General features: G+C 46.4%; 5 protein-coding genes and 1 non-coding gene across 7 annotated transcripts; 3 read left to right on the top strand and 3 right to left on the bottom strand.

The window, feature by feature from the left end:
- The first annotated feature begins 633 nt into the window (after positions 1–633).
- Positions 634–6,967, top strand: LOC135826721 (ras-GEF domain-containing family member 1B-like). The gene is made up of 4 exons (XM_065339325.1): positions 634–2,148; positions 4,635–4,790; positions 5,008–5,349; positions 5,746–6,967. The coding sequence occupies exons 1-4, from the start codon at positions 970–972 to the stop codon at positions 6,205–6,207; spliced, it is 2,139 nt and encodes a 712-aa protein (XP_065195397.1). The 5' UTR covers positions 634–969; the 3' UTR covers positions 6,208–6,967.
- A 50-nt stretch (positions 6,968–7,017) lies between these two features.
- LOC135826727 (uncharacterized) lies at positions 7,018–10,487 on the bottom strand. Its single transcript, XM_065339332.1, has 2 exons — positions 9,641–10,487; positions 7,018–8,084 (listed from the first exon to the last, which is right to left on the bottom strand). The coding sequence occupies exons 1-2, from the start codon at positions 10,283–10,285 to the stop codon at positions 7,740–7,742; spliced, it is 990 nt and encodes a 329-aa protein (XP_065195404.1). The 5' UTR covers positions 10,286–10,487; the 3' UTR covers positions 7,018–7,739.
- Positions 10,488–11,502: 1,015 nt separating this feature from the next.
- Positions 11,503–13,863, bottom strand: LOC135826713 (sphingomyelinase C-like). The gene is made up of 2 exons (XM_065339317.1): positions 12,963–13,863; positions 11,503–12,384 (listed from the first exon to the last, which is right to left on the bottom strand). Exons 1-2 carry the CDS (start codon positions 13,605–13,607, stop codon positions 12,028–12,030), a joined length of 1,002 nt encoding a protein of 333 aa, XP_065195389.1. The 5' UTR covers positions 13,608–13,863; the 3' UTR covers positions 11,503–12,027.
- Positions 13,864–17,112: 3,249 nt separating this feature from the next.
- LOC135826700 (dynamin-like 120 kDa protein, mitochondrial) lies at positions 17,113–49,290 on the top strand. 2 transcript variants are annotated; one of them, XM_065339308.1, is made up of 33 exons: positions 17,113–17,377; positions 19,519–19,618; positions 19,830–19,883; positions 20,806–20,916; positions 21,181–21,236; positions 21,653–21,721; positions 21,935–22,066; positions 22,468–22,554; positions 23,094–23,170; positions 24,053–24,089; positions 24,662–24,742; positions 25,033–25,179; positions 25,603–25,658; positions 25,970–26,013; positions 26,300–26,362; positions 26,809–26,876; positions 27,252–27,324; positions 31,866–31,938; positions 32,420–32,535; positions 32,897–32,961; positions 33,174–33,250; positions 38,450–38,542; positions 38,879–38,951; positions 39,972–40,016; positions 40,313–40,420; positions 41,775–41,883; positions 42,527–42,606; positions 43,339–43,392; positions 45,528–45,614; positions 45,822–45,932; positions 46,498–46,591; positions 46,814–46,924; positions 48,376–49,290. In XM_065339308.1, the coding sequence occupies exons 1-33, from the start codon at positions 17,195–17,197 to the stop codon at positions 48,447–48,449; spliced, it is 2,808 nt and encodes a 935-aa protein (XP_065195380.1). In that variant the 5' UTR covers positions 17,113–17,194; the 3' UTR covers positions 48,450–49,290. The 2 variants fall into 2 exon arrangements, with proteins under 2 accessions (XP_065195380.1, XP_065195375.1); XM_065339303.1 differs by having other exon boundaries at positions 19,830–19,898.
- Positions 49,291–50,222: 932 nt separating this feature from the next.
- On the bottom strand, positions 50,223–57,041 carry LOC135826694 (LIM and SH3 domain protein 1-like). Its single transcript, XM_065339298.1, has 7 exons — positions 56,882–57,041; positions 56,592–56,704; positions 55,604–55,698; positions 54,820–54,904; positions 53,715–53,847; positions 51,965–52,212; positions 50,223–50,757 (listed from the first exon to the last, which is right to left on the bottom strand). Exons 2-7 carry the CDS (start codon positions 56,658–56,660, stop codon positions 50,587–50,589), a joined length of 801 nt encoding a protein of 266 aa, XP_065195370.1. The 5' UTR covers positions 56,661–56,704; positions 56,882–57,041; the 3' UTR covers positions 50,223–50,586.
- A 6,601-nt stretch (positions 57,042–63,642) lies between these two features.
- On the top strand, positions 63,643–63,862 carry LOC135807798 (small nucleolar RNA U3). Its single transcript, XR_010552053.1, has one exon. It is a non-coding gene; the product is annotated as a small nucleolar RNA U3 (small nucleolar RNA).
- Positions 63,863–70,343: the final 6,481 nt, after the last annotated feature.

Below are 70,343 nucleotides of genomic sequence, written 5' to 3'. Positions count from 1 at the left end.
AGTAAGTAGTAATTATTAGTTTCAACACTCTGTTATCATCCACTTGTAGGCTGAGCGTTCAACTACCCTTGCCGTGTCTTCACGTTCTTGAAACTTAGGCATGAGAGCCTGTGGAAAAGCTAGCCAGAACGGCTAGGTGGGTCTGAAAATAGGGTTGGACGAAGTCCATGAAGTCGGCACGCGCCAGCACCTTGCATGCATGGCAAATCGCTGACTGTCCAGTCGCATTAATTATTTTGATCAATGACTTGGAGTCCTCTTGACTTCCTGACTAGCTCGACTGTCAAGACGTTAGTATGATTATGATTATGAAGGCTGATACATGTATAATGAAGTGAGCGAATCATGCGGCAGATCTACCAGTACCGTGCAGGCCCACACCTCATACCCGCACATCATCAGTCTGCACTCGACTGACATGTCTGTACTGCACTGTAGTGTAGAGTGTAGTGTAGGCTTACACCATGTACACCGGCTACAGAGACAGTAGACATCTACGTGATACCTGGACCACAGACCGAGCAGTGCCGACTGCCGCCGAATCTTCACGAAGCGAATCTACATCAGAGAGTTCGCGGTCAGGCGCGCCGGAGAGGGGGCAGGGGTGGTTATCTAAGCGACTACGTCCACCGTCAGGCGTCAGTGTACTCAGTACTGCAAGCTAGCAGTTGAAAGGCCAACACCTTCGCGTTCTTGTTCTCGACGTCTGGATGGTCTCACAAGTCTTCTACCCTGGTAGATCGACCCACGGTTGCGTGATCAAGTCCGAGCACGACCTACTTGCTAGCAGGCCATTTATCTCCGGAGAAGTGACAGCAAGTACTAGATTGGCGTGGTGTCGCTTGGACTGGCAAGTTTGAAGAGGAATGCCAGCGACCCGGCCCGGATCGATCGATATAGGCCGTACAAGAACACTCAGCTGAATTTTGTTGAAAAGCAAATCACTGAGGGCAGTGAAGGTCAGAAATCATGAGCAACGGATCTCTTGGTTCAGCGTCGGCTGCAGAAGCCGAGGGAGACTCAGAGGGCATTTTCGCAGTGCAGCTAGAAGTGATGGGCAAGTTACTGGATGCGGAACGCCGCAAAATGGCTCTGCTCCAGAGCGAGCTGGTGCAGCACACCGCTGCAGGCAGTACCAGCACAACAAACACTCACCACGCAAACGGTGAGAATTCCAGCGAGCAGCAAGCAGCAAGCTCCGGAGCTTCCACATCAGGACTGGCAACAACTAATCAACAGCAGCAGCAGCAACGCATTCAGCCTCTGCCCGTCAGTCGCACAATCCAAGGCGAGGCGATCAGTCGGCAACGTCAGAGTATAACTCGTCTGCAGGAGCAACATGATCGCTTGGAGACCGAATATCGCGTGGCAGCTGCTGGAATGTTTCGTAAACGAAGCTCAGCATCGGCACCCAAAGCCCAACGCTCGCAACCAGCGATTGGTTTGAGGCAAACCACCAAGCCGAGACCTTCAATTTTCAATTCATTACCACTGGGTGACGGGCAAACATCCGATCCGGAAAGTCCGTCTGACGACAATGTGTTCACACGGGCTCGGAAAGAAAGTCTTGCTGCTTCATTTGCAGACATTGCTGGACGGGGTGCCCGGCTTAGTTTTGTTGTAGCGGACAGTCCCTCAATGATCTACAAGAATGGGAGACTGGTCAGCGGAACTCTGGAGTCGCTCATTGAACATTTGGTGCCGACCGACAAACACTACCCTGATCGTACGTTTCTGTTCGCCTTCCTGTTATGCTCACGCCTCTATCTGCATCCGCACGAACTGATGGCACGCGTGGCCAAGCAGTTCCGCAACATAGTGGGACCAACAAGTGGCGGTGCTGGTGGCTCTGGCAGGCACAGCCGTCACTCTTCCGCATCTGAAGTCGATGTGGATGGTGGTGCGGACAACCAGCACACCCAGAGTTCCTCGTCGCCAACAGGCAACCCTCCGGTGCCCGGCAGTAGCGTTCCGCTGGGACTGCGGCCCGGCGTCATGGAGACGGCGCGCAACATGGTGCAGTTCCTGTCCGAGTGGACGGAGTCGTTTGCGTATGACTTCCGCGATGAGAAGATGATGAAGCACCTGAAGGAGATCACGCAGGCCTGTGCTAGCCTCTCACCAGCTGTACGCCAATCAGTAGGACAGGTAAGACAACAGTCATACACGCATATCACTATCACTTCATACCAATATACTGTACAGCGCTATAAGTATTCATAAGTTTGAGGGTGTTGACGGATAGTGATAACATACCTGCTAACCCGCTTTGCAAACCTGAGATCGGGACAATGACATAATAGGTATGAAAATGTATACAAATGTAGCTGTGTGGCGTGCGACTAGTACACGTTTGGGTGCCTATTACCACCCTCGATATCGGAACGGTCCCAGCCAAATCGGGATGGTTGGCAAGTATGTGATAATAATATCTTTATTAGCATTAGGACGACCTAAAAGGCCGGTTGCCTATCAAGGGGTTCACCGCGTTGAAGGATGTACATGTATAATGGTACGGTGAAACCTGTCTAAGACGACCGCTCAAGGGACCTTCAAAATCTGGTCTCTGTAGTACCAGGTGGTCTCCTTATCCAGGTTCAGTGACTGGAAATAGCATCCCTTGGTCCTGGTTCCACTGAGTGGTCTTCTGGGACAGGTGGTCGCCTTATCCAAGTGGCACCTTGACAGGATTGATTGTATTATGCTAAATGTAGTGAAAGTCGTGCAGCATGAATTCGTTGGAGAGAACATACAAGAATGGGGGGGTGAATGGGAATGGTCTGAAGAAAAATATAATGACTGTCACCCGATGATCAGGACTCAAACCGGGGACTCTCCGGCACTTTTGACCAGCTATGCTCTACCACTAAACATCAGTATAAGTAGGAGATTATTTCATAGCTACCGGTATATTGATTGAGGTTGCACGACTCTGCCACGTGAAGGAAACTCCCGCGACGAGTCAGCATATTCAAGGGTTCAGTTCTGGCCTGATCAGGAACGTGGTGTGAGTACAGGCACACAGAGGTGCGTGTAGGGCATGTCGGGCATGTAGGCACCGGTACTGTCGGTTTGATCACTGATGCAGACTCGTCTAAGTTCATACAGCCCGGATGACGGTACCGGTATTGGAGAGTGCAATGGACTTGAACCAGAGAGCTGCCTAGTATAATTATGCAGTCCGGCTTCGATGACTGTTTGGGTCTGCACAGTGCCCGGCAACTAGTCACTGTGAGTTGGTGTGTAATTCGTTGCTCGCTGCCCTGGATTTCGGGGCTGGAAAGTTAGCCATGATGGAATATACCAGCTGTCAATGTAGTGACTTGTATCCTAGAGTTGTGAGAAAAGGATAAAGACTACGCTGGGCTGTGCTGGGCTGTGCTACACTGCATGTCGGTAACCGTGAATACCAGCTTGCCGTGAAGATCATGACATGCCACACTGGTGTATATGTAGTGCAGGTCAACCCTCCAGATGCCACACAGATGGCACACAAGAACTACATGCCATATCCTGGCTGACCCGATGTATGGCTGTGTCATTTCTAGGTGTGTGAAGCGATTGTCAAGCATGCAGCTCCATATTTTTTGCGTGACGAACGATTAACACCTTTGATGCTAGAAATACTCTTTGCAGTACCCTCAGCAAATTCCTGTCATGTTGGAAATTACAATTACAGCTCGATTGTTCTATATTTAGAGCCCCAGCTCTCCCCAGGTGTGAACATGAATTTAGTGTTCGGACCAGCGATTAGTACAAATTAGGTCTCATTTCAAGGCGCTCGTAAATAATTTGTTGTCAATCATTGGCATTGATCAGCGGGCCTGGTGCAATAGCTATGTGGGTTGGTCTGCAGCCTGCAGTGGTAAATCTGGCTGTTTGTTATTGTCAGAGGGGCTGTTATCGTGAGCACTGCATACAAAACCGTGAAAACCATGACAGATGTAGTGTGCAGAGTAGTGTTAGGTCTGTATATGGGACTGCGGTCACAACACTGAGTATGTCAGCCACCATGATATGGTTATATTTGGATGGGCTCGGCCGCTGTGATGATGTGCTCCCAACGAGCCCAAATATTCCAAAACAAAGAAAGAAGGCGGACCATATATGCTGGGTGATGCAGCAGGCTGATGTTCAATGGACTCCAAATTGTACTGGATTCAAGTTCAACCCTTGCAGGAGATCAAAAGCAGGATAGTCAGTCCTTGGACATGCTTCAAAATAGCCCATGACTGAAATGATCATCGTTATATCCTGCTGGGAAGTCACGGGAAGGACTTTCAACCGTGGTGCGACCCACAGCCAGTTGGGAACTCGTGGCCTGGCACGTGGGTAACATGATGCAGTGAATAGTATTTTCGGTCTTTGACCACTTTGTATTGCTGCTTATGCTGACCTTCATACAAACTGACAGTCAATTTCTTCCTGTTTCTAAAAAGGAGTTTGTATGGTGGTGGTCTATATGGGGTTTGTATGAGGTATGAGGTTTATATGCCCAATATAAACCACCTGCATGATGGGGCAGTTGACTGGAAGTTTGTGTGAAAGGTCAGCATAAGCATGCACATTTACGGATGAGAAAGTACTTACGTAACAAGCAACATGCCTTCTTTTGTCACAATGTGCACTTGCAGGTAACCTCTGTACTCATCAAGCGCTTGGCGACACTAGACAAATACGAAGACATGCTGAGCCGGGCAGACATTGCAATGTCTGAAAAGCTGACCCAGGTCAATCGTCAGGTGGACATCATGGAAATCTGTCCATCAGCACGTGTCCTTGCCCAACAGGTCAGTAGGCCGAACTTGTAATGTTTGCAAAATACAATTGTCAAACCATCTATACTGAGTCTTGAGCATTTCAACATCATCTAATCAGTGAGTTGGAGAGAAATCCGACAATGCTAAAGAGAAAATGTCTGGGGAGAAATGGACGTTCACTTATCAGAAAATCTTCACCAATGTTACTGACTCGATCAGTCATTCCGTATGTTTTGCGTTGATACAGCTGACGCATGTTGAACTGGAGAGACTGACCCACATCGGAGCTGAGGAGTTCATCCAGACGTTTGTATCCGTAGAGTCGCCATGCACCACCGACGGTGAAATGAAGCTGACGCGCAACCTGGAGGCGTACGTGGAGTGGTTCAATCGCCTCAGCTACCTGATTGCCATGGAGATCTGCTGTTCGAGCAAGTCACGAGACAAGAAGAAGCGGGTGAAGGTGATTGACTACTTCATCGATGTGGCAAATGAATGCTTTCAACTGAACAACTTCAACTCACTCATGGCGATCATAGCTGGGATAAACATGACACCAGTAACACGCCTGAAAAAGACCTGGTCCAAGGTGAGTGTCATGGCTCGTTTTTGAAGGGAAATACGGTCAGGGCTGAAATGAGGACTTCAGAACCTCTAGTCCAGTCTTCTGGGCACTAGGCCTTGGGGGCTTGGTCGGAGGAGTCTGTGATGATTCATTTGTCAGATCATCCTGTGATCAAACTGAAATTCAGTCTCTTTTTGAAGTTTTTGTCCAATGGGAGAGTATGTGTACTAGTTGGCGAAAAAGTGGTGATCAATTTGTTTATCGGTCACCACTGAAAGCACATGAATGATGCAATCCCAGCTCAACCTTCTATGGTGTGCCTAATGTGGCTTGTCAGCACCGCATTCTGCGATTGACATCTAAGGCCTAACTAATGTGTGCGTGTGTGCGTGCGTGTGTGTGTGTCACGCCTGTCCACAGGTGAACATGGTCAACAATGAGTTGCTAGAAACATACGCCAATCCAAGCGGTAACTTCAACAACTACCGTGTAGCGCTGGTGGAGGTCATGTCAGTCGGTCAAGTGCAGGATGAGAGCTTCTGCGTGATTCCTTTCTTCAGTCTGCTAGTGAAAGACATCTACTTTCTCAACCAAGGTATGAAGAAGCAGACTGCAGAGCAGCATGTCAACTTTGAGAAATGCTGGCAGCTTGCAAAGCTCGTAACCCAGTTCATGAGCTGGAAGCAAGTTGCTTGTGACTATGAGCGATCTCGCAGCGTGCTCAATTACCTGATGACTACGCCACTGAGCAGCGAGGATGAGCTCTTCCTGGCCTCCTTCGACGTTGAAGCGCCGGAATCAGCGTATGAAAAAGACCGGTGCAAGGCGCTGCGGGCCAAGCATCCGGACATCGCTGATAAATCCTCCCCGAAGAAACGCTAGACAGTACAGCGTGTTACTGTCTGGATGATCTTCCATGCTACCAAGTACCGGCTCAGATAGATAGAGAGAAAGGCATGGGCTGCTGTACAATGGCATGCAGTAGCTACCCAAGGACCGAGGACGCAAGGCGGATACCGGTCTTATCTTTATTGGAACTCAGCATTGTAACGTTAGAAACTCAGCTGCAGAACGCACGAGTAGATTTCACTAGCCGTGCTGCATGTGCCGGTGTACAGTCATAGTACTCTGGGTTTGTCAGCAGCAACATCATGTAGTAGAGCTTGATTTTTATTGAAAGAGAACCTTTCTGTCAAGAGTTAACATACCGTTTAACAACAGCTTCTTGTTGCATCCTCAAGGTGCTTCGATATTCGTCTCTAGTATTTCTTACAGATTTCTGCTTCCAAGAAGGACTTGATTTCGGTACCTCTTACTTGTGTATCATGGTGTATAGTTCGCCTTCTCCGCTGTGTAAAAACTTGTGCACAAGCGCATATATAAACACATAGCTAGCTTACTTCGCGACTTGAGATTTTCCTTCAAATTTTTCTTATACTTTACTTATCTAATGAAATTGACACGTAACAATAGATAGAAGCCAAGTCGACGGTGATAAGTTATATTGCAATACACTGCGGCTGGTGAAGGTGTGCAGTAAATCATGTCATAGCGACACATTTGTCAAAGTACATGGTGATGGCTGTGCCAGGTACCAGGTGATGGCATCACATGCATTGTACATATAGCACCTGCTTCTTGATTGATCACTTGGCAAGACGCAGTGCGTCTAAAGCGCGGACTACAGTCGGATATGCATGGCATCTCAAACACAATCATGATGCTCGTTGATACTCAGCACTGAGCGGTGAAGTTGGATTTCCTAGGAGAAATATCAATAGCAGAATTGACCAATGCACTGTTCTACAAGAACATGGCAACAAGACTAAAAAAGGACTAAAAAAGGACACTAGAACATGACATAACTGGTTACAAACCTAGGCAAGACAGTATTAATTAAATATGGAAGCAAAAATCACATGGTTTTCCAGGTAATGAAGTGGCTGCAGTGGAGCTTGCGCACATTAAAAAATCATTATGTTAAAAAATTGTGAAACTACCAAATAAGTCCGTGCTAGAATTGTAATTGATTTCAGTACTTTAACTGGCTATACGTGGAGGAGAGTGACTAAAATTGAATACTCAAAATTAATTATCTCAGACAAATAAACAACGCATTGTTCAACACAGTCGTTACAATAAGAAGTTGGACGGTATACCGGAAGATCACTGAAATGGTGCGGAATTATAAAATCGGTAAAATATAAAAACTTGTGACGGCAGGGCACTGTGACTTATTATCAATATCCATACACAGGCTAGCACATACATGTAAGTGCTCTGGAAAACAGTGCGTTGCCTAGCTAGCTGTTGTCTAAAACAATGATACCACACACCCGAGCACACACGTATACGCACGCGCACACACACACACACACACACACGCACACAGCCACGTGAACTCTTGCTCATTCTCATGCAATTGGAGATTGCAGCTTCAACGTGACAGCAAGACCATTATGGTCCGAGACGGGAATACCTGGCAGGCCACTTTCAAAGCGCACAGGCGTCTTGAAGGTGATATCCCGCACCGAGTACTGTCCACCGCCAATGAAAATATGATCCAGGGTACGGCCAGAGCGATGAGTGACAGGATGATCTGTGAAGACTGGTGCCAGATCCATACCTCCCATTGCCAGAACCAAGTGAGTGTAGAGGGAACGCATTCCGGGCGTGTGCGAGCAAATGTTGAAGTCACCCGCAACAATAGCAGTGTGTGATGGCAGAACTCTTGATACGTGTTTGGCAACTTGATCCACCTGGAGAGAAGTACGCAACCGTTCCCGCTGGTCAATACTCAGTATTGTCCAGCACATCAAGGGTACAGAGACTACAGACGGCACTTGTGCATATTTCAAGTGTGGAGCATTTTCTGAGGACAAAACATGATCAATGTGCACATTCCAAGATGGCCACCGCTATAAACTACTTAGTGACCAGGCCCGGCCGAACCAGTCCGGTTGGCCACCAACGCACGTGTACAGCTGGGGGAGGGGGGTATGTGTAATCACTATGTCATACAGTTTACACAAAGTATGAAGGGATATGGTATGGCCGGACCAATCAAATACTTCTTCTAGCGGTCCTGGTGACCCATTGGTGAAGAGAATAAACCAAGCAGATCTTTTTTGTCAACTGTGTCGCGTGGTCGCAAAGCTTGCTAACCATCTCAAACAACACCTCACTTTAGATCCCGTGTCGGGTAGCCCACGAGGCATCGTAGTTGCTACCTAATACCAAAGACAGGATGGTAAATGCCACTTGGACTGTTACCTGCACGTAGCTCTGGCAGCAGACGGTGGACGTAGAACACGATGACCAGGCTGTACTCATTAAATTCCTCACTTGTACGTAATACGAAGGAAGTTGATTCCTAATGTGTGCAGGAGCAGGTCTCGTTGAACAGAACTGTAATAATGCTACTTTGTAGTATGGAGATAGCTTTTGCTCCTTTCGCTTTCAAAGAATACTATAGGACAACAAGTTTTGTTGAGTAGTAATACATTGCACACTCAACCTTTTCTTATCCGGGCACCGTCGGTGTTCTCAATTCAGATACATGTACAGTCAACTTTGCATATAACGACACTCGGCAGGGCATCAGAAAAGTCTCCTTATTCGCGAAGTCTCATGATTATATGTAAACGGGTAGATGGGAATTTGCTCTGGGCATGGAAATTCTGTTGTTATAGCCGCAGTCGTTATTAGCGAAGTTGACTGTACATCACATTGACAGTCACTGCACACAAAGAGCAATGCCATGCACACTTAGAGTACATTGTACAGTGCTGCTCAATGAAATCCAATCGTGCTCGTCAAGTACACACCGGGGGCCGTGCAGCGCTAGACCTGCATTAACGCTGGGATGCGAACTTGTGCAGGGCGCAGACTTGAATCATGCGATCACGTTTCATTGAGCAGCGCTGTATAATATTCAATGATTATGCATACCCGGTACATGCACATGTAAGTCGACAAATTTTCGGCCCATTCAAATTTCGGCCTCCCAGGGCTAAAACACATTTTGGCTGCAACAAATTTTCGGCCTGTACTGCTGCTGCCTGTATACACTGTCACACTGAACCTTGCATAACAAAATTACGGCTGCAACACATTTTCGGCCAAATATGATCAGGCCGAAAATAGCCACAAATAAATATGCGCCGAAAATTATTTGTTGACTTACAGTACTCGGCAGACTCAAAACAGTGCCCAGTACAGTTGAGAGGTGCCTGGATAGGGAGGTCTGGATAGGGGGGTTGAGTGTATGCAGTATGGAATTGTTCTTGCCAGCATACTCATTACTGACACTTACTTGTTTCTTCTTGACATCTGGTTTTCTCCCAGATGAATCCAAGTGTGTCGAGTAGAAGAAGAATAACTCTCTTCCTATGCTGACCGTGGCGTGAACAAATCCCTTCGCATTCAAACTGTCTTTGAGACTGTGTGTGGTGAATGTGTGGCCACCCCACTCAACAAATGGGTGCTTACTGAAGATGGCCAGACCTGATGATTGACCCAACACTACAGGAACGTTGTAGGCCAGATTTGAGTGATAAACGTACCCTGCAGCCTCCAGGCGCTCAGTGAGATAAACCACCTCCTCCACCGTCATGAAGAAATACGCCATGCGGTAAATGAAGAGCTCCTGTAGCAAGAGAACGTCGTAGTCACCCTCCAATGCAGCATTAACCAGGGCATCAAATCTCTTTCGAACCTCTGGGCCCTTACTACCCTTCTGGACAGCACCCCAGGAGTTTGTGCACCACATGTTCTGAGATAGAACGCGAAGGTGGTCTCGGGGAGGCCCGGAAATTCCCGGTTGGCCAAGACGGGCTCTCAGCTTCCACAGACATTCTTGGTTGTGCTTGTGAAGACTGCGCAACCAGACACAGAATGCTGAGGTCACAACACAGGGCAGAACCCAATTGAGGGGGAGTTCACTGAGAACCCATGGCATTCTGGCGTTTGGTATCTTTTCACGACCTGATGTCAATCAAACACAAAGTTCACTGAGCTGATGGCGAGAAACCATACTTCAACGACATCACATCGAAGAAGATCGGCTGGAATCATGGGACTGGGAACGCCTTAGTCCTGTGAAGCTCACATCAGTCAATCATAGTTCAATTATTATTTGTCGCAAGTGCAGCAAGAGGACAGCAGAAGTGAAAGAGAGGCAAAATGTGTTTTTGAATTTTTTGAGCACGTGCACAATCATGTACCATGGAGTAGAAATATTATAACCTTTCGCGCTCAGTTGTTTGAGCCTCGGCCTCGGCCTCCTGCTCCTACCCCAGTGAAAACTTTTTTCTTTTTCTTTTCCGGAGGAACAGCTCTTGATGATATCAGTTATAACAAGAGTAGATACACTACTGTAAACCGTGAAATTATTGCGATGGTCTATTAATTTCTGTGAAATTCGCGACCACGTGGAAATCGCGAAATTTAGACAGCGCGAAAAGGAGATCCATGAAAGGTTTAGCAAGAATGCCACAGTAGCACATTCTGCAATCGCAAAATTAAAACCTCGCAAACTTGTCCGGATTCTGAAAACGCGAACTAAAAACGCCGCGAAAATTTCACGCTTTACAGTACTCTTGGTAATAACAAGAGTACATAACCGGTTATGTACTCTTGTTAATAATAATACGGGTACGTAAATTTACCCCGAAATTGAGAGCACTTGACAAGTATGCTTCTGGTAGCTGCAGGGTGGCTATAACTTTGCCGACTCTTCCGCATACCTGGTGAACTCATAAGCAACTTAAAGCCAGCCTAGAGGTTATGCGAATGATTTCATCGCGGATTTTCCAATGGGCTTAACCAGGGAGTACGTACTCCTTGGGCTCAACTATACGAGCGTGAGTCATATCACAGCAGAGGTTCGAAATTCGAATGGGCACTACAAGCATGCAGAGTGAACTGCTAGTGCAAGTGCACCACTGTGCCACGGCACGAGTCCGCGTCTTTGTCACATCATCTCCACTGATGATGTTATCGCATAACCCATAATACAACCAACAGTGTATAATTGGGCAACATTGAATGAATTTACCATAATGACATAAAGACATACATATGTCGCGCTAACAATCGGTTTCTCGATTACCCGTAACTGGCTGCGGCCCTACCAGGAGAACAACCTCGCAGGTCAAGACAAGCCAGCAGTCATCATGTCGTTACTGAAGACTCGTGAAGAGCAGTAATTCAGTAGAGTTCGATAAACGGCCGTTGCAGAAACTTCAAGGACTCATGCCATCACCTAATACAGTCATCAACAGTTTCAATAAGGGGTCATCCATAATGTTGCCATTAATGTTGCAAGCTAACACGGCGAGAATGAATGAAAAAAAGTAGCCACAAAAAAAAAAGGTACAGCACAGTTCATGCCGACTGGCGTACTTGCAGGTGAAGATAAAAACAACATCTTGAAGTGTGATCGTGGAGGGATAGCACAACTGTGAAGCTTAAAAAAATCCTCCCGTTGTATAAAACTGGCGGCGACACCAGTAAGAGTACAGTACGCACGGTGCAGGAACGTGACTTACTCTGCAATAGGACCAGCCCATAGCAGGTCTACTGGAGTACAAGTGATATAAAAAGAGTAAACAAATATGCTAATTGCGTCTAGTCTAGGCACGGCGTGATTCACCTACAATAAAAAAAAACGGTGTAAAAAGTATATATCTACCCGGGGGGCTAGCACTTTACCTGGTCTTCACGCAATTTCACCTCAAAGAAGATGCCATAGTGATCTGAAACAGGCAAGTTGGCAATGGTACTTTGTAGTTTGACCACTGCCTTGGATGTGACGTCCTGCGGCGAGATATTCCCACCACCTATGAACGCGTGGTCTAGTGCTGTACCAGTGTGGTACGTAGGTGTAGAGCTGTTGAATATCGGCTGCACACCGGCCTGCTTCATGGTGGACAGCAGATGGTCATAATGCTCCTTAGCTTCTGGCGACAGCGAGTCAATGTTGAAGTCACCAGCTACAATAGCCGTTTGCGATGCGCCTGATGTGACCTTCTTCAAGGCCTCTCCGACCTCCTTTATCTGAACAAGCAGACATAAACATAAATCACCAGAAAATTCACAGGGATATTCCCTTTTCACAAAGTGAAACAGAACTACAAGAACAAGAATAATGACAGCAGCAACAGCAAGTCAGCAATAACAATACTAAGAATAACTGCCACAACACTGGCATTTGAAGACCTGTCAAAAGGAGAGACGGTTGTCTCTACAGATCCAATACTTTCGTTGCAGCAAATTGGTTAATCAAGATACCATACACATGTAGTGCTCCTGATGAAAGTCTCGATTGTAGAACTATTTCAGCCCACACTCTCCTGCTTCAAACAGTGAGCGCAATTCCTTGGGCTTACAGCCTTCATGTACAGCGCAAACACACTCCTCTAGCTCCTTGGCATCCTGCCGGGGTTATATGCAAGTGCTGTGACTCATAGGAAAGTCCTCTATACTAGAGTAGAGGCAGAATACAAACTGCATGTTGATACTACCTAGCCCGTACAACAACATAGGTAACGAACGGATCTGCAAACCAACGAAAGTGTACCCAGCATCAAGCACAGAGCACTACTTTTCAAAGCAACATTGCCCTCCGTACGTACCTGCTCAAGTTTTACACCTGGCTCCCATCCTGACGAGTCCATGTGTGTTGAAAAGAAGTTGACATGTGATCGACCGATAGATATCTGCGCTCGGACGAACCCTTTGGATGTGATACTTTCTTTTACACTATAGTGATTGAACGTGTGGCCCTTCCACTCAGTGATTGGGTACTTGCTAAATATAGCCACTCCGGACGACTGGCCAAACGTACTTGGCAAGTTGTATAGCAGATCTGTGTGATAGAGAAATCCTGCTTTTTCAAGTAGCTTAGTCAGATACGCTACATCATCCACTGTTGCAAAGAAATAGGCAGTGCGAAGCACAAATAGTTCTTGCAGAAGAAGTACGTCATACTTCCCCTGGGTGACTGATCTAACAAATCCATCAAATCTGGCACGAGGGTTTGGACCTTTGCTGCCAAGCTTTTCGGCGGCCCAAAAATTAGCAGCCCATAAGTTCTGAGAGAGAACACGTACAGTTACTTGTCCAGTCGTTGAACAACTGGCAGGCCGTCCCACGGAAGATTTGAGCGTCAAGTAGTGATCTTGATTTCGCACTGAAACTCTCCTCAGCCAGAACAGTGTCGCAGCCAGGAGTAAGCTCAAAGCAAGTATGCCAAACATTGAGGTTCTTGAGTTCACCATCTCATTCCATGATACGATCCAACTGTCGCCGTTCCTTTGTTGTATTGAGGGATCGGCAGAGAGGGGTCGTGAAGCAAGATTCCGCAACCAGAAACTACCAGTTACTTCCTTCGCTCACTGTTGACAACAGCTGAGGGCAGTCATGCATTGTTACACGTACCAGGCCATAACCATGATAACTTCCCTGCCTGGTGCACCTTCTTTGAAAATAATTAGACTTTTCACTGTTTGAAAAGCAAAGCATTTTCAAAAACTGGTTAAGGTGGCTCCTACCCCTCGGGTCCAAATTTTTTTTGTTTGAAACGTGGCTACAAACGATTGTACTTTGTTCCGTAGGATATCTAGTGTACGGAGACAAAATTTTATCAAGTTCTACCGGCCGGTTTCACTCGGGGGAGGGGCCAAACATAGCATACTCACAATTGCCAATTTAGGCCAAAAAACACCGGAAAACCACTTTTTTGGCCGTAGCACTCGTAGTTACCCCATTTTTCTTGATGTCCAACATCAGGACAGTAGTATACTTGCTAAATACCAGCATAAGCTTCAGAAGTGGGTAGAATTCTGCTAGAAGGTGACCTTTTTCTCTTTTCGGAATCATCCCATTTCAGCGCACACGTCCCACATATTAGCCCCGCCCACAAGTATTTGACACTGGACTTGCCCTGTATTCGATGGTTATGCTATCATAACCTAATAATGGTACTGTGTAGCAAGTTTGAGCAGGTTCTACCGAAGGTAACTCTTGAAATAAAACTTTGAAGTGTCAAGTGATGCCATATTTTCAAGAATCAGCACATTGCACTGGGACATTGTCCAACGCCTTAGAACCCCTGACTCCACCATATGACAGATACGTATCTTGCAATAATTGATTGCAACATCTTCCGAACATAGTAGTAGAGCTTTGGATCAAGTTTTAGCAGTTTACACCGAAGCTAACTACCAAAATAAAACTTTGAAGTCGCCCACATACTAAATGCAATAGCTGAGCATGTGCATTGAGTGTATGGTCTAAAGGTTTTCACAACTAGCTCCAATGCGGCAGATACGTGTCTTACATTACTTGATTGCAACATCTTCAGAACATAGTAGTAGAGCTTTGGATCAAGTTTTAGCAGTTTCCACCGAAGCTAACTACCGAAATAGAACTTTGAAGTCGCCCACATACTAAATGCCATAGCTGAGCATGTGTGTTGTGTGTATGGTCTAAAGGTTTTCACAACTAGCTCCAATGCGGCAGATACGTGTCTTACATTACTTGATTGCAACATCTTCAGAACATAGTAGTAGAGCTTTGGATCAAGTTTAGACAGTTTTTTACCGAAGCTAACTACCAAAATAGAACTTTGAAGTCGCCCACATACTAAATGCCATACATGTAGCTGAGCATGTGTACATGTATGCTCTAGTGTTTTTCACAACTTTCTCCAACATGAAGCCAATACTGATGTGGAATTTTTTGACTGCTTTGTCCAAAACACAGTGCTGAAGCAATGCACATTGGGCACTTTCTACTGGTAATGCAATTATTATTATACAATGTTTGCTGCCAACATAGCAAGCAATACTGCTATACTAAATGCGTATTCCATTGGGTACGGTCCAATGGCTTTTCACTTCGCATCTAGCCACTGTTCTTCGTGCATTACTTGAATGCTTAGTCTCCATGGTAATGAAGCTAAGAGCCACACTGGAGAAGTTTCTACTGAAGCTAACTACCAAAAATATAAAATGTCCAAGATGCTACTATTACATAAAGTAGCTGTGTGCAATGCCACTCTGTTGAACACAGTAAGCAAAATTGAGTCACTAAAACCCTATTTGCCAGATATAAGCTGTTGAGACTGATAGCAGCTGAGCTGTATGATCTGATATGGATGGCGGTTCCACACTGACCAGCACATGTACACGTGCACAGGCAGAAGAACATACAAATAATACACCTAACGTTACTTCGAAGTCCATCTTGTAAATACAAGCGTATATACAAGCATCACTCCTGTTCTCCACAACCTGCAGTCCTGGGCCACTCCAGCTGGTCAGAGTGCAATAATTTCTGTAGCAGGCTTGACTTGGAAAGCTAATCACAACTGCCATGGCTGCAACATGAGTATTACCAGCGCTTTTACAGCGCTACTTGTATTATATTATTGTCAATCCATTGTGCAATTTGTGGTGCATGGCACTCGTTTTCAACAACCGAGTTTATGTCATTAGTTGCATATCCAACGCCAATAGAAAAAAGAAGGGGTGGGGCAAATTACCACGGTTCAACACTAGTCATATTGAACGGCGTTATGCCATGCCAGGCGCGCACACAAAACGCCCGCGCGAGTGCGCATGCATATACACACCCGGGTAACACACATTCGTGCGACTCTACATAGCCTGCACTGTCGTTCTATGTCATAGGAGTGAGTGCACACACATATATATGTACATGTAGATTGCCTAATTTTGCATACGTAATAAAATGTGTAAGTATACACACATGTGCGTGCACATATAGATAGACTCAGCGGCATACGCATGAGTGTGTGCCGATAGGGCCACATGCCAATTATCGGATTAGTCTGTGAAAGTTGCACAGCACGACAAACTTTCGAACAGTCTAAAGATATGACACAATGAATGTGGAATACCCACCAGTGTGTAAGACCATTTCATACCTATTTCGCAGCGTTTGTGATTTTCGGAACGTCCCTGTTGATATTTGATGTCCTCACTTGGTTGATGACACAGTCACAAATTATCAAATTCACCTCCAATGCCATCCAATCTGCGTTCCGCGATACATGTACAGTGAACGGTGTTGAGGAAAGCCATGCAGCAATAAAACAGTCGAGACTCCCAAGCCGAGGATACAATTCAACAGCGTATTGAAGTACGAATTGTTGTAAACAATTTTCAAGACACAATTACAAAATTTGAAGTGCGTCTTGAAACGTGTTTGAAGTGCTTCGATGTATTTACCTTCGACCTCCCTGAATCGATCCATCCACAGCTACCCGACGGATTTACCAGTCAGTGCGGGAGATGATCGAGCAAGTTATATTTGAAGGTCGCGAGATGTCAGTGGCACTGGCAGGAAATCTACACAAGCGTATTCTGAAATAATTAATATTTTCTAAGACTCAGGCGTGATTCAAGAGCGGACTTTGATTTCTCCCTTCTTATAGTACGAGCACCAGTCGACATTGCATTCTTGGAAAATCTTCTGCGAGTGCTGCCTTCCCCTTTCATAGAAAGAACGAGTGAAGAGGGACACTAGCAGCAGGTTCTAGCTAGGTCGCCAGAATTGCAGAAAAGCGAGAAGACGTTTCCTACAACGATTGATCGCACAAAAATCATCGCTACCGAACAATTTACTGAAAATCTACACTTTTCAAACGATGCGCGCGCAGAGGGTGTGAGCCACCTTAACCGGTTTTCGATGTTTTTCGTAAATAATAATATTAATTTTATTTTCATTGATTATTATTGTAATTTTTTGTATACTGTACTTGTGTGAAGATCAATAATTGGTTTGCTGAGGTGAACGTATTTTTCTTCAGAGGATGGTGTGATTTAGTTGAAGACCAAGTATGTCCATGACAGCCACGTTACGGGCGCTGTCCGGTTCAAAAACCCATCCACCACATGGCATGGCCAGAAGAACTGTTTTCACCAAGGCTGCCAAGAGTTTTGCTCGCAGCTTCGGAAAATATTCTGCTCGTGCAACTGTTGCTTGTGGAGCTGTTGGAGTAGCAGCTTATGCTGCCGATCAGGTAGGCTGGATAGTACTATACTTATACACTCCAGGTTTTTCATTGTATGTATTTGTGTCTGTTGCACGAACGTAAGAACACATATCAATCCTCTGCGAGACAAGATTTTCTACCCAATCAATACATTTAACATTTTCAAATAGTTCGCTGAAATTGAAATTGGATAGCCTACAACATGTTACTTGGACAATGCGATGCATGAAGTGGGCATAGTATCAGAACTAATCAAAGACATGGGATATGAAAATGGCGGAGAAAATAATTCTAATACGCACCACGACACGATGGTACAAGAGAAGTAGTGCAGAGTGCCAAGGCTTAAACATCAAGACCTGCCAAGCGAAATTTTCCTGGGCCTAGTTTGCGAAAAGCATATGATGTGCAGAGCCCTGTCACCATGGCATGTATAAGAAGTGGCCCCTGTATACCTGACACAGGGTGTATGCCGTAGCATTGTAATTATTTGTAATCCTGTGCCAGAGCTGAGCAAGGTTCATGGAAAGAGCAGCAATGAAGCTGGGAAGTGATCATGTTTTATAAACGTATTCATTAGTTGAGGGAGTTGTGCAACTAAAATGTTTTATACAAGTCAAGTGCATGAGTTTAATTAAGGCGTTTGGCAGCATTGGTTACCGGCCGGGCCGAAGAGCTTATCATCGGTTCATTCTGTGTGGAACCTGCTCAAACGCACCTAGAGTGGATGATGAATATGTGTATTTCCAGTCCCATAGAAATGCAAGCTTGCTTGTGTGCACCTATGCAAAGGTAGTGTAGTATTAAAGTGAGATATTTGAAACCAGTACATGTACATGTACAGCGCGGTTGCCGTTGTACTTCAGGTGCGCTATTCTCACGGTCTGCTGTAATAGGTATCATTTATAAATACAGGTCCACCCTCGTTAGTAGACAACCCCGGGGGCTTCGAAAATGTTTGTCTAATGACGAGTATTTACCGGGTTTACCGTGTGTTAGCGGCCGTCGTTAGTTCCCTTCGGGAACGGACACGATAATTTACTTTTTTTTATGACGAGTATCATCTACTGTCCGGACTGGCATGTACGACTTTCAGGTGTCAGGGAATTTTGGACCGTTGTCTACTAATGAGGTTTGTCTTGTAACCGATGTTGTACTAACAAGGGTAGACCTATACTGTGATACATAGTGAGCGCATATTGTGTACGCTACAGCTAGCGAGTATCAACTCCTGTAGTCATAGCGAGCAGGCTTGGAAATCTCTGGTCCCGGTCTCTTCAAGACTGATCAGTGGGAGCCAAGACTGAGAGTCATGCACTAGAAGTGCCAGTGGGTGTTGTGTAGAGCTGTGAAGCAGTGCAGCCACCTAGTACCTATCAGCACTGTATCTTGGTACTAGTGTTGAAGGGAAAGCGAGAAGTCACTAATAATAATGTTGTGTTGCAGCTTCGCAGAGGTTGCATGTGTTTCTTCTGAGGTTCTCGCTAGCTGGCGAAATGTTTTATCTCACAGAATCATGTGAATATTTGAACTGCATTAGTTTTGGTCTGTGGATACAGATACACTCCTTTCCTTGGCAATAAGTACTACACGTTCGCTGATCTTATTTTCTCGCGATACAGCTCTCTTTTTAAAACTAACGCAGTAGAGCCTCTCCCTTAGCAGCCACCTCCATTTTCAGCACACACTTGTTCAGTCCCAATTGTTCCCAAACATGTATCACGGCATTCTGTATTCGGGACACCTCTCTAATAGTCTCTATCTCTCTCTACATGTGCATGTACGCCTGGTCCAGGTAGTGTTCTTGTATTGTAGAGGTGTTCCATTATAGTGATAGAGAATCAGCTGTGAGTGTACGGGGTGGGGTGGGTGTGATTTTTGTTACTTTTTTCTTCACCCTTTGTCCTCATGCAATATTCAACATAGCCCAGGGTTTTCTTTCATTGACCATTATGTACCTGTGTACTTCTGTTGTGAAAATATGAAAAATTAATGGTGTTTGGGAATACTACTTCGGTGTGTCTGCAATTGAATGTGCGCTAATGATCACTGTCATCTTACTACTTCAGTATAATCATTATTATTCAGGCGTTGCATCTCTTTCCGATGTTTAGTGATGGGGTTTGGATGTGTTTTTTTTTGCTGCACTTCTGACATTGACAACTTAGGCGTACCAGCGTTTCCTGCATGGCACACTGGACAAGTACGAGGCTGGGCGTGATCGCCTGCGCTCACGATGGCTAGGGGCACGGGACCGCGCTCTGGATGGTAAGGGTGGTCTGAATTTTGCCTTTCTTTCTGCCGTTCTTTTTTGTAGTGTCAGTTGCATGACATGCATGGCTGCTCCCTACTGGGTGCAAGCGTACGTTGTGGACATGCACTACATTGTAGAGTGCTGCGTACTGCGTGCTATGTATATTGGTCAGTGCGTGCAATGTTGTTTACCTGTTGGCGTTTGTCATGTGCTTTCCTTCTCCAGGAGCCAATAGCTTGCGAGGGTTGTTTGGCCAGTTTGGGCTGCAGCCTATAAACGGTATATACTATGAAGGTATTTTTGCCTGTGTGTTCTGCTGCTGCCACTGCTGCTCCTTGTTGCCCTTTACTTTTCTTTCTTTCTTTGCTGCAACTGCTGCTACGGTTAAAGGTGCTGTAGGGTTAGGAGCGGAGGTAGTAGAACATGAACATTAAGTGCTGCTTGCTGACGCGGACCTTTCTTCTTCTCTTGCTACTGCAATGCAGCTCGTCAATGATGCTGTAGTTACTTGCCGACACTGTGTGCTAATGAGCTTTGATTTTGACGGTGTGCAGTCCCGGTTGCTCTAAACTAAACGCTTTCCAATCTCCATGATTCGCTGCCTCTACAATTCGATCATAATTGCACGTACAGTACTAGTTAAGCAATTCCACCTGCACCACATGCGCTCTCTGGCCGACCTCATCACAGCAGCAACATGACAGCTGAAGCTGCTGCTTACCCTTACAACGTACAGCACTGGATAGTGAAATTTGATCACGAGCTTGAACACTGTGCTGTGAGTTTCACTGTGAATGCATGCCCCGAGTTGGGTTACACGGCTACAGCACGTCAAGGGCTACTTGACTCGGAGCGTAGACAGTGTGCCAGTGGTCCGGTTTTCACTGGCCAGTACTGTAGTTTGAAATTGGCTATACACTTTGCTGGGTATTGCTCTCTGCTGTGTTCACTGTATACCATTCGCAACTGTCTCTCTTGAGGCGTTTTGTCTGTGCCCGAAACGAAACAGAAATGAGTTTCTACCGTTGCTGACTTGCTGTGCTAGCCGGTGACTGTGCCACTTTGTATCTGGTTTTTATCATTAACGCTGAATGTTTATGTACATGTAACACTTGGGTTTCATCTCGTATATTGCGTATATCCAGCTAGCCGCATCGGCATGTGCGATCAAGTCAGATTTGTCACCTGTTTTATTTTGCAGACTCGAAGCCAAAAAGAACGATGCCTAGACCTGATGATGTTACAGATGAGGAGATCGAAGCAGCACTGGCAGCCGCGGAATCAGTTGCATACAATGCCTCGAATCCGGATGGTTAGTGTGCTGGGCATGTCTTGAAGTATGTCCTATGCAGTCACATGTGCGCATATTGCTTTTGTCAATGCGTTGTCGTTGAATATTGACTTAGAGGATATTCGATGTGAAATGTTCATCGTGTATGCGAATTGACTACCCAGTTTATATCTGCTGAGGCCAATAGTGAACTCAGGTACTCGTTTAAATCCAGTTGCGGGTACTTCAAGACAGGCTGTACCAATGCTTATGACATGCATGTTGTGGTGCGCTGTTCTGCTGAAGGCTCACTCTCTGACAAGGATAAAGAACTCGCTTCAATGAAGTCTAAAATCAAAGAGGTATGTATGGTAGATGTGCTATCTCAGTAGGGTACTAGTAGATCCTGACGTATTTGTGACTTTGTCCCGTGACTAGTATTTGTGAGCTCATACTCTTCATCTTGGCCATCAGCTTTCAAGTTTCAATGCCTGGAAGTTTGGGATCAACAAGCAGCTGAAATGGCTTCGAGTTTGATCATTCTTGACTACCCCGTAGCACTCCAACCCTCTTTTGAGGGCTATAATGGGATGCTCTGTATTAGTAGGTTGTAGGGATTGTGCTTCGCAATGTTGTGTGCGTGTGTCTTAGGTGTTGCCTGTGCTGTTGCTCTTTAACTGTGTTGTGTGTGTGTGTGTGTGTGTGTGTGTGTGTGTGTGTGTGTGTGTGTGTGTGTGTGTGTGTGTGTTGTGTGTGTGTGTGTGTCATCCTTCTGCAGTTGTCTGAGCAGTTATCCAGAGCCCACCAGGAGCGTGCTAAGTCACAGAAGGAATTTGTCGAGATGCAGGTGCGTTGGCTGCACGTGTGTCACTTCTTTCATTTGATTCCTTGCTGGTCATCCTGGAAGCCCGCTTTCTGCTCCTGTTTTCTTCAGCGACTTGTCTTGCAGTATATGATGTACACATTGTGAAAACTGCACAGTGCATAAGTGAATGGCCTTCTCATCTGGTGCTATAGTGCAAACTGCAGCTTCTCCTTCTTGTTGTGGTCCTGTGTGTAGAACCAATTGCAACGGGAGCTGGAGAAGAAAGAGCATGCCAATCGAGACATGAAGCGGCAGCTTTTGCTTCAGAAGCAAGATGACTCGTCGGTAGTTTCGGGTCAGCGCCTTGGTGAGGAAGATGAGAAAAAGGTGAGTTAGACGGCTCCTTGTGATGCTGGCTTTACCCATTTTTCTAATTTGGATATAGAACGATTCACTTGTCTACACCATGTAGTTGATTACCTCTCATGGGAAAGACCTCAGCTATTTGTTCATCTCCTTATCGTTGAGTACTGTGTACTTGTGTGAAGCAGTTGTGTCGGAGTGGACAGACATGTACACGTATAATGTATATGTAGGCTCTTTTGTTTGTAGATGACTACCACTACTGCGTACATTTGCGTGGACTGTGTTTGGTCAGACAACTATGCTGTGAATATGTCTATCCCACATGTTGTTGGTGTATATTCCATCAATGGTGTGGACGTTTCGGCAGACTTCATGCTTAGCGGTTTCTCTTGTGGCATTGCTTTTTTCTTGTCACTGAGCAGCGTCCCTTGATAGACATGTATTCCGAGCTACTCGACCTGCTCTCAGAGTATGATAGTGGCTTTGATGTGCAAGACCACCTGCCACGGGTAAGTGTGTTGGTTACCGTTGTGTGTGTGTGTGTGTGTGTGTGTGTGTGTGTGTGTGTGCGTGCGTGCGTGCACGCGTGCATGTGTGTGTGTGTGTGTGTGTGTGTGTGTGTGTGTGTGTGTGTGTGTGTGTGTGTGTGTGTGTGTGTGCGTGCGTGTGCGTGTGCGTGATTGTATGGAATTTCATGTGAGTAGTTGTGCACCACAAGGTGACCTCTGACTTGAGGTGTTGAGTCTTTTCAAGCTGCTTACTTCAAAGTGCTTTCTCCAGACAGTACTCGTGTGTGTGTGTGGTGTTAATTTGTTATGTTTGTTTCAGGTTGTGGTGGTTGGTGACCAAAGTGCTGGAAAAACCAGTGTCCTAGAAATGATCGCTCATGCGTGTGCGTGATTGTATGGAATTTCATGTGAGTAGTTGTGCACCACAAGGTGACCTCTGACTTGAGGTGTTGAGTCTTTTCAAGCTGCTTACTTCAAAGTGCTTTCTCCAGACAGTACTCGTGTGTGTGTGTGGTGTTAATTTGTTATGTTTGTTTCAGGTTGTGGTGGTTGGTGACCAAAGTGCTGGAAAAACCAGTGTCCTAGAAATGATCGCTCAAGCAAGGATATTTCCACGGTACGTATTTTTAACCCATGATCACCTGCCAAAAAACCTTTCGCTTCCTCTTTAGGCATCATGCAGGGTCGGTATTGATTGCTCACCAATTTCTCCTGACAAGAAGTTTTCAGCAGGCAGCAATCATTCGTCAGCAATTTTCCACGGAACCAAAGTAAACATGATGCTCCTATTGGTTTCACATTGATTGCTTTCACACTGTTAAGCAAGCAAGTGCACTATATTTTTTGTTGTTGCAATTTTTCAACTTGGCAAGAAATTCAAATACGGGTAGAATCCCACATAGCAGTGTCTGATAAGTCGAACCTCAAGCTGGATAAAAGCGCCTAAGCAGAAGTCCCACGGAATCCATGTACATAGAAAATGTGTGGGATTACTACTGATTTTTCGAAGTCAGCTAGCCGTAATTCAAAGTTCACTTTACATTATACAAGTCCATTCAGTTTGCGTAAGCAGACTGTACTGGCCAGTTCTGAATGCACGGAATCTGTGCATATAGTGCAAATCGCAACTCTATTTTAATTGTGGGTAAATGTCGGGATAGTTTGAATGTCCGTATGATAGAAGTTTTCCCTGGCCATTCGGGGTTCGAATTATCAGGATACCACCTGCTTTTTAATGATTTTTTATGCCTGCAGTTGCTACAGGAAATGCTCACTGTTCACTGTGTACTCGTATTCTTGTTTACTTATGCATGTGTGTGTGCATGTGTGTGCATGTGCACATGTGCGTGTGCATATGCGTGTTTGCACGCGCGCATGTGCATGTGTGTGTGTACGTGAGTACATGCATGCATGCATGTGTGTGTGTGCATGCATGCGTGTTTGTGTCTGTGTCTGTGCGCGTGTGCATGCATGATTTCTTGAATGTGTATACTTTTAGTGGTGGCGGGGAGATGATGACTCGATCTCCAGTTATGGTAGGTTTCCAGTTTCCAGCCATGATGTTACTGTTGCATCTTTATGAAGAAAACAAGTCAAAAGCAGAGCTTGGCTTTTGATGTAAATATGATGGAAGTCAAAGTTTTCCGCCAATATAAAAGCCTGTTCGGAATGGCCGTGGAATTTACCTGTACAATGTCCTGGAGGGGGGAGAGGGGCTTCTCTGTAGCTTGTCATTGTATTAAATTGGACCCATGTTTGCACACAGGCCAACATTGCCATGCATGCACCAACTGAAGCAGCATATTTATAGTGTATAGTTGCATGTGCTCACTGCTCAGTAATGATTGGGTTCCATGGTATTGAAGCACAATGTATGGGGTATGAGTAGACTATGCTGTGTATCTATGGTGTAATATGGTATGGATGTACAATGCATGGGGTATGTGTAGACTATGCTGTGTATCTATTATGCATTATGGTATGGATGTACAATGTATGGGGGCATGGGCGGACTATGCTGTGTATCTATGGTGTAGTATGGTATGGATGTGCAATGTACGGGGTATGGGTAGACAACATGATGTATGCTTTGTTGTGTTCCATGCAGGTAACACTCAGTGAGGGGCCACATCATGTTGCTCAGTTCAAGGGTAGCATGAAGCAGTACGACCTGACGTCTGAAAAGGAGGTCAGTTGATCGTGTGTGCAGGCCTTGCTGCTAGTTATGTCCTCTATGCAATCACACTCATGTATGTGTGCGTGTTCACGCATGTGTACGTGCTCATGCATGTACCGGTATGCGTGCTACTGATCTAACACCACCGACCCTGTACTAGTATCTACTTTATAGGCTAAGCATCTGCGCTATGGAATTTCACTATCACAGATTTCACCTTAGCTGCATGCATGCCTGTTTGTGTAGCCAGAATTTTGTTTGCTTTCTGCTCATGAATTTGAATTTGTTTGTCTATTGTTTAGCTGGAATCCTTACGGAAGGAGATTGAGCAGCGCATGCGTGCCAGTGTATCGGGCGGCAAGACCGTCAGTAACGATGTCATCTCGCTGTCAGTGCGCGGTCCCGGACTGCAGCGTGTTGTCCTCGTTGATTTGCCCGGTATTATCAGTGTAAGTCACAGAGATTTCAGCCCAGGTGTGACCTTGTATGACTTACTATAGCGTAGACCAGTAACGGCACTGAAACTCAAGTTATCGGACAGGCACTCATCTACTGTACCCATTGCACTCATTCATTCCTCAGTGATGAGGTGAAAAAGAATGGAACAAGTGTGGTCATTGATGTGATTTTGCTGATGGCATTTCACTGTGCACCCTGTTACTATCCACAAGGCATAAGAAAAGCGTACTTGCTCCCGGCAAGAACTAGAAAGCCGACAAAGAAAGAGTCTGTTGCAGTCGTAAACGCAGGTACGGCCGTGGCCAGACTGGTTAGCCACATGCTTAACCACCTTTTCACTGGTCCCCCCCCCCCCCCTCAATCTTCAGAATGTCCGAACCTATTTCTCTCTCCCTGCATGTGTGTCATTGTAGACTGTAACGAGCGGCATGGCAGCTGACACAAGAGACAACATTGCAGCAATGAGCAGGTAAGATCACCTCGCGCCTATACTGGAATGTGTCTTGTGAAATACTCACCATGTGACTAATAAATAGACCTGGGTTATTCCTCTCACGGCTGTTCTGAAATGCCTTGTGAACTATTCAGTATTCACCATGTCACTAGGACCTGGGTTATTAGAGGCTTGTTCTACAACGTATTCTTTGCGACTGCCAAATGTGTTTGCAGAAAATACTCCGGGTACATATAGCTCATGCCAGTGCCTTCCCTGTGTGCATGCATGTGCGTATTCGTATGCGTATGTGTGTGTACATATTGTCATGTACTACTGTTCTACAGGCAATATATGAATAACCCTAATGCAATCATCCTGTGCATTCAAGGTCAGTTTGCAGACTCGTACCAGTTTTTTATTGTGTATGTAGTACATATGTGTGTGTGTGTGTGTGTGTGTGTGTGTGCGTGCGTGCGCGCGTGCGTGTGTGTGCGTTCGTGCATGTTTGTGCGTGCATGCATGTGTGTTGTGTGTGTGTGTGGGGGGGGGGGGGGGGGTATACTTTCTCCCAGTATAAATTTCTTTGTTGTGCTGGGATACCTGTGCTCTGTATTGCCAGATACCAATCCTGCTTCTGCTGCCGTTGTTATTGTCGTCACCTTGGTCCTGTGCAGATGGTGCTGTGGATGCCGAGCGGAGTATGGTCACAGACCTGGTGCGCTCTATGGATCCGAGTGGTGAGGGGAATGTGTGTAGCATTACTCCAGAGATTGGTAGAATTATGGTCTGGGTGTGAGGGGCAACACAGGCAATGGCTAAGAGTGTGCATAGGAAGGGATGTGGCCTGAACCTGTTTAGCCAATAATACACTGCAATTCTCACACAGCAATGGTACAACCAAGGCCTTCTTTGCCATTACTCATTCGTGTTTGAACAAAAACACTCTTCAGACGACACCGTACGCAGCCTGAGGATCTTAGACACCTGTCTGTAAAGTTTGTATGCATGTGTGTCAGCTGTCTCAGCCTGATCGAGTTTTCTGATTGTTTGCATAGTCAGGCAGGCTACATGTGGTGCTCCTTCCCACTGATAGCATTGCTCTTTGTTCTGTGTCACTGGAGCTCAATGTTAATACCGCACTCCAATCATAGTGTCTTCTTCTGTTCTGTCAATGCCATGCCAGGGAAGAGAACGATATTTGTCATGACCAAGGTTGATCTAGCTGAGAAGTCGGCCGTCAATCCTGGAAGGGTACGGTCTCTAGCTTGGTGCATGATACAGTCATTGTAGAACTATTCTCAATTTGATAAACTGTTATTTGCTGTAGGACTCTTAGATAAACGGATGAGATAAAGTCTTTCTTCTTTGATCCGCCTCCTGGCAGCAATCACTACTGCTATCTTTCTTCTCACAGTAGCTGGTAGTGGTGGTGGGAGTGGCGGTGGAGGAGGCGGTGGCAGTGGTGGCGTCGTCGTCGTCACCATTGCCATTGTTGTTGTCAGCGGCGGCGCTGTCGCCATTGATGCTGCTGCTTCTGCTGCTGCTACGACTGTCATCGCCACTGTCACTGCCATTGCTTGTTGTCGTCATTGTTGCTGTGATGTGTGTCATTCATGTCATACACAGATCAAGTCTATCATGGAGGGTAAATTGTTTCCCATGAAAGCGCTTGGTTACTTCGCCGTGGTTACCGGCAGAGGTAAGTTGTTGTGCATGCCTGTGCTTTTTTTTTACTGTTGGAACAAACAATTGCTTTTTTATGTAATAAATGAGTATTTGTGCTAGCGAACGAGCTCTCACGGCTGTTCCCAGTGTGACGTTTATCAACATGGCTGCGCACTGTAGCAACGACCTTGGATACGGTACCTCGGGGCACTCGTGCGTACGCGTGGGTGCGAACAGCACAATTTGTGTGATGTTCACTGCAAGAAATTTGAATTTTATGAATGTCCTTTGGCGGCGAGTGTTCGACGTCGATCGATTGTCGATCTCTCTGTTTGCTGTGTAAAGCATGTCTTTGCTTGTCCGTGGCAATAGTCTTTCCTGTGAAAGCTGCGTGCCGGTTTGATCATGATGTAACTATTTATTCTAGTCTAGTTTTAGTAATTATCAACGAAACGAAAGCAATTTGCAGAGCACTGTAGTGCGCTGGATTTGAACTTGCTGACTGGCTGTCTTGTTCATGCAACTCGTCACTGGATGCTGTTTTGAAGATGCAGTCATGCTGAGTGCCGATGGATCACGGAGTTTGAGTGGACTTGTGTGTGACATTTCTGAACAAATTTCCTCTGGTAATGCCATATCGACATCAAGTGTGAAGGAAAAAGCACGTTTGTTGTGAACCCATATCCATCATAAGTTACTGCTGGCTGAAACGATCATGGGTTTTCACCTATCGATTACTCGATTATAATCGTTAGCAAATAGTGTCAGAATTTTGTGCAACAATTACTCTGTTTCCAAAAGCTAGGCCTTCATAATACCAAAAATCTGCATTCGTGACAGGGTAGCTCCGAAACATGGCAGTTTTGAAGTCCGTTTAACCTCAGAATATGCACCATACCCCTGGCAACTGCATACTCACAGTGGTAACTGATTCAAACTTCACAAAACGAGGGTTTTCAGTACTTTTTGGACTCAAAATCCCTAACGAGTAATCTACGTAACGATTACTTGATTGATAAGGAATTATCGATCGCTTAACGAGTAGTTGGTATAATCATTTCAGCCCTAATCATAATGTGCAAAAGATAGATGCCCATGCCCGCTCTGCTTGCACAGAGCCAGTCCTCCACGGACCAGAAGGGAATGGATGTATTCATGCATAGTGTGAATACTGTGGTGATATTAGAGTGCGGCCGCTTCCTGGATTGAACAACAGGGACCAGCGACTGGTACCTTGGGAGAGTGGTCAGAAAGTGCTGCTTGGTGATGGTTTTTAGCCTCTCTACAGGACAAGCAACAGCACCATGACGTCTTGCCAGCGTGTTCAACTCGGCGTGCAATCCCTCCCCGCCCTGCTCGCCGTAAAGGCCAAGGACAGTGCCAAAGTGTGCCATCTGGTCGACAACATGATGCTCCAGAAGGTGAAGCTTCGGTGTCACATTGCCCATCTTCCTGAGCACAATATTGGTACGAATACTTTGCATAAAGGTGGATATGCATGTATCCAGTGTTGCCAACTGCCCTGTGGAGATGGCACTTGCCGTAGAGTAGATACGACGGCAAGCAGAGAACTCTGTGAATAGTGTGGCGTAGCGAGTTGCTAGTTCCCCAGCACAAAGAACTACTAGGCTGCTCTCGCCTGTTCTATCGAGAACAACCTTAAGAGAAGCTTCCGTAAGGTCAGTTACAACTGAGGATTTCAAAGCCTGGTCCACATGGTTTCCCTCAAATGTTCCACCATGGTGCTGCTGGCGGCAAATGCAGTTCTTTTGCAGCACTGCTTCAAAGCTGCCTGTACATGGGCCATCATGCACAGTCACATCGGAGATGCTCATTTCAAACTTCTCAATTTCACCTTTCATAGACATGCATTCGGTTTCCAGTGCCGATAGTGTAAAAAAAACAGTTCCGAGAACCGTTTGAATGTTTTGAACATCTGCAGCCTCTTGCTGCAAATGACATGCAAGCCAAGTTGCTTGTTGCATTGTTTGGTTTTTCTCCAATTCTTTCTCTGCAAACTTGCCCTGCAAAGCAACCAATGTTTTGTGTTTTTCCACAAGCGTATCGAAACTAGTGCTGCCAGTTTGTGTAGTAGTGGTATACTTTGCCCGCATGACATCCAGTGTTTTAGCATCTGCCATCATGGCCTCAAAAATGTAGGAGAATATACCCAGATCAAGGTGGAGGGCTGGAATGCATGCGTCAGTGATAGGTACTGGCAAGAGAACTGGCTGAATGACATTGGCATAGTGCTTGGCACATGACAAGTTTACACCGCTTTGTTTAAAAGCATCGTGATTTTCTTTCAGGGACTCCAACGTCCTCGGCTGTGCTGTTGCTGATGGCAACTGGAAGTCCTTCTTGCTGCACTTGCAATGCAAACACGGGTGTGCTCCGCTGTTGCCAGACAGGCCATACTTGTGAGTTTGAAACTCATAGTCCCCGAAGAGCACAATGCTAATGGTATAGTCGCACCATGTTCTACCATGAAGGGATGCGATTTGCGGCACAAAAGCAGTAAATGCAGTTGCAAGGTTTGCGGGTGCGTCTTTAGCTGCAAACACAAGGAATGAAACAGCATTCTTCAAAGAGTTTGGACTCTTCATATTGGCTACCTGAAAGGATAGCTTGAACGTACCCCTTCCATGGTCACCTCCCAGTTTCACTACAATCACATCTTCTGGTATGGCATCCCCATGCCAGACCAAGCTACCTGCCTTCAGATACTGCTCCAAGTAGTGCTCAGTAAGGCCTACCAAATCAATGATAGTGCTGCGTTGACCTCACCTCTCTTGTCCACAAATGGAGCTTTCTCAGTGTAGAACTCGAAAGGCATCTCTTCCTGTAACTGGTTATTACGCATGGTGCGTTCGGAATCCAGGATCATACAAAAATCCTTAAGCCACACACGAAGTTTTCTAATGTTGTGCCAGGTTAGGTGAAGGTCTGCCTTGAGAGCTAAGGCTGTTCCTTCTTCAGATCGCCGAAAGATTCCTGCAGCGTGCAACAGCTCTTCCCTCTCTGGCTTGGACAGAACCTTTAGTGTCGCGGCCATTTGATATCGGGCACTTTCCTCGGACCCACACACTACATTGGCAATAGAAGAAAGGGCATTAGCCCTTCGTTGCTGGGTACGGGTGGATACTTCCTCGGTAGATTTGGAGCCAGCAGTTGTTCTGGTCCAAATTTGCGGACGACCAGCAGTAGCATTTGCTCTAACTTCGAGGCGGCCAGCTTCCGAGAGGTTAGTCACTAATGTGTACGCAAGGCTCATATCAGTATCACCTTTAAACAATGCTTTCGGACCGGTGCATTGACCACTTGGTCAACTGTGTGTTGGTTTAATGGCAGACGGTAGTGACATGGTTTGGTTTTGTGGGTCGTGTGCACTGCAAGTGACATGATGCTTGAGTTCCCCAAGCGTGACTATAGCATTGCAACCATCATACGGTGACACATGATAGTCACAATGCAGTGACATGGCAGGCAATGCTTTGGAAATGTAAGGATGAGGTCGGACAAGTTTAGAGGCATGGACGTTCAAGGACACCATGAAAAAAGCTACTTCCTCGCAAACCTACAAGTTGGCAGGCTTGAAGATACGAAAACTAGGAAAAGGAGCCTGTGAAGTAAAAGAGAAAATTGGAAGCATGCACAAGGAACTTGATTGGAAGGTCAAGAAGAGGCGACGAAGAGAGAGCGATGTCGAGGAGAAGCCAATGGCGGACAGCAACAAGAAGCTCGAACAAAAAAGGACCGAACATCGGCACCACGTGCCTGATTTGAGTTATTTTTTCACGAGGAACCGAGGAGCTCTTGCACAAGCGTATACGATTTCAGGTGAACACGGCCGTGTTTTACCTCGGTATTCAGCTAAAACGACAGTGAGTTGAAGGAAAATTTGATTGACTTTTTGAATTTCGTCGTAGGACGTGTGCTATAGCGTACGCGTTCCCATGGCTTTTCGACACCCAGTCCAGAAAAGGTGTACCGTACCAAAAGTCGCCAGAAAGTGTAACATCCGTGCTCTCGAGTACTCTTTAACTGTATCTACTTATGTACACCATTTGTCACCTTGATGTATTTTCGCAAAAGTTCGGCAATGGTGGAGATTCTGGCATATCAGCCTTAGCAAACACCGGATCGAACAGTAGCTGCGGAATGCAATTGTGTGTGTGTGTGTGTGTGCGCGCGTGCGTGCGTGTGCGCACACGTGTGTGTGTGTGTGCGCGCGCGCGCGCGCGCGCGCGCGCGTGTGAGTGCATTCGTGCATGCGCACACGCGTGTGTGTTTGTATGTATGTGTGTACACTGTATTATGCGTATGGATACGCGGATGTGTATTTGTGTGTATGCACGTAGTATAACATCGTGTGTGAGTGCCTCTGCACATTGGTTTTCTTTGCTGATTTCCAGCACAGAAATGATGCTCAGTACTTTGGGAACTAGTAGTCAAAGCAGAGCTTTCCAGAACGATGAGATGGGTGTCTGCCGTATCAAATTGCTGCTGGTGCTGATGCTGTGGTTATTGTTGTGTGCGTGTGTGCATGCATGTCTGCGTGCGTGCGTGTTTCAGGCAATGTTGATGACAGTATTGAGACGATTCGCCAGTATGAAGAGCAGTACTTTGCTACGTCTAGCTTCTTCAGGTATTGCTCCAGTAACTACTGATGTACACGTAGTATTGCCCTGTTACTCTTGTCAACTGACGAGTGATTATGGTACAAGCATGCAGTGCTATATCCTGGAGAGGTGTACATGATGTCCTTCAGGGCTGTGCTCTCTCAGTATGCTTTTCATGGCAATGAGTTTTAGACCGTTTTGTGGACACCTGGAGCTGCGAATGTGTGGCCTATACCTACACAATGCCACCCTGCTGGCGTTGATGTGTGGACACCTGTTTGAGTTGCAATGGTAAACGCCTGTCCTAGCTATCCAGGCTTGTTCTCCTCAATGTCGACGGCATACTAGTACTCCTAGTATGCATTGTGTCTGATGTGCTAGACACTGTGTTAGTAGTGCTAGGTGGAGGGAAATCAACAAAGGACTCTTCAAGGGAACATTGCACATCGGTCCTCTGGTACCTATTCACGTGCGTGTCTGTACATTGTGTTTGTGCTCTGTTGTTAGGTCGGGAGCGTTGAAGGCCAGCCAGATGTCAACAAGGAACCTGAGCTTTGCTGTGTCTCGGTGCTTTTGGCAGATGGTCCAGGATTCTGTTCAGCAGCAAGCTGATACGTTCAGAGGTAGATTCTAATACATTCTGGCGACTACTCATCCTTTCATTTTCTTTTTCTTTTCTTGTGTACAGAATCCAAGTGGCACGTATATTGTTGCGGTTCTTGTTGCTTTCGTATGAAAAGTAGTACAAGTCAAATATGATACCAGTTTATTTTATATTCATTAGTTGAGGGAACGGAAAGGGGAAGTTTATTTTATGCTTGTGTTGGGTGTGGTATTTGCATTATTTCCCTATCCAATGTGCCTTGGAGTTGACTTATGTTTGAGCAATGCTGTTCATGAGCTCATTTTCATGAGCATAGTGTAACTGGGTGCGTACTGACTCCACGTGTGTTTGGCACTGTGCACATCTTCTTTCACACTTAGCCCATCGCTATAACCTGGAGAGTGAATGGAAGAACACATTCCCACGGTTACGTGAGCTTGATCGGGTGAGTACCAATACACTCATGACTGGAATGCAGAATTGGCACACTGTGCACTGGTAAACCTGACGGAATTAGCTCAACTACGGACAAATCTGAGTGTGCTGTCTCTTCTTCAATTCATTCATTGATTGCGATCTTTTGATGAAGTATTTACACAGTCACAGTGACAAGAACTGCTACTCTCTCTCTCTCTCCTCTCCGATTCACTACTGTAGAATGAGCTGTTTGAAAAGGGCAAGGATGAGATTCTGGATCACCTTGCTGAACTGTCTCGTATCCAGCCGCATACTTGGTAAGTTCTATCTCTGTCTCTGTGCTTGCCTCTCACGTGTGTGTGTGTGTGTGTGTGTGTGTGTGTGTGTGTGTGTGTGTGTGTGTGTGTGTGTGTGTGTGTGTGTGTGTGTGTGTGTGTGTTGACTGTCTTCTTGGGGGACAGTTTGAATTTTTCTAGCTCCGGAATTTTTCTATTTGCTGAGACTAGTTAGAGCCTCCGAAGCAGCGTAGGTACACTCAGGGCTCTCCTAGCTTGCTAGGAGAGCCCCTGGCGTGTCAAGTGTAGACCTTTTGAATTTAGGGCAGCGGATCCAACGACGTGACTTACAGGACAATTATTTGAATTTGATATTGTCACTGTCGCGTCGTCCGTAGTCCTCCATCCGCAGTGGGCTAGCTACCCCTCGGATGTGTAGAGTTTCAGCTTCAAAGCAGCCAGAGTTTGGAGGCACCCGTCGGAGGCGCCCAGCTGGTGCTCTTGTCAAATTTGCTTCGTGGAACGTCAGGACTTTAGTGAACATCGATGGACCGGTTTCAACTGCTGCTCGTGGAAAGCGCGTCGTGGAAGACAAGAAAATCAACATCGTTGTCAGTGAACTTCGTCGGTACGAAATAGAAGTGGCTGGATTCCAGGAGTCGAAGTGGTTTGGTAAAGATATATTCCGTGTCGAGGATGCAATTGTTCTCACGTCAGGTCGCGCCATCCCAACGGACGATTTCAAACGAGGCGAAGGAGTTGGAGTCGTACTACGCGGACGCGCCCAGCAAGCGTTCGTAGCAGGGGGAAATCAGTGGTCTGCTGTCTCATCGCGTGTCGCACGCTGCAAGCTAAAGTTCGGTGACATTTGGGTCCACGTCGTGGTGTGCTACGCACCGACTTTCCGGTCCAGTCGCGATGCAAAGAACGATTTCTTTGACTCTCTTCAGGAAGTTATTCTGTCCGTACCCACCCAGGACTCCTTGATAATCTTGGGAGACTTCAACGCTAGAGTTGGAGCTGAAATCTGTGACGATGGCTGGTATGGAACACGTGGCCCACATGGTGTTGGCACTGTCAATGAGGCTGGCGCTGAGCTTCTCCAGTTTTTAGCGTGCAACAGCCTTACTGTGTGCAACACCTGGTTCATGAAACGTAACATCCACAAGTGTACCTGGCAACATCCCCGCTCGAAGCGGTGGCACTGCATCGACTATGCAATGGTCCGGGAACAAGACCTGTCCAACTGCACGGATTGCCATGTCATCAGGGGAGCTGAGTGTAGTACAGATCACAACCTTGTGTGTCTCACATACCGCATCCGCTCATCTGCTTGCCACAAGCGTGCAAAAAGACCTGTCAAGTTTGATGTGCAACAACTTGTCAAACACTCCTGCATGACGGAAGCGCAGAGAGCTGCAACCTGTAAAACTCGTGAGCAATATGCGACGTCTGTTGCGTCAGAGTTACGATCCTGGAATCATGATGGCTGCGTTGAAGACAAATGGTCTGCCGTCAAATCTGCTATCGTCACCAGCGCTGAGAAGCATCTTGGCCGTCCACGTCGTCGCCAGCCTGATTGGTTTGAAGCGTGTGCTGATGTTCTTGCACCTATGCTGGATAGCCGCAATGCCTTACATCGCAAATGGCTCGCCTCTGGTTCTGACGCTGACAGGCGTCGCTTTGTCGAGGCTCGTGGCAAGTGCAGAACTGCCGTGCGTAACGCAAAGAGTGAGTGGATTGGACGTAAAGCTAATGTGGTTGAGTCAAGTCGGTTTAGTGGCAAGCACGCATGGTCTGCAATCCGTGATATACAGAAGTGCTATTCGGGATTATCACCTATCTCCATCCCATCCATCCGTGACAGTGACGGAGTTATCTGTAGCTCCCAGGAGGGGCAAGAGAAATGCTGGCTGCAGCATTTTGCCCGTCTATTGAACGTTCGCAGCACCTTCGATGCTACCATCTTTGACCACATTGAGCAGCGTGAAGTTGATGAGTCACTCGGCCAACTTCCCTCGCTAGAGGACCTCACTATGGCTATACGCCAGCTGGCTAATTGCAAGGCTCCTGGCTCATCTGGAATTGCACCTGAACTGCTTAAAGCTGGTGGTACACCATTGCTTGAGGCTCTGCTTGATGTTATTCACACTGCATGGACCAGCGGAACGGTTCCCCAGGATTGGCGGGATGCCCAACTCGTCCCGATTCCCAAAAAGGGTGACTTGACCAACTGCAACAACTGGCGCGGCATTGCCCTCCTAGATGTCGCTGGCAAGGTTTGTGGCCGTCTCATTCAGGACCGTCTCCAACTTGTCGCGGAACAAGAACTTCCAGAATCCCAGTGTGGCTTTCGCCCTGGTCGCGGCTGCGCTGATGCCATCTTTTCCATTCGCCAGCTCATCGAGAAATCGTACGAGCACCGTCAGAAGCTGTTCTGTGTCTTCGTAGACCTGAAGAAAGCATATGATTCCGTACCACGCCAAGCACTCTGGCTAGCATTGGGGAGGCTAGGCATTCCTGAAGGGCTCCTCAATCTAATCCAATCGTTCCACGAGAGCATGCAGGCAGCTGTGCGCGTCGGTGCCAGCACTACCGAGCCGTTTGCGGTCAACAATGGCCTCCGTCAAGGCTGTGTGATGGCCCCAGTACTTTTTAATCTGTACTTCGGTGTTGTGCTTGAGCGGTGGGCACAAGTGATGCAGGACAGCGACCATCCACCTGGCATCCCCATCCAATTTAGCATCAATGGCAACCTTTTCTCAAAGCCCGCTCGCCAGTCTACTGCCGCAATCATCAACGACATTGAGTACGCAGATGACGCGGTCTTGCTCGCTGAAGACCGCCCTGGTGCTGAGAAGTGCCTTGAAACATTCTGCACGGTTGCCTCTTCCTTTGGCCTCTGCGTCAACGCTGCTAAAACGAAATTTCTCGTGGCAGGTAGCCAAGTCAACATGCCTGATAGAGCCGATATGAACGTCAACGGTGATACTGTGGAGCACGTTCCATCCTTCATTTATCTGGGGTCCGTCGTGACACCGGATGCCCGCTCCTCTACTGACGTCAGTCGCCGCATAGCTGAGGCTTCCAAAGCCTTTGGAGCTCTTCTTCCAGTCTTGTCGGATCGCTCGCTGTCATTAGTCAGTAAGCGAAAGCTATACGTGGCCTGTGTCTTGTCCATTTTGCTGTACGGCAGTGAGTGCTGGACGCCCTTGAAAGCTGATAGTAGACGTTTGGATGCCTTTCATCATCGCTGCATCCGCACAATATTAGCCATCCCTCGCAGTCAGCAGCAATCCGATCGCATCACGTCTGCGCAGTTACGTCGTCACTGGGGTGACCCAGTGCCACTCTCTGTTAAGATGCGCCATCGTCGTTTAGAGTGGCTTGGTCATGTGGCTCGGATGTCGGAGGACCGTGTCCCATTGCAGCTGTTGTTTGGTCGTTTGTTGGCTGCGCGCCCCTTCTGCGGTCCCAGGCGTAGGTGGAGAGACGTTGTGGCTACTGACACGAAGTCCATTCCAAACTGGTTTGATTGCGCACAAGACCGGTCAGCTTGGCGAGAGCAGGTTCTGGTTTTTCAGCCTCCTCGGGCAGTAGAGAAATCCGTACTCTGCTCATCTTGCAACCGGGCTTTCTCTCGTCCTCAAGACAAGGCACGGCACAAGTGTTTGGCTGAGCGCCAACTTCCCGTCCACCAACAGCGTGGTTCAGCACAGTGCGTCAGTTGCTGCCGATGGTTCCGTAGTAAGGGTGGGCTTGCAGTTCATCGCTGCCAGCCTGCACTCCCTGAACATGCAGATACGGCATTGACGGCGTCTCTCGCTAGTTGCTGCTTCCAGCATTGTCAACGCTGCAATCGCTGCTTCAAGTCCCGGGCTGGTTTTAACCGCCATAACTGCAACCGTGGAAAACGTCTTGCTGCAGCCGATAGGGAATCACTGCCGCTGATCTGCATGCATTGCCCGAAACGTTTCCGACGACAGCAAGATTTGACGAGGCACCAGAAGTCCTGCCAATGACGGTGCACTCCAAACTCTGGCCCCCTCCGGGGGTGACATTGCCCAATGGGCAGTCATGCTATAGTAGTAGTAGTAGTGTGTGTGTGTGTGTGTGTGTGTGTGGGTGTGTGTGTGTGTGTGTGTGTGTGTGTGTATGCTTTCTGTACATTCTGCTTGCATTAGACAATGTGAGCAGGTCCATGTACTAGCTGAGTACAGTGAAACCTGCCTTAGAGGCGATTTACACGACGACAGTGCATCCTGCCGGGAAGTGAAGCACGTGATCCGGGAGCTTGCCGTGACGCGGGAAAAACGAAAATCGATTCACACGGCAGGATGCACGTACAGTACCTGTAGCACAACACAGTCCATGGAATGCCACGTCATGCATTTCCCCTCCGCCCCCTCACGGCACCGGGATCATACTGGGATAGCTCGTGGGATACGTTCGCGGCAAAATTTGAGTTCATGTGACTGAATCTCCATGGCAGCATCACACACGGGATGAGTCCTGCCGTCGTGTAAATCGCCTCTTAGCCGACCGCTCAAGGGACCTTGCGATGTGGTCCCCATGTGCAGGTGGTCTTCTTACCCAGGGTCATTTGACTGGAAATAATATCCTTTCATCCTAGTTGTAGTGGTCTTTTGGGATAGGTGGTGGTCGGTCGCCTCATCAGCCTTTACAGGTTTTACTGTACATGCTGCTGCTGCTGATGCAGGAAGAGGAAGATGAGGCTATCAAATAGCAGCCATAGTGCTGGTTAGTGCTCTGAAAGTTGAGTGAAACTCGTGTAAGTTCTAAGAATGTGAGTCCGAGAGAGGCATGTTGAGCCAAGTCAGAGTAAGTGACACTGACCACTGACATTGCGTGTTAATGGACAAGCTTCCAGCCATGACTTTATCTGATGTGAGTACTTAAGGAGTGGCCAATGAGGCCTCTGTCTGATGTGTGTAGTGGCCAATGGGGCAATGAATGTACCCTCGGTGTGTTCCGCTTCTGTGCAGAGTTATGTACGCACTGCTTGATCGATGCGACACATGTATCGAGTCTTGATGAGAAACTCCACCCTGTATCGTTAGCAGTGCTTGACGTGTTCCAGAGCACACAGTGTGTCCCTAGTCTTCAACTGCTCAGGAACTGTTCAATGTCCCATGTAGGATTGTGGCCCATACTGACCAATACTGACCCTGGTATTATTGTGCTGTGTAATGATGTGCAATTCTTTGTGGATGTGCTCAGGGAAGCCAATCTGGTAGAGCAGCTTTGGAAGGAAATGAGCACGCCGGTCGTGGAGGATATCTACTTCCCAGCAGCGCAGGGCACAACAGCTAGGTAAGGCTAGAATCCAATGATGCATGCTGACCAGATTATTCCTGTCAACAACTGCACATTGTGTTGTTTCCTTCTTGGTTGTATGTATTGTCACCCTTGAGATTCTCGTGATAAGCCTCTATTTGCCTTTGGAAAATCACTCAACTAAAATGAAATAAAATGGTTTGCATTTACACTGTGTTGCTTCCTTCATGTTGTGCATGTCCATTGTAACACAGATAGGAGTAGCTACACAAAGTGAGGCGTAGGGCTAAGGTGGCTACAGCTAGCTGTGACATGACAGCAGGTCATAGTCATTGCATTCTCCCTACTCCGTTCTTTTTCCCCTATCCACAGCAACTTCAATACCAGAGCTGATATTCGCCTGCGTAACTGGGCCAACAAGGACCTGCCTCTCTTATCAGTACAGGTGAGTGAGGCAATGTAGCTAAACGTCTTTACTCACTTACACATAAGCGAGTCACTAGTACATGTCATATACCCATAGCACTACTCTGCTAAGACTATTGAAACCTGGATACTGTAGGTAAAGAAAGACACGGAAGCTTAGTTTCAAAGATGTGATCCTCCCGTAGTATTTTGTCAGACAGTGTTGTCTATCCTGACACTGTAAGCATACCTTTTCTTGTAAATTTCACCGTTATTAACACTAAACGAATATTCTAAATAGAGAGTAAGGTGGCACATGTTTTATCTGACAGTGCAACAATGGTGCCAGTCTCATCACACAAAATCTGTGACGATTCCCAGAAGCTTGTCGGCCCGATCTTGTCGGTGGAAAGTACATCGGAAGGAACGCCATCTGTCATCCAATCTGTGTGTTCATTGGGTTGTGAAGAATGTGGTTTGCTTGTGGGGGTCTGTCTATTACAAGGGTTATCATTATCTTCACTGGTTTGAGGGAAAGACACAAACGGGAAAAGTCTGAAGACAACATTGACTGTCACCACCAGGATTCGAATCAGGGCCGGGCCTTCGCTTGAGGCCAGCGATGCTCTAACCACTGTTATCATTATCATGTGCATTTGTGTCTGGGGTCTTTCTCAACTAATCTCTCTCTCTCTCTCTCTCTCTCTCTCTCTCTTTCTCTCTCTCTCTCTCTCTCTCTCTCTCTCTCTCTCTCTCTCTCTCTCTCTCTCTCTCCTCTCTCTCTCTCTCTCTCTCTCTCTCTCTCTCTCTCTCTCTCTCTCCCTCCCTCCCTCCCTCCCCCCCCCCTCTCTCTCTCTCTCTCTCTCTCTCTCTCTCTCTCTCTCTCTCTCTCTCTCTCTCTCTCTCTCTCTCTCTCTCTCTCTCTCTCTCTCTCCCCCTCCCTCCCTCCCTCCCTCCCCCCCCCCCCCTCTCTCTCTCTCTCTCTCTCTCTCTCTCTCTCTCTCTCTCTCTCTCTCTCTCTCTCTCTCTCTCTCTTCCACGTGTCTTATTATGTGTTCAGGCTGGGTGGGAAGTACTGCTCGGAAACTTTGCTGCAGCTTTGCAGGTAAGTGTGTAACACTAAAGAAAATTAATAGTGCAGCCCATTCTTCTACTTTTCGGTCATGTTATGAAGAGACTGCTCAAGTTTGTGTGTGGGTGTCTACATGTGTGTGCGTGCGGGAATGGGGAGGGGTGGTAGGGGGTGAGGGGATGACGAGTTTACGACCCTTGCTTTGTTTCTTTCACGGCATGGCACACATGAAAATTTATTATCAGTTGCAACATGTTGATCATTGTCATGTTCCTGCACGCAATGCACTTTTTTGACTGATATCTTGTGTATCTCGCTACTCCCTACAGCCGGACGGCAAGGACAAGCAGTCTGATCTCTTTGCAGCATTGAAAGAAGAGGTGGTAAAGCAATGTCGAAGTGAGCATGTTGCTATTGCTGATGCCGTAGACAGACTAGTAAGTACATGAATGGCTTCATTGCAAAACGCGCTAAACGCCAATCTCATGCATATGGCGTTTTCGGTGTCAATCGAATCAGTAGGGATCACTGCATCTGATGGCCAAAAAGAATTCTCCAAAGCGAGACATATCCCACTGAAAATCAACGTTGAAGTTGACGTTCTACTGCAAAACGTGATAAACACCACCGATGTTTTCGAGCAAAGTGCGACATATCCTGTCGCGCGGGCCAGCGTGACCTGTGACAAGCCAGCGATCGCGCGAGTGCATGCTGGCGCAGCACGTGGCAAACATCGCGACTAGACTGAGTCTGTGCAAAATGTCGATGTCAGAGTTCAAAGTACAGTGTTTTCGTGTTGTTGCTTTGTAGCAGCTACATCTGTTGTCATTTCGTTCTTTTCGTATCATCTTCTTCGTAGCTGTTGTTTTTTCTCTTTCGAAACTGCTAAGGGAAGTATGCTAGAGGCGTCAGGGATGGACGACGCTGCTGCTGCTAAGCTCCTTCAGTGTTCGGAACTCAGTGAAGTCGTTGCACTTGTATTTTCTAATCTCATAATACTGATTAGTCCGGCGAGTATATCTGGTTTTGCCCAAAAATATTGAAGAATCACCTTGCTTGAGATAATGGATGGCCCCTGATTTTCGAGAAAGCCTGTATTTGCATACATCACCCTACTCTTCTCATCTGCCAAGTTAGATTTGACCCAAACCCACCCAGTTGTTGATCACAGAAAATCGCTCCTCCTGAAAATTGGTCAAAACGGATTTATCTCGTTTTGCAATGAAGCCCTTCACATGTACCACGCGTGGACGACTGGCTAAGTTTGGACAGGCTAGCAATCACAGCAAGTGTCTCTGATGCCGTGCTCGCACAGAGTGTCTGTTCTGTAATTCATGGATTCATTTGAGTGTATTTCTCCTTCAACCTCTTGAACTGGAACTTCGGCAAGAAATGAAAACATAAAACTGGTTGTCATCTGGCCACTGTGTCGAAAGGTTATGGTTCGAAGCGGCTGATGCATAATTCCCTTTTCGAATGCGCTGGGTTTGATTGTGAAGATAGAGAATGTGCAAGCAGATCTACACCCTTGTGGGCTGTGTCCTCCTGGTGCTCCTGACTATACATGCACTCTTGTGGACATTGAAATCCGGTCGAATGACCGGGGCCGGTGCCCTTACTGCCTTGCACGTACTGTAGTTGACGTACAGTGCAAACATGGACCAGCAGTGCTCAATGCTGCGAGGCCAGTGCCCCATGGCTGCTTGATTTCTCAACAGATTTCAATATTCACAACAGCATATGCATGCTGTGCACTGTCCTCTTGTTGTTGTTCCCCTATGTGTGTGATAGCGTGTCATACAAATGAACACACTGGAAGACCGTGCAGTGACTAATGCACACCAGTGGGATGATGCTGTCAAGTTCATGGAGACTACACTTACATCTCAACTCAAAACTGGTAATCTCATGAAGAAGTGATGCCATGATGTAGTGATGTAGTGATGTCATGATGTAGTGATGACATGATAATTATTATGATGTAGTGATGTCATGATATGATAACCTTCCATTTTGCATTGCATCCTTGATAAAATTGTCTTCCCGGTATTTTGCCGGAAATGCCTGCTGTGCGGCTGGCTTAGGAGTTTGCCCTATCTCTACGTAGTATAGGACTGACTGCCTAGCAAAGAATCCATGTGTACTGCCACTGTATGTCATTCTGTATTGCTGGTTAATAGTATGGTTTGCCATACAGTGTACTTGTAGCAACCCATACATACTTTTGCCATGCAGCGTACTTCGCTTTATTTATTGCGTTAAGTTCTTTCTTGTCTCCATGGAACTGATTGAAGAAGAGACGTGAATAATTTACGTGATAGATCCAAGATTGAAGTTCTCAGTAATGCGCTGTGTATCCGGGGTCATTTGAACAATGTTCCTTTGTAATCACTCGTTTCATTGTGATAGCCCCCGTACATACACTTGTCATACAGTGTACTTGACTACATGTAACACAATCCTATACATGTACATGCATGGATACTGTGCCCTGCACTGTGTTCGCTATGTCCTCATGTTGTACTCTGTGTTTCTTTCCCCAGCACAAGACAAGAGCCGTGACATGGTCGGCCCCACCGCCACTGAGCGCTGGTTCTACTGGCAGTCGAAGAGCAGTGAACAGGTACGTTAAAACAACATCAAGTTTTGTAAATCTCTCCACACTTAGTAGTTGCTACCAGTCCTACCCATAATGGCCTCATAATAGAGAGGTTCTGCAAAACGAAAATGTGTACGAACTTTCGCTCTACGTCACGAAGTGAGAAACTTCGCACGAACTTTCGCAACTTTGGACGCGAAACTTGCAGGGAACGCGAAATGAACTTTCGTAGGAAGTTTCGTGAGATTGGGTCATGGCGTACGTGCACTTGGCGCGCGCAAACTACGAAAATGTGCAGAACACAAAGTTCGTGCGAAAATTCGTACACATTTTCGCAAGGCCTGTCGCGAAACTTCGGTCGAATTTTCGTTGTGCAGAACCTCTCTAATGACCCCATATCGATGTCATAAAGGACCTCCTAAGGACCTCATAATGGCCTCATAATGGCCTCGTAGTGGCCTCGTAATGGCCCCATGTACTTGGTTTCCGTGCCTGTGTATACTATGTAGTTATCTTGCCTTGATCCCACTGGCTTCAGGCTCTCTGGTGCATTAGCAACTGTAGAGCGTTCTTGAAGCCAATATTGAATGCTATAACGAATGCAGGGGCAGATGGGCTATGCATACTTCGATCTAGTGTTGCAGAAAAGAGTCCACGTCGTTCTGGATTGAGTTTCGATGCACTCGACAGTGAAATGTGCTGACTCTCTTGTGTGTTGTCTGACAATGTCTGTATGTGTTTGATGTTCCTTGACAGTCGGACAGAGATGCAGCTGTACAGGAGTTGAATAGGCTGCTGGATGCAAATAAGGTATATCATGTAGCATGTACACAGTGTGCGTGCGTGTGTGTGTGTGTGCGTGTGTGTGTGTGTGCGTGTGCGTGTGTGTGTGTGTGTTTTGTGTTGGCAGCTTCCTGTTCAATATCCTTAAGTACATATAAATGAGGGGCGGAGCGCTTACACATGTTGGCTTATCGGCTAACTGGTATGCTAGTGGGTTTTTTTGTTGCGCTCCGAGCAACCCTACCCCGGGAGCAGGGTTGACTGCATGCAACAGATTCATTTTTGCCAAACAAGACGTCTGTAGGTAACGATCATTGGTGTATGCATCTAGTGCACATAACGTTACAATGTAACTACGTGGACACGCGTTGCACACTGCAGATGTGTATGACAAGTACGAACCTGGAGTAACTTTTCGATTGTCGTTTTCTACCTCAACATAGGCACGGTAGCAGTGTGTTGCAAATGTGATCGATTGATTCTGAGGGATCCAGTGGATCTGGGATCTGGATCTTGATCCGGATACCACGAAACAATCACAGCCTTATACTCCAGTGTGGCTTTTACTCCAGTGTGGCTTATACTCCGGTGCGGCTTATACGTCGCGAAATGCGGTGTGTGTATTTACAGCGCACATAGAAATGCGGTGTGTGTATTTACAGCGCACATAGAAATGCGGTGTGTGTATTTACAGCGCACATAGAAATGCGGTGTGTGTATTTACAGCGCACATAGAAATGCGGTGTGTGTATTTACAGCGCACATAGAAATGCGGTGTGTGTATTTACAGCGCACATAGAAATGCGGTGTGTGTATTTACAGCGCACATAGAAATGTGGTGTGTGTATTTACAGCGCACATAGAAATGCGGTGTGTGTATTTACAGCGCACATAGAAATGCGGTGTGTGTATTTACAGCGCACATAGAAATGCGGTGTGTGTATTTACAGCGCACATAGAAATGCGGTGTGTGTATTTACAGCGCACATAGAAATGCGGTGTGTGTATTTACAGCGCACATAGAAATGCGGTGTGTGTATTTACAGCGCACATAGAAATGCGGTGTGTGTATTTACAGCACACATAGAAATGCGGTGTGTGTATTTACAGCGCACATAGAAATGCGGTGTGTGTATTTACAGCACACATAGAAATGCGGTGTGTGTATTTACAGCGCACATAGAAATGCGGTGTGTGTATTTACAGCGCACATAGAAATGCGGTGTGTGTATTTACAGCGCACATAGAAATGCGGTGTGTGTATTTACAGCGCACATAGAAATGCGGTGTGTGTATTTACAGCGCACATAGAAATGCAGTGTGTGTATTTACAGCGCACATAGAAATGCGGTGTGTGTATTTACAGCACACATAGAAATGCGGTGTGTGTATTTACAGCGCACATAGAAATGCAGTGTGTGTATTTACAGCACACATAGAAATGCGGTGTGTGTATTTACAGCGCACATAGAAATGCAGTGTGTGTATTTACAGCACACATAGAAATGCGGTGTGTGTATTTACAGCGCACATAGAAATGCAGTGTGTGTATTTACAGCACACATAGAAATGCGGTGTGTGTATTTACAGCGCACATAGAAATGCGGTGTGTGTATTTACAGCACACATAGAAATGCAGTGTGTGTATTTACAGCGCACATAGAAATGCGGTGTGTGTATTTACAGCACACATAGAAATGCGGTGTGTGTATTTACAGCACACATAGAAATGCAGTGTGTGTATTTACAGCACACATAGAAATGCGGTGTGTGTATTTACAGCACACATAGAAATGCGGTGTGTGTATTTACAGCACACATAGAAATGCGGTGTGTGTATTTACAGCGCACATAGAAATGCGGTGTGTGTATTTACAGCACACATAGAAATGCGGTGTGTGTATTTACAGCACACATAGAAATGCAGTGTGTGTATTTACAGCACACATAGAAATGCGGTGTGTGTATTTACAGCACACATAGAAATGCGGTGTGTGTATTTACAGCACACATAGAAACGTAACCGTGTTAACATGTTCTCTTTTCTATATCTTGTGGTTTGGTGTGATCTGGTTTCTCGTCTCTGCATTGTGGTTTGGTGTGATCTGGTTTCTCGTCTCTGCATTGTGAATTGGTGCCACCACTGTGACCTGTTTGCTTAGGACCATCCGGAGCGCTTGGCTGCTGATGAGCTGACTACCGTTCGCAAGAATCTAGAGACGCGCAGTGTGTCCGTCACAGATCTGTTTGTAAGTGTTGCCTGGCTTGATTTGGTATGTGTGGGTGTGCACTGTGCAATGTACATTGTTGCTGCGGAGAATGGCACCTTTTCTTGGCGAGCTCTCCAATTGTGTGAATAAATTCTCGTGTGTGTGTGTGTTTGTGTGTGCCTGTGTGTGTCTGTGTGTCTGTGTGTGTGCATGTGTTCTCGTTGCTGCTGCTTCTACGCTCTCAAGATTGAGGACACATGGCAGCATATGTACAGGGAGCACTTCCTGACCAACGCATTGTCCAACATGCAGGAGTGCAAGAAAGCCTTTTACCACCGTGAACTAGCTACCAGCCAGGTACTGCACCTCTTGTCACTGAGTATTTTCTGAGAAGAAAGTGCGTCTGTCCAGCATGTGTAGTGTTTTTGACTTTCCATACAGTAGAACTGGAAGAATGCTGCTTTTTGAACGATGTGGTTTTGTGTTTGTAATTTGACGACTTGAATGGAATAGAGTGAAAGTGTCTTGTCGTATTGTATTGTGTTGGTGGCAAATGGCCAACCAAAGTGTCTGAAATCACATGGCTTGAGCAACCATGTGTCTGCTTGATGTTGACTGGTTAGATGATATGATTGCGCAATGCTCTCACTGAGTCTCAGGCCCGACAGGGTGTAGATCATAACTTGCCAGACCTGTACTTTTATCTTGAAGGTGGACTGTACTGTTCTCCCATTGTCACCGTGCTGAACTGCTGTGCGTTGAGTGTTGAATGTACTGGAAAGGGAAAACTGCAAAGTAACACACACACACACACACACACACACACACACACACACACACACGTACACACACACACATACTATCTCACTCACTCTCTCTCCTTCTCTCTCTCTCTTGTTGTTTCTTGTCTTCTCATCATCAGCTGCGCTGTGACGATGTGGTGCTGTTCTGGCGGATCCAGCGCATGCTACACATCACTGGTAATGCTCTCCGACAACAGATTGAGTCTAGCGAAGGTGAGGCTCAAGAGCTTAGCGATGTAAATATATGTGTTTTCTATGATTTGCGTGAGGCTAGGCCGTTCCCCTGATTGTGACCTATCTACAACGTATCTGTGGAGAAAACAGTGCAATGTACAGTCGTATCACTGGTTAGATGAACCACAGGGTGCCAGTACGAATACATGTGTGCTGACTTTTCTGATACACTCTACATCATCTGTATCCTCTTGCTTTTAGCGCGCAATCTGGCTCGCCAGGTCAAGCAGATTCTCGACAGCCTGGCACACAACCCTGACAAGAAACGGCAGCTGATCACTGGTCGACAAGTTGAGCTTGCGGAGGAACTAAGTAAGTCTCGTCTTGCCTGAAAAATAGTTTTCCTCGCGCGAAAGTTTGCGACTCATGTCATTATTTTGGTTTCTCCCAATAAAGTCGTTCTTTTACGGGTTATTGGTTTGCCTGCCTAGGAAACATACATGGTAGAAGAATTGATTATTATTTTATTTAAATAACCAACGAGGAGACAACAGTCGTAAAATAGCAATGAACAATATCAATTGTGCACTCATAACCATGTATAAACAATTAAAATGAAACAATTCCAGAACGTTTTCGTGTGACCATCATCAGTGGAACATCGTCACATAGTAAGAATCACTAAACAACCAGTTATATAGCTAGAGTAATATGAAAAGAAGCGTGAGAATGCAGCACAGCTAGCGGTTATGCATAACGCGTGTAGTGTGAACCTTTGCAGTGTATCTGAGAATGGTAGCAGTAGATGAATGTGGCAGCTGTGAGTGCGTGTGAACAAAAACTGGTGAGTGCGTATTATTTAAAAATCTAAAAAACTCACAGCTGCCACATTCATCTACTGCTACCATTCTCAGATACACTGCAAAGGTTCACACTACACGCGTTATGCATAACCGCTAGCTGTGCTGCATTCTCACGCTTCTTTTCATATTACTCTAGCTATATAACTGGTTGTTTAGTGATTCTTACTATGTGACGATGTTCCACTGATGATAGTCACGAGAAAACGTTCTGGAATTGTTTCATTTTAATTGTTTATACATGGTTATGAGTGCACAATTGATATTATTTTATTATTATTATTTATTCTTCTTTTACTAGGGAATTCCCAACAGGCGTCAGCGCCTTTTTACAGGGAACCCTAGGTATAATTTGATGGATGAGCGAAATTCAGCTGGTGAACTAGACATGCGGCAAGCCGGTGGAAGTGTATTCCACCTAGCAGCGCCCAAATAAGAAATTGCACTAAAGCCATATCGGGTGTTAGCGGGGGGCAGAACAAGAGCAGCAGAGACTTGGCCACGGGTGGTGGCTGCAGTGCGAGCACCATGGGTGCGCAATGTAAAGCGGTCTCGCAGAAGAGGACTAGCAAGTCCATTCAGGCAGCGGTAAACAAATACATAGGTTTTGAAGTTGAGGCGTTTCTCAAGGGCGTACAAGTTAGTATGACTGTATAGAAGAGTGGTGGGAGTCATTCTATCCAACGAAAATATTCTTTTTAATGCTACGCGGCTGGCAGTAAAGATTGATGTCTGCCCATGTACTCTCCAAAAAATCTATTTACCAAATCGCCGATGAAATTGGTCCCTCTAACCGCGTTGTTTGTCTCCCCGCGATAGGCTGTTAAGAGCTTCTCGGCACTTTGGTGCATTTATGAAAAGATAAGCGGTCGTGACTGCCACGTTATTTTGTATTGCTATCTCCTATGGACATGCTTCATAACAAGTGCGTGTTCTTCATGTCTGCCACTTGATGCCTTGCAGAGCGAGTGCGATCAATTCAGGAGAAGCTAGACACATTCATCAGCACACTGCAGGAAGAGAAAAGGTCAGGCTGAAGTTTCTTACACTGCGCAATGGTCTTTCCTGTCTCAATGATCAACGCACAGCATGTCACGCATCACACTGGTCACATCACTCTGTAGATATGACCTTAACCTGGTCCGCATGTGATGGCACACTGATTAGAGCCTGGTGGCGCTGCTGACGAGGCATGCTGATATCCAGCCACCTGAATGGCATGATAACACCATGACATCATTGATAACATGATGATGTCATGAGCAATGCCTACACCAACCACCTACACCAGTCAGCCCGGTGGGATTGTATCGTGACGTGACGCTTAGTCCCGTACTGTCATACGCTGCACAACTCCTTATCATAGCTTTCTCAGAGCAAATATTTGTTTGCTCTGGCTCGCATGTGGCACTGGCTGCATTGTTTGATTTTCACTTTTAGAAAAATAGTTTATAGTTGCACTTCATGTGCGGTTTTCTCATACAAATTCAATATTCTTTGTTTTTCCCCAGCGTGGACGCTGGGTTTAATTTGTTCTACTGCTGCTGCTGCTGCTGCTATCACTGCTGTCGTGTATATTCTGTTGCTATCACGCTTGTTGAAATGAATATAGTTATTGCTTTTTTTGTACATTTGTGTATGCCCATTGATGTGCAGACACGCTTGTGCACACACCCATCATCCACGCTACACAGACAACACCTACGGGTCTACATCATAATGTGCTTTGTTGTTGAAGGACTCGAACCTTACTTACATCACGATAATTTCATCAGTTGAGGACCTTTTTCGCATCAGCTGTGGGCATATTGAAGTTGCTTTCATACTTGCCATTGTGTGCAAAGCACTGCGAGATGAATATACTGGTACTTGCACAGATATGTGAGAAGTTAGGGCTGTGGGCAGGATGGTTCTTGAAGTGATGAGTCGTTCCTGAGACGCTCACAGACTGCTCTTTGTTGATGCTGAATTGGACCACCTGGCAATGAATCAAAATCCAAGAAATGTCCTGGCACATTTAACTGCCTGCACCAGGCTCCTGGCTGAGCCTAAATGTTGGGTGCATTGCCTCCTTCCACTTTTCGTCCATCACTTACTAGTATTATTGTCTGCAGTGGAGAGCTGTGGTCCTAAGTGGTTGTATTATTGTCTGCAGTGGAGAGCTGTGGTCCTAAGTGGTTGGCACCAGCACCCTGACTATCAGTATGACACTGTGTTTCGTGCATCTTCTTTTTCTCTCACAAAAGAGAGGAAAGTTGCTGATGACTTCAATGAAGTTGAACACCTGAAGATCATCACTATCACCATTGTCTCGGTCGTTAACAAATACACGTGTACGTACAGGTCACCGGTGACTGACTTTCAGTGATCGCTTCGTCCCTGCAGTGCAACCAACCTGATGGCCTTGCATGTAGATGTACAGGGCAGCCATTTTCTACACTCGTCGCCGGAAAAGATCCGACCAATGCCATGGATACATGTACAGTGGCATGGTGCCTGTCACATGCATGCATTTACAGACAGTAGAGGGTATACCAGCATAGCACTGAGCACTGAGCTAAAGCAGCATAGCCCTGAGCTAAAACAGTCCACGCTGCACTCTATAGCTCTACCTGCTGCAGTGGAGTCGAGCACAGCACAGCACAGCACAGCACGGAAGTCTGTGCATTGCAGTGCAGAGTGCAGGCCACTACCAAGCAAGGCTTCTATAAGGCCTAGCGCTAGCAGTGGCAGTGCATGCGGCCACGTGCAGCTACCGGTAGCTAGCATAGCATTGGCCGGATTTTCTGGCGACGACTGTAAAATACCAGTTACGATTGTACACATAACTTTCTTCCATTCGCTCTCTGACCTTGTACATAAGTAATTAGTTCAATGGTAAAAGAAAGTGTACGATATCTAACATTGGACAACACAGCCGTAAAATTGAAATCCAAAACTGGCGAGGAAAATCTAGATTGCATGGCAAGAACACATTGGTACAGTTATGATGTAGCGTCTATGAAAGTTTTGCTAGCAAGTAGTGTAAACATGTGGCAGCACAGTGTGATAAATCAACATGTACGTATTCGTACACTGCTTGAATGAGCTGCATGCAATCGTCGTGTGGACCTGACACGGCTGAGCTGAAGGCGGCGGGCGAGCTAAGAAAATAGGCCGCCGCCGATCCGTCTTCTAGATTGGCTCGAAATAGTTTGAAGGTGCCATGCCACGTTGGCCGGTGCGCTCAATTGTGGCTGTGACCCAGCCGTCATCCACAACTTCCACGTCAATGGCAATATCACCTTCCACGAAGCCGATCTCATCCTCATCAGCGGCTTCATAGTCGTACAGAGCTGTCATGGTCTGGACAGTGAAGTAGACACAAACGACAAGAGACACTGAAAATCAGCTTTTATTGCACAATGATTTTGTAGTCTTTTGCAGGAATCGAGGGCGAAACCTCCCTCCCTGCAAAACAGCTAATACCAAGAGTATATAAACCAGAGTGTGCAACTGTGCATATCAGACCTGAAACAGCGCAGTCCGTGCACTACGTCACCCTGATGAGGTCAGCCAAGCTGCGACTTGCGTACAGCTCAAGTTTTCGTGTTTCACAGTCCGGAAATCAGCCAAGTTTGCATGATTTAGACGTCCTGTTTTAGGATTTCGGTGTTTTTGTGTGACTGCGTACGCTGTGTACATGCGCTGGCAAGTAAATTCACCATGCTATCCGTGTCAAAAAACCGAAATCAGGACAAACTCAGTGACCTGCGCCACTGTGACTGGTTACGCAACTTTTCACCGTACCTGTGGCTTACCATGCCGTGAGAAATGACGTACTGCACGAAGTACGCTCCCACAGGAACCATCCTGAGTTGCACACTCTGGTTTATGTACTCTTGCTAATACTGATAACATCGACCTCTGCTCCTTCGTGTTCTCTAGACCATTGTGTGCGGTGTGTTGTCACTGGGCATACGAACCATGGGGACATGGGTACGATGTTCCTGCTCCTAAGTTAACCCTGACTTGCAAGAGTTGTCTTTGTACTCTTACTCTTAACCCAGTGCATGTTTGACCCAAAGGAGCAGATGCAAGTAAAGTAAGGTTAACACATTCGCATTGCAACCAGCCAATATGTAACGAAAATAGAAACTCAAGCAGCTCAGGTAGTTTAGCTCGTGCCCAGCCACCACCGTGCTTGACTGTACCCTGTGCTTGACTGTATCCTGTGCTGGTATAGCAAAGGCAGTGCATAACGGCGGCGAGAGGAAGGGATACATCTTACAACCAATGTAGTACTCATAGTACTTGTACATGATTGTATGAACAGTGTCGCAACGTGCATGAAACTCTGAGTACCACCAACTTATCCATGTAGCATTGCTCCACTGTTTTATCATGCACTACGCTCAGCTCTCATGGCGTTTGATCATGTTGAGCACACTGGGTGCAATTCCTGGTGTGTATGAATGTAAATTACGGACCCCACGGTGATTTGAATGTTGTGTTTGATGACGTGAGTGCGACACTCTTAAAGCAAACCAGCAGTATACAATCATAGTCTTACAGTTCCACTGCCACCACCACCACCGCCAGCAGCAGGAGCTGGGTCATCTTCATATGCAGGTTCTGGTTCGGGCTCCGGCTCCGGCTCTGGTTCGGGCTCCGGCTCATGGTGACGTGTATAGGAGTGAGGTGCGGGCTCGGGTTCTGGCTCGGGTTCGTATGCCGGTTCAGGTTCGTATGCTGGTTCAGGTTCGTATGCTGGTTGTCTTGGGGGTGGACGCGATGCTTGATCCTGCTCCCAACGAGATCCTACAAACACCAGGCAGAGCAGGGTGCATGTGAATACACACACACACACACACACACGCACGCACGCACACTCACACACACACACATACACACACACACACACACACACACACACACACACACACACACGTGCACAGTGACACACAAATGGACGCATCGCAGGAGGAGGTGACTATCAGGGAATCGTAAAATACCGGTATTTTACGGCTCCCTGGTGACTATACTACCGTATTATCTCTAATATAAGCACAGTCTCCAATAATAGCACGTCTCCAATAATAGAACACCTTGGGGCGGCATTCAAAAAATATAGTGCTCAGTCTCCATTATAAGCACACTGTGTAAATTCATTATCTGTACCGGCGAAAAAAAACCCTGAAATGTGTGTGTCATACATGAATTTGGCATGGCAACATGCCTCTGAAATGAAGTTGAAATAATAATGGAACAGTCTCCAATAAAGGAACGTCTCCATTAATAGCACGGGGCGGATCGCGGAGGTACATTGAAAAAATAAAGGACCGTGCTTATATTAGAGATATTACGGTATTACAAAGATCATGAAAGATGGAGACCGTTGGATGTAAATTGGGCTCTCGACACATCTGTCTTACTGATCAAACCGTGCCCGTGTGCACTGAAGTTTTTTTGTAGGTGTCTACTATGTGATCGATTATTTTGATGGCTGTTGAGTTCAGCACAGAGGGGTCAATGAAATAATAATTTCGTGCTACAGAGGTACATTGCATGTTGAGAAATGCTAGGTGCAGTCTTGTGATTGTCTGTGCAACTACCGTATTTCCCCGAATAAAAGTCTTACACCTTTTTACACTGTAAACTTCATTCCCAACAAAGGGGGTGTGACTTACAATTGAGCACGACTCACTACTGAAGTGAATAATTATATTGAAACGATATGACATGGACCTGGAAATGGGGGTGCGACTTACAGTCGGGGAAATGCGGTATCCACACATGCACTTGACTGCAGACTGTGCAGTGCGCCAGACACTATACCAATGTACACACGGTTCTGTATTTCATGGGTCACTACAGTACTAGCTGTTCTTTGGAATACAGTCAACCCGACCCTGTGAGTACCAACCTTGGGAACATGTAACAGTTATCACAGCAACTCGTGACTATAGCAAAGCAACGACACTATCCTCAGATCTTAGTACCGTGAGCTACCATTTGACTGCATCATTTAAACCTGACTAATACTAGAGTGGTTTCACATCTGTCACATGACCACGTGGGACAGCCATATTGGTTCCAAATCCACTCAACCCTTGCATATATGGGTCACATGATGTTGTCCATGTTGGCTCCACTGTCTACATGGCATGATCATTTTCTGCACACATTTCGTCACATGGCAAACTGATGTGAAACCACTCTATAACGAGAACTCATGCATAACAGCCCTTTTTTTCAGGCATGCATGGGCGAGGGAGTCGTTATTCGCAAGGTTGACTGGCGTTACGTGTATGGGCGTTTACCTGCAGTTGTGGTGCCCTGGTGGTATGAGCCACCGCTCAGTTCCTGTTGCTTTCGGACACGCGCCGCTTCCGGGTTGTCAGCCACAGCAGTGAACTTCTGCAGGTTCTCACGATGCTGAGCTTGATAGTGTACCTACACACCACCAGCGTAGACATATCACACGGCACACACACACACAATGCACACACACACACACACACACACACACACACACACACACACACACACACACACACACACACACACACACACACACACACACATACACATGAAGTTACACTCAACGTCCATGGCTGAGGGCCAGAAGGTGCCTTGTGCCAGTGCTTGTTGGGTTTTTTTTCGGTCTTTGACCACCTTCGGCCCGGAGCCAGCTGCTGATGGGTGTTCTGGCCCCAGGTCAGCTAAGGGCCGATCATTCCCCCATGCCTAATCATGATCAGTGTTGTGCGAGGATGCATCTCTAGCTCTATGCAGCATATCTGGATGCATCTCTAGCTCTATGCAGCATATCTGGAGCTCTATGCAGCATATCTGGAGCTCTATGCAGCATATCTGGATGCATCTCTAGCTCTATGCAGCATATCTGATTGTTTCAGCTACACATTCTGGTAGTAACGGATACAGCCAGCATTTATAGTAGTCCTCCCTTTAATAGTGCTTCCACAAGTTATTGAGTGCACTCTGGAATGGTGAAAACGGGTACGGTCATGATTGTTCCCGTCGCACCGGTGGCGCCGGCCCTGCCTTTGTAACTCTCTTTAGTCTTTTCCCTCTTCATGAATTGCCTTGTCTCTCTCTCTCCCCCCCCCCCCCCGGAATACAACAATGGGTCACGTGGGTGGGTCCAACCAACCAACGCACAGAGTCACATCCACCACTGTAGAAGCTGTCCTCTGTGACTTGACTCACATGGCCGCAGGGTACGGGTGATGTACTTCCCTCCGGATTCAAAACTGCAATCTAACGCATGGGCATGCGTTCATCAGTGCCGTGTGTTCATCAGCAAATGAGGATGTCCAATTGATGTTGGGCCCATGGTGAGGACACCAACATCATCATGACCAATAAAACACAACCGTCTGGACGGAAGAAAGAAATACTTACATTGCTGACTTGTTCCTGTTGCTTCTTCAGTCGCATGTTTTCTGGCGTGTCGGCCACAGCAGTGAAGCGTGTAGTGGGATAGTGGCTGTGACAGGGCAATGATTTCATGAAACAGACATACAGACAAAGAGACAGACGGACAGACAGACAGATAGATGGACAGACAGACAAAAAGACAGACAGACAAACAGACACAACTTGGACCTTGGACGTCAATCGCTGGATCCGAGCAATGATAGCAATTCGACAGCAACGACTCGTGCTGGGATTGCACCATTCAACAGCTTTTAAAGACACACACACCACACCACACGCACGCACACACACACGCACGCACACACACACACACACACACACACACACACACACACACACACACACACACACACACACACATGTACACACACACACATACACACTTGTGCTTGTACTTGTTGCTCACTGCCAAAACTGGTCATGTGGGTCTCCCCGGGAGAGGGGGACTCAAAGGAATCTCGGAAAGATGACTCAATTGGATGCTGAACCGCCCAACGGCCGACACCCCCTGAAATCCCCAAACTCTGGGTGGACTTGGAAATGATCCCACTTCTGGGCTCACCACACCGCAGTAAGTGGGCGAGGACAAGGTGAAGAAAAAGGATTGACGCCATAAGGGTATCCGTGCTGTCATCCAACAGGTCAACTCTGATTTAGCCATCCACACAAGTAGCAGGTATTACCTTCACTGGGGGCAGGGGTAACTGCACCCCCCCCCCCCCCCAAACAAATACACACACATACTTACGCATTGCAATAGGGCTTCTTCTGATAACCCTTGTAGGATTTCATGGTGAGTGTTGTTTTACACACCTCGCAGTTGAAGCATCCCTTATGCCATGCCTTCACAACAACATCAACACGTGCAATGACATAGTTCAGCATACCCAAGAACATCAAATCCAAAAGGATACCTGCCCTACTATACAACTAATCAAGTGTTTCTCATTCACTTTTTTCATAGAGATAGTAGTGACCGTGCGTGACAGTCTTTTGAGCACCTTGCATACATGTACATGTACATGCAAGTAAGGTGGAACCAAAATTTATTGCAACTCCGAGTTCTGAGTTTTTGTTCCAGCTTACTACTTTGTAAAGGCACATCAGTGTTTTCTTTCAACTACGCAGGTGCTGCCTGTCCAACCTCACCAGTACGCAAAGCAGGACGGACAGCCATACCGGTACATGTACATAAAGCATGCTAAGATGTTTCCAATGTAATCGTCCGATGAATGTCTCAGGGTCCATAATATCACGACTGAGTCAGTCGTGATGAGGTCGGCGGTTGGATCGAGAGTCTTCCATAATTATACTGTAGTAACATCGAATAACAGCTAAACTGAACACGATCATCTTGGTGTCGTCTTGGACAACCACCTTTACTTCATTGGTCAGGCCAAAGTGTTAGACTTAGAGGATGGCTTATCCACTTAGAGCAATACACAAGACAAGTTCAATAATGAGACAGTAAACAGTCATATTGATCACCGCATCACCTATCGATAGAATGGCGTCGAGTGCACGATCGTCTGAGTCAGAATAACCAGACATCACGGCGAGTGGGTATGGTACAGTGTAACAGTGAGTGTAAAACGAGCCTCTGCAGCGACAGGATATCAGTGAGTGCTGCTCGCGTGGTATTGGTGGGCAGATCTCGGAGCAGCCTAACCCGAGACAGCAGCAGTGCATGCAGGCGAAGAAGGAGGAATCCTCTCCTCCACACCGCCGCCGCTTACCTTGTCCAAGCATGACAACTTCTCCATAGGATACACAGTCTTCTCGCATCGAGCACATTTCGGATTCATGATGGCGGTGGCCGGACTAGCTCTCGCCGACACAATGCCCTATACTGCTCCGACACGCATACACACACAAGCGAGAAGGAATCAAAAAAAGGTTGGATCCGATGCACCGCCGTACATACTCGCTGCCATCAGCCATCCACTCTCAACGACCTAGGTATTCGAACTGAAAGAAGCACAATGGGAATAGACCATGCCGTCGGGTAGAGGGAGAAGTTACTCACCCTCGTTCAGTTCCCAATGATTTTCTTGCGCGTTGACGATCGACAACACGACACACACAACCCAGTGCTAGCTGTGCACATCAGAAGCTGACAGACGAAACAGCAACACCTCGTTGTACACCTTCGTTAGCACCGTCTGTAGTTGGGTGTGAGCGGGCAGTGTGAAGGACGTATGGCAGCTATGATTGGCCGTGCTGAAGGCTTACCAAACCCGTGTCCTGTCATGGCCGAGTCTCTATGTCAGCAACGTCAACATACCTCGCTCTCACCACATTGCATGTACGGTCGAGTATTATACTGTCCATTCTCAATGGTCAGTGTGAACAGAGAGGGAGCAGAGAGGCAGAGAGGAGAGCGATACCTGTCCCTGCAGATATAGCCATGGTGCGACTCGACAGCTTAGTTTGTACTAGCAACACCATACATGTACTGCTTCATGACATCGGACTGGGAGTGAGGCAGGCCAGGGACCTCTCTTCGATCCTACCGCAACAGTGCAGTACATGATTGCACTGATGTGGGACATGTAGTGCTAGTCGCCAGTCTTCCAACACTGCAACAAACATACAATACTAGTATCCCGGGATCCCACAGCCTCCCGTCCTAAACGCGGCTTTGAGTTTGAGGTCGCGATGGCGCCTGACAATGAAAAGTGTGCATGTACATGTCAGAAAAACGAAACGACGACATTGAGTCGACAGTAAGTCAATATGTATCTAATATTGACTGAGGACGAGGTCAATATCGGGAATAAAAGCCGAGTAAAAGACCGAGGCGAAGCCGAGGTCTTTTACGAGGTTTTTATTTCATACTGACCAAGTACGAAGTCAATATTAGACTTATCACGACAAACAGTCCGTATTTCAAATTCCAGAACGATAACCTCATGAATCCCGGTTTTATGATTGCACCACCACCTACTCATGCAGTGACAATAATGCTGCACTAGGCACCGTTCAACTGCGCAACCCCATAGCAGTCAAATATAAGCAGTCAATATTGAAATATGCAGGAATATTTGACTGCTTAGGTATAGCGAACATCCATGGGAGTCAAGTAGGGTCCAGCGGATAATGCCGGCATTATATTCGACATTATACGACTATCCGAGCATCAGAGCATTATGGAGCATTAGAAAGGAACAAAACGAGCATGATTGTAAGGTTTGAGGGGCATAACGAGTTTCATAGTGGATAATATCGGGAAATCTCAGGTTTTTGGCAACAATCGGCTACAATCATGATCATGAGATGTTGTCTGATGATTGGTTTTTGCCATGAAACTTCTCAGTAACAACGAAACAGCCCTATTTTACTCCTTTTGTGTACCTCTTAATGATCTTCTTGCATACTACGCTCCGCCCATTCCGGGCATTTGAGCACTATGCATTGTACCGGCGCATGACTTTGTGATTATGTAGACACGTAACACCTTTACTAGCACTAACGCCACATTACTATTGCTACATAAAAACGTTATGATTGTAGCGATGTGGTCAGGTAAATGTATACAAGCCATTTGTGAAGCATGCCCAACCGAGGCCGAGGCAGTTCAAGTGACACAGATCCGGAGAAATTATTTACGAGGTTTCTTTTACTTTTAGAATAATGGAGAGCTATGGAGTGAACATACGCGAAGTGAATATCAAACAGACGAAGAAGAGTTTTCTCGCTGTGCCAGAGGCTCTGGCGATAGCATCTCTAGCGATACTGAAGTAGACACTGATGCATTGCTAAATTTGGACCAGGATGAAGGACCGGCTACAAACAGAAAGAGCTCGTTCCAAAAGAACAGCCTTTGCCGAGTCCAGCTCAGGCGGCTCGAAAAGAACTAGAATTTCTCATGGACTCAGTACCAAGTCGATTGCTCAGCAGCGCCTGTCTTACTTTCCTGATGAAGCACGTACAGTTAGTTGTGGACGGTTGTAATGCCAGGCCTACAGTCAAATGCTTTCAGAAAGAAAGAGTATTGTGGCAAGCCATACGTCTACACACCATGATCTCAAGGAGAAGATGAGAGCACAAGCAAAGGATGTAGAGTGGCAAAAAAACTTCTGACCACGTGTTTTCAGGATTTCCGCAAATGGGAGGGCTCTCCATCTGAGATCGGATCTCAGGAGCTGGCCTCACATCTGGTGTTTCAGATGAAGACATTATTCACATAGGGGACGCAGTGACAGTTTGTCTGCAGGCAGGAATGCTATTTGCCAAGATTAACCTCATCCCAACAATGAATGACTACCTGCAATAATGGTTTCATCTCTCACAACATGGATAATTAGGGGAAAGATTTGATACACCGACTATTCTGCCACAACCCTGCATCAAAGTTGGAATGGAGAGCAGTCAATGGAGAAGCGATCATGTCTTATAGTGCTAAGAAGTGGTGGAGCTCGTGAGAGATAAGGTGGCAGCTTCAGAGGCAGATCGACGATATGCATAGTTTCCTGGAAGTTTGACAATGTGCAGACTTTCTTCCATTTTTGTCCCAAACCAAGAGCATTATATCCCTTGCTGAAGAATTCTAATCAGCATTATAAGGCAGTTTTGGAGCATTATGGTTAGCAGTATACGAACATTTTCGGAGCATTATCCACTGGACCCTAGAGTCAAGACTAAGAGAGTGATAAACCGTATTATAGTGCAGCATTATTGTCACTGCACGAGTAGGTGGTGGTGCAACGGTTGTGCAATCATAAAACCGGGATTCACGAGGTTATCGTTCTGGAATTTGAAATACAGACTGTTTGTCGTGATAAATCTAATAATGACTTCGTACTTGGTCAGTATGAAAAAAGCCTTGTAAAAGACCTTGGCTTCGCCTCGGTCTTTTACTCGGCTTTTATTCCCGATATTGACCTCGTACTCAGTCAATCTTAGATACATAAACAGTATGCAGTTTAACATTGGTGCGGGGTGGGCATCTGCGGATAATGCCGGCAGAAAAATTGGCAGAATTCGGTACTTTTTCTGGTAAGTTTCATGCATGTTTGGTATGTGGATAAAGAAATGGAGCAGAATTCGAGGAATTGCCCGCCATAAGGTTTGTATGGTTCTGCCAATTTCACTGCTTTTCGAGCAGAATCTGCCACCTTTTCGAGCATTATCCGCACACCCCTAGCCCGGAGGTCCTCACCCAGGAAATTGTTTTTGAAAATTGGGCCTAAAAGGCCATAATATTATTTTAATGCTACAGAATCGCCCCTGGTATGACTACATTGTTGTGCTCAACGGGTTACTGGCGATAGTAATACTGCCTTGAAGATCATACTGTCACACTCACACTCACACCGATACTACACAATTATTACTGACAAGTGACAGTCATGCTGCTGGTGAGTGCTGGTGCCGCGTGGCAGTGTTGCGTGATGGTGTGTAGTGTTAGCGCTGAAAAACCGAGTGAAGTGTAGAATCATGGCTGGGTCACGTGGGTGTCCCGCGAAAAGCAGGATACACACTGCATGCAGACGAGTCTTACTCATTCCGTGCTCGCTAGTAAATCAGTTATCATTCTGCCGCTCGCCGGGCACAATGCACACACTTGCTAGGAATATCTGCAAACTCCTTTTACTTGCAGTACTCGGACAATAGTTTGACATTAGCTTTTTTTGTCGTCTGTCTTGAACCGGAAGGATTTCCGGTGGGCTGGTGTTGGCGGAAGGATGTTCACTGTAGCGGATATATCAGTGGCAACGAATCAATTCCTTCGTCGGTAACTAACAAGTGGCGTATGCCGAGTTCCTGCTGGCTCTACCCATTCCACGGCAACACTGCTGTAAGTAATTATAGTTACAAACTCGCTGAAAATTGCCATGTCGCCTCTCTATAAGGCTTTATTATAACTGTGAAAAGGGGACATTACCGAAGTCTGGCAGGAATGAAATTGGTCTGATAATGAAGTTTTCAGAAGGTGCGGCGGGCCTTGGACTGGAGTAATCCAAACGGTCTTTGTTCAAGAGGCACAGTTGCACAGATAATTGTGCTGAAGTTCAGGCACAGGTTCATAAAAGAAATCCTATACTAGGCTATAGCATAGCGCTGTGCCGTAGTAAATGCCACTGCGAACACCCATGCCACAATACTGCACAGCTGGTCTATACTACATGTATTCTCACAAGGCACTGGTCGGTCATTTGTTTGTCCTCACCAGTCAACGTAGTGGTGACCGAAATAGTCGTAAAGGTCGAATTCATGCGAGAATGACCTTGCTAGCTACAAACTAGCTACACGCGCAAGCGCACCCCGCATGGGGCACTGGGGCACGTGCACCCCCCTCCCCCGAAAGCCGGGGAACCGGCTACGCCCCTGATGTGTGTGCTACCAGGACGTCCTACTCAAGTGACTCATATTATCCTGCCTCGAAGAAGACATAATCACCTGGATACCTTTTGCTAGACATGAGCAGGTGGAATTGTTTGGTCCATGCAGATGCCCATGCCAGAGCCAACTCTGTATAGTAGAATACACATGTAGCAGTGTTTGCTCCAGAGCCGGATCAGCCGGGTCAGCGACCCCATTGGGAGGCACTTGGACCCATTTGGAAAAGAATACCGGGTCACCTGTGATTGGGAATACAATAACATTATACAGGGAGTCTTAAAATATTTACAACTCCCCGATGTACATGCAGTACAGCTAGCGCAGTAGCCGCACTTAGCCGGACCCGGCTCTGACCCGGTTGCAAGGGTTGTGCCAGGTACACGTGTACCAGGTTGGTTTGAAATGCCTATAGTGCAGACACTGTATAGGTCCTGAAACTTTAAAGGCATAGTTCACATTCGACGCAACGCTGACGGTACGGGACATAAGGGCCTGTCGGGATGGCTGAGGCGAGCTGTAAAATCTTGCGCGATTCGTACTACACGGCATGCTGCAGTCGTTGCGATGTTCAACAGCAAACAGCACGAGTCATAAGGCACGCCCGTGACGGGGTGACTTTCGGACATGATTTCTTGTTTTTCGGGACTTCTTTTCAATTATTTCTCCTTGAATGAAGCGGAATCTAGTTCACAATACCAGTTTGTCATGAAGACCAAAAAAGAAGCCTTGAAAGTTGTGCCATTCAAATAATTGCCCCAGGAAATGATGAGACAGTTCGTCTGTCACGCTCCTGAACTATCACTAAATACCATAAATGACATCAGATACTATCTTGCTAAAATTCAACAAAAGTTGTGCTTAGCCATTCTGTGAGGTATCATGGGAAGCGCAGCGAAATGCTAAAAATTCCAAGTACGAATCGGGAGTAGTCGGCGCACGACGCCGTCTCCTGTTCACACTCAAAATGCAGCTGTTTTGTACGCTTGCATCCCCGTCTACGCCCGTCTACGGTATGAAAAGTTGAATCGATCCAACTCTTCCGCTCTCTTCCCGATCCGTACGGTAGTACGGTTGCATTCCCGTTCCTGGTGTCCACATTGGATGCCGTCAGACTGCCCCGTTGCTTCCCGTCGATCCTTATGTCGCGTCCCGTCGCGCCCCGTCGAATGTGAACTAGGCTGTAGTGAAGGTGTTGCTGTCAGAAGTCAACAAATTACGACGTCTGGATCAAATTGGATCTACTCTGACCCTAGCCAAGTGAGCACACTGTAGAGGAGGCGGTTTCAAATAGGAACGGTTTGAGAGCAAAATTGTGTAGACCCAAACCGATCATCAGTGTGGATTGTGTAGACCCAAACCGATCATCAGTGTGGATTGTTCACTCAAAATAATGTTTGTAGAAGGAAACCGGCATGTTGAAGTTTGCTGTGAGGCCAGAGTGGATCGAACTGAGCCACTCCTTTTTGTTGGCCCTTTGCCTCCAAGTTGCCCAATTTTTCATTTCAAATCAGAGGTGGCTCCAAACCGGAAAGGTTTTAGAGTGCACGTCAAATTCACTCTGAGTTCTGAAATGAGGTAATTGCTATCGCTCCACGACGGCCAGTACAGAACAACAAAAAAGCCGTGTGTGTGCTTCCATAAGTTTTCATTGGTATACGGTGCTTTATTGGCGAGAGGCGAGCCGCTGTTTACCTGCGACAAGAAGTTGATTCTTTGAAAGACGTAAAACTCAAGTCGCAGTGCGAAGCAACACGTCAACAACTCACCTGTTTGGTATGGCATTTCTGGTGATCGCAGAGCCATGAAATTTTGGCTCGGAGTAAAACACACCGTAGTCTCATTGTGACACATGCTTTCCAATCAAAATACCAAGAGAGAAATTGAATATTGAGTCCTCTCCGGTTTGCAACCTATTTCCTATTTGAAACCGTCTCCTCTACATGCACATGGTGGGTAGTGTGACTTTTTTTCAGTACCAGCACATGTAGTTGGTTTCCCGTTCAGTAGGTCCCAGTACAGTCCATACCAGCAGATGTGCTACTTGCCCAGAAAGAAACCACCCAAACGTGCCAGGACCCATACACAACCTGGAACCAAAGTGGATTTCGGCAAAAGTCAGCGTTGTCATGACTCTGGCCTGGCTACCACGTAGCACTTGAACTTCCCAGCCTTGTTTAGGCTTTGGGCTTGGATGTTTGCATTCTGCCTATCAGTGATGCCCAGCCCTCATGAACAGCAGGATCTCTCTGATGGTTACCATGGCAACTGGCGGTTTGCCAGTGACTTCAATTTTTGTATGGACAGTCATTCCAACTGTAAACAGGCCTTGCGGATAATGTAATCACTGGCCGCAGCAATAATGGGTGTGAAGTGGAAAACTTGTAATGATCAAGACAATAGATAGAATATTGTTATAGTTGGGAGGAGTGATGATGCAAAATCAAGATCGTACTCACTAGGATCATTTCTATAGTACGTATCCCGTCTTTGTTCTCCTACAAAGACAACCGCATAAGTCACGAGGATGACATGTAGCATCCTCCCCTGAGCAGGAAGCACACCAGTACGACAGCATCCTTGGATGCAAGAGTGCTGGTGATTGATGACTGTTCTGCACTGTCCTTCTGGTCAGTGTGGAGGGGGAGGCTGCTTTATGAGTGGCTCTTTCTATTTTATGAAGAATGAAAGATACCGTATATTCTCTATTATAAGCGCCGTGCTTATATTTTTTCAACACCCCTCTACCCCGTGCTTATATTGGAGACCGCGCTTATATTGGAGACCGTGCTTATATTTTTTCAACCAATACATCCATACAGAGCAAGAAGAAATACATGCTGGATATCATGCATGCAGCATTGATTTCTACCAAGACCGTGCTAATAATAGAGACTGTGCTTATAATGTTTCGAAAGGTGCTCACAGTGTGCTAGTATTAGAGACCGTGCTAGTAATGGAGACCTGTGCTTATAATAGAGAATATACGGTAGATAGATGGGATGCTTCTGTGACGTACTCAGTTGACGTACTCAGTTGCTGTTAGTACTTGTTGAATCATAACCCCATGAGTGTGCAACTCCAGCTATGGGGTCTGCGACGGCACGTACACATTATTTGTACCCTGTGCCTGATAGATACATCGTTGTACACAACCTTGCTTTGTGTTCAACTCTCTTGTGGTCACTTTGCACTGTTTGCCGTTGTAGCCTTTTGAACCATGTCACGTGATGTGAAGTTCTGCCATCGCAGCACAGTATGAAGGTTGTTTCAGGAAGTTGGACACTCTTGGGGGTTATGTACTCAAGGTAGAATGAATCCGGTCATGGTTTCTGGTGACTTCACTCAGCTTTGTGATGGTAGATCATTTGCACATTTCTTCAAGGTGAAAGATGGGCACACATGCTAAGCTTCTCCCGACTTGCATGCAGCTCTATAGTAAGATTTACTTTCTGTTTTACATATGACCCAAAGTCAACTGGGAACTTGTGGCCAGGGGTACATGGATGTGGCTAATGGGGGTTTCGACACTTATGCCAGAGGTTGTGAGACTTATCACCTCTACCCCACCGCGAGTTCCCTCGAGATCGAAGATGATGAACTGTTTTCTATGACCCAGCACTGCCAGGGTGCTATATGGCCCAGTTCTTGGTCATAATATAGGCAAATATATATATATATATATATATATATATATACCGTAAAGTACCGCCAGAGCGCCCCGTCTCGCCAGAGCGCCCCACCTTGATTTTACAGCCAGGGAAAGGAAAATCGTATGGCAGAGTACAGTGGAGTTTGTATGGTGTGAGAACCTTAGTGCACTAAGGTCACACATTGCAGGTATTTGTGTGGATCTCGTGTCCGCTCGAAGGTAAATTGAGTACGGATTGACTGCACAACTTGTAATGTGTGTACAAGATTCGTGCCGTATGACCTACAGACAGGACACCACCTCCACAATACGACCACGAAAGGACGAGATGCCGGTGGGGCGCTCTGGTGGTACTTAACAGTATATCTGATAAGAGCCATGCATTCCAGGTTGACGACACAGGATCATTATACCCGAAAGTAGGTGTGGTGTGCCTTGCAGCCCACCAGCCTCAAACTTGTCACATACACACCTCAAAGTTCATGCGACTGTTCGAATTGTACCTTGCCAACCATGGCATGAAATGGCACGCTATCGTATGCCCGTAACCAAGTGTTTGCAACTGTTATCTCTTCTTACCTATGGGCGAGCTGTGCAGCGCACAGGGGTTCTTCTGCTTACTGCAGAAAATCAAAAACTACACTTTCGCTACGGCTGGAAGCTAGACTGAATGGATACTTGATGCTTGATGTTTGATCAATTTTTTAGTTCACTGCCTCAACAGTACAATGTACGACTTCAAAGAGGGTCGAATAGAAAACAAAATAACTGAGGGTCACCAGAAAGGGAGAGAGAGAGAGAAGAAAGGTAAGAGAATTTCGTCGAAGCCACTCACTACAGGAAACGCTGCTCACTTAAACTAGCTGGCAAAGCATGAAAGCAGGCAAAAATTACAGTCATCGAAAAACTCAAACAAGAAAAACAACTTCGAAGTATGAATAATCATCGTGGAAATAATAAACGAAATATGCAGTCCAAATTTGAAATGCAATCATAACAATGTAAACAATTATAATAGTTTCCAAACGAAGGTAGGTTAATATGCATTCACGCAATTTTACACACACTTTTACATATCTGGTCAACAAGCCTAGTTTCCAGACTAATTTATTGTATTCTTTACGTTGTTATGACTGCAGAATTGGTATTCAGGGTTATTTTAAATAAAAAAACATTGTCAAAGAGAAGGGGGGGGGGGGCAGGGGAGAGAAGGCCGACATTCTATGGGGATCGTTTAGGACTTGTGAAAGCTGAGCGGGAAAATCTGAAGCATCCTTGTACATGTATACAGTTTAAGATTAGCTGGTAGAGTATTCCAAACTGCCGCAGTGAGGCTGGTGAAGAGAACACATTGTTTTCCACAAGTAAAATGGATACCATTGCATACATCATCCAATAGGGGACTGCTTCCATGTGCCTAGAATTTCTGTTCACCTACATGTAACCTGGATTGTTGCCCCATACCTAAATTTTGAGCACCTAACACTGATTTCTGAACTACAGTTGTGGCAAGTGAAATCCGACACTTGCCATTGGGGACAGCGCCACAAATGGACATCAATGATGTAATGCACTGCACCTAATTTGTACTATAGAGCCGTATGCATCCCAAACAGATCGAAAGGTCACAGCGTAGATACACACAGTTCACAAATATGGTACACATAAGGAGTATAGGTATCCAATCCCCATTCATTTTTGCCAGCACCTTTTGAACCTTGACTGTGATGAGTACGAGTTTTGCAATCAGACAGATAAAAGTTGTATGTAACACATGTACTGTACGTATGCAGGGCTGCAGGGGCTGCAGACTGCATGGTGCAGTCCCTTATGCCAAGTGTTGGATTTCACTTGCCACAACTGTAGATTAGTGCATTCTGGACAACTGAAGCTACTTCTTTTTGAAGTACATGACCATCTTGTGTTCACACATCAACAAGACTGTGACTGTGAATTCTGTGAAGCACGATTCTGCATTAGTATCTTTTTTTTTGTGCTAATTTTGATGGTCTATCACTAGTATCACCCCGAAAGACAGTCGTCGTGCTCATCTAGATTTTCCGGTATAGGCAACGTTCATGATGCTCACTCTGCACTTGTAGTTGTACTTGAAGAAGACTGTAAACATACGAAGGGCTCCTATTCAAAACGAGATAAATCGGTTTTGTGGAAATTTCAGGAAGTGCATTTTTCATTTGTTCTTTTTCGGTCTGCACTGCAGCATCAATGACTTTTATCGCGTGTTACAGAAGAACACAATCTTCAGGCATCATTTTGACTGGGATATACCGCGTTTTGACCCGTAAAACCGACACACAGACGTCCGTGGGGTGAAAACGAAATCTTTCTTGACAAAAATTCAAAAGCTCCGGTTTGGTCTTTATCGCGTTTTGAATTGGAGGCTTTGGAGCCCTTCATACTGAGTGTCTGACCTGTTAGTGCTCTGTTGGATAACAAACATGCCAGGTGACTGAACGCTGGAGAAGTGAAATGCCGGATGACTGTGCATATACTTGCACTGTACATGTGTACAAGTACAGTGTAATATTTTGTGTTTTTTTGAACTTTTGTCTAACTTTCCACCGTTGAAACCGAAAATTAAGTGAAATGTAACATATCTGTCCTCCTGCCTACAGTGTACTTCGAATTACATGTAATTTACACCAACATGCGGACGCTCTAAGCTCTAGGAGTAAATTGCTTCAGTAGTTCAGTAGTAGTGAATTGGACAATCATTATAATGGAATGGCTACAGAGCGGTCATCACTGAATAAATCACTTTACACTTGGGAAGCTTCCCTCACTGACATGCCTCTTGCAGTATGCAGGCATGGGCCCCCGGGTGTAAGACGTAGGTGTGAAATACAGGTGTTAGGAAGGTGACAATGACTGAATGTGGTAAATATATCACCTACACCTTTGCTGCTTAACTCGCTGTATCTGTTATTCTAACGGCGCCAGATCATGCTGTGTTTGGCGGTAGGATTTTGTTCTCACCATATGTTTTGGTGCTGGCGTTATAATTATGTCTCACGTACACACCTCTGCCACTGAAGTTGCTGTATTCTATTATTCTTATTGCGCAAGATTATGCTGTTTGGGTGGTAGGACTTCATGGGGGAGGGGTGGCTGAGCCGAAATTTTTGAAATTTGGGGTTTCTTCCTTCTCTGGCAGAATTTTCCGCCTTGTTTTTCCTTCCTCAGAATTTTAGATTTTCTTCCTTCTCCGGCAGAGTTTGACTGAACTCTTGTCGTTTCTGCTTTTCCGCCTTGTTTTTCCTTCCTCAAGCGGAAACAACAAGAGTTCAGTCGTCAGCAAGCCCAGAAGAAAAACACTTGCTGAACTCTGATTGGCTGAGAGCAGTTGACCAATTTATTTACCGTATTTCCGCGCATATAAAGCCATGGCGTTATATCCGAATATAAGGCCACCCTCACTTATAAAGCCATGGCGTTATAAGTGAACAAAATTCAATGTGGAGGAAGTTGCATCCGGCGTTAAAGGTGAGTTCAATTCTTTCAGTGAACCTACAGTAGCAGTGATTCTCTCTGCATGTACCCATCCCCACTGTCCCATGCCCTACCGCCACCACACCTTCACACAAGTTTGTATGCCACCTTGTACACAATAGGTTCACAATTTGAAATTTTCAGGGAAAATTGAAAGTACATGGATGCTCGACATGAACGTGCAACGGCACCGTACGAGTACTCGAAGTTCGTACTCTGCCGATTTTTGCATGTAAGCGTCTCTCACTTTTAGCACCATGGCGTTAAAACCGAGGCTATTTTCTCCAAAAATTTGGTCCAAAACAGCGATGTTTCACCTATAACGCCATGGCTTTATATGCGCGGAAATACGGTATTTATTTCTGCACCTCGTGGCATGTCAAGACAGCCAATTGAATTTAGGAGAGGATGAGACCAACCACGGAAGAAGAGAAAAAGAAAATGAAGAGCACGTACACAAAGTGGGAAGGGATTAGCAACTTAAAAAGCAATGGGATGCTCAGCGAGCTATGCAGCGGAAGTGGTGACTGTGATTTTGTTCACTGGGAGATACTGAAGTGCTGGGTGACGAGGGTACGGAATTTGGGCATATCTGGAGCTTGTCTAACACTGGGAGGCAGTTGGAGCCACGTGGAGTAGGAGGAAAAGAAAGGGGAATTTACGAATAGGGTAGACCTAGCTAGGGGGAGACGAACGCAGCTTCGGGTGGTGCCACCTGACTTAAACCAATGAAGGGACTGTAAATGAGCAGGGTGCTGGTCAAGAAAAATTGAATGTGCCAGGGTGCACTTGGAAGCATCAAGGTAGTGTTGCAGAGTGGTAGTGGATGCAGCAGCACACAAGTCTAGATTTGAGATATAACGATCAGTACGAAATATGATGCGCAGTATGCGGCGATGGAGAACTTCTAATTTACCTATGTGGGTTTTGTTAATGGTGGACCAGGCAGGGAAGCCGTACGTGAAGAGGGGAAGAATGTATGATTTATAAAAATTAATCCGGCAATTTTGGGGCAAATGGGACAAGTGACTTGACATTATGCCGACAGATCGGCATACTTTGGACGACACATGATCAGCATGGTGAGACCAGGAGAGGGCGGAATCTATGACAATACCAAGGTGTTTATGGTGGGGCGCTACAGAGATAGGGTGACCGGGATCATCGGGAAAGTGGAAGATGGGCACTGGATCTGTGGGAGGGGGAAAAGGAGGAGCTCGGTTTTGGTCACTTTTGGCTTAAGGTACCAAGTGCTCATCCAGTGAACAATGTTGTTGATACAGGTCTGAACTTTGGGGTACAGGGTGGCGTGAGATGGGGAGGAAGCAAGGACAGTGGTATCATCTGCAAACAAAGAAATATTGGGAATTGCATAGGGGAGGTCATTAACGTATGTGAGGAAGAGCAGGCGACCTAATATGGAGCCCTGGGCACTCCGAATGTCACAGACTCGGGGTCAGATAAGGTTCCATTTACTGTGACACACTAATATCGGTCCAAGAGGTAGCTAGTTATCCAGGCGAGTAGGGAGCCGGAGACAACATGGGCACGAAGTTTGGCGATCAGGCCCTTGTGCCACACGGTGTCGAAGGCCTTGGAGAGGTCGAGGAAACAGATGCAGGAGACCTGCCGCTGGTCTTTTAGGGAGCAGAGGTCTTGGACTATGCGGGACAATTGCAGGGATGTGTTGTCCTTACGACGGAAGCCAGATTGTGCGGGGTGAAGAAGAGGGGAGATATGGCCATACAAGCGGTCGTACACTATTCTCTCTAGCAGTTTGGAGACACAGGACAGGAGGGAGATTGGTCGGTAATTAGACGGGTTGTTTTTGTCGCTTTATTTTTGTACACTGGAATGACAGTGGCTGACTTCCATCGTGACGGGAATGTGCCGGAGGAGAGGGAAAGGTTAAAAAGAATGGAGAGTGGGCGGGCAATTGAGTAGCTCAGTTTCCTGAGGATCTCATTGGTGATTCTATCAGCTC

This window comes from Sycon ciliatum, chromosome 1 (genome assembly GCF_964019385.1).
Source record: "Sycon ciliatum chromosome 1, ocSycCili1.1, whole genome shotgun sequence".
In the NCBI taxonomy this organism is placed as follows: Eukaryota; Metazoa; Porifera; class Calcarea; order Leucosolenida; family Sycettidae; genus Sycon; species Sycon ciliatum.
This window is presented reverse-complemented; position numbering and strand designations above follow the sequence as displayed.

What these genes read in the sequence shown, in the direction of transcription:
- LOC135826713 (XM_065339317.1), bottom strand. Translation starts at nt 13,607, where the DNA reads ATGGTGAACTCAAGAACCTCAATGTTTGGCATACTTGCTTTGAGCTTA. An exon ending in CAGGTGTAAAACTTGAGCAG is followed by an intron (nt 12,385 to 12,962) that starts GTACGTACGGAG and finishes CTGCTTGTTCAG; the next exon opens with ATAAAGGAGGTCGGAGAGGC.
- LOC135826721 (XM_065339325.1), top strand. Translation starts at nt 970, where the DNA reads ATGAGCAACGGATCTCTTGGTTCAGCGTCGGCTGCAGAAGCCGAGGGA. An exon ending in TACGCCAATCAGTAGGACAG is followed by an intron (nt 2,149 to 4,634) that starts GTAAGACAACAG and finishes GTGCACTTGCAG; the next exon opens with GTAACCTCTGTACTCATCAA. An exon ending in CACGTGTCCTTGCCCAACAG is followed by an intron (nt 4,791 to 5,007) that starts GTCAGTAGGCCG and finishes GCGTTGATACAG; the next exon opens with CTGACGCATGTTGAACTGGA.
- LOC135826727 (XM_065339332.1), bottom strand. Translation starts at nt 10,285, where the DNA reads ATGCCATGGGTTCTCAGTGAACTCCCCCTCAATTGGGTTCTGCCCTGT. An exon ending in CAGATGTCAAGAAGAAACAA is followed by an intron (nt 8,085 to 9,640) that starts GTAAGTGTCAGT and finishes ACTTCTCTCCAG; the next exon opens with GTGGATCAAGTTGCCAAACA.
- LOC135826694 (XM_065339298.1), bottom strand. Translation starts at nt 56,660, where the DNA reads ATGAATCCGAAATGTGCTCGATGCGAGAAGACTGTGTATCCTATGGAG. An exon ending in AAGAAGCCCTATTGCAATGC is followed by an intron (nt 54,905 to 55,603) that starts GTAAGTATGTGT and finishes GCCCTGTCACAG; the next exon opens with CCACTATCCCACTACACGCT. An exon ending in CCAGGGCACCACAACTGCAG is followed by an intron (nt 52,213 to 53,714) that starts GTAAACGCCCAT and finishes TGGTGTTTGTAG; the next exon opens with GATCTCGTTGGGAGCAGGAT.
- LOC135826700 (XM_065339303.1), top strand. Translation starts at nt 17,195, where the DNA reads ATGTCCATGACAGCCACGTTACGGGCGCTGTCCGGTTCAAAAACCCAT. An exon ending in TGCAAGACCACCTGCCACGG is followed by an intron (nt 22,555 to 23,093) that starts GTAAGTGTGTTG and finishes TGTTTGTTTCAG; the next exon opens with GTTGTGGTGGTTGGTGACCA. An exon ending in CTGATGCCGTAGACAGACTA is followed by an intron (nt 40,421 to 41,774) that starts GTAAGTACATGA and finishes TGTGTGTGATAG; the next exon opens with CGTGTCATACAAATGAACAC.